Here is a 70,979-nt window from a genome sequence, read left to right as displayed (position 1 = left end):
AAGGTCCATCTGCCAGCCTTTCACAGGGGAACTATTTGGGGCTCTTTTTCTGGAGGTCAGCAGTACTGCCAGGATCTTGTATGATTTCAACAGGCTACAGGAGCCTGACAAAAAGGTTAAATCAGACACTTGCCTGGCACAGTTTTAATTGCCCAACAGGACAGGGCAGGGTACTGCCTGCCAGTGCTGCTGCTAATTTAGCTGCCCTTAAATGTTGTTCAGGCAGTAAGGAGTTTTAATAAATTATTGCTGAGCAAGGAGCATGGATATAGTGCTGTGTCATAGAACAGGACATTTTTAAACAATGTCAGTATTTCTGGGCCATAGTTCAGTTTCTTTTGTTTGAACTCTTGAAGAGGAATCTAATTTACACCCAGTGTTAAGTGCTCAGTTTTCTGAGCCCTTCTGACAGAGCCATGATTACCTTAATTTTTCATATAGAGAGCCTGATCCCATGAGGATCAAATGAGGAAGCTACCCTTTAGGCATGGCATGAATCAGCAGGGCAAACTGGCCTTTATGTGCAGGGTCTGAGACCCAAAAAGTGTGACTTCCATATGTGGCTTCCATCCTCTTGATAAGTTTCTGTAGTAAGATTAACTGTAGCTGACATAATTTTAAGGCTAAATCCTGAAGAATTCTGGAACAAGGCAGGTGAAGTTGTATTGTTAAAAATGAAACGGGATATTATGGAGGGGCATTTTGAGAATGATGATCATAATGACAGCAAAACTGCATCAGGAATAAGCTGTCAGAGCAATTTCAGGGCAAGTTTTGTTCCTGTTTTCCAGTAGGAAAAAAAATATTCCTGTGTTCTGGCAAGCTTAGTCAGGCCCAGAAAACTTGGTGCTTAAAATTTCTTGCAAGCTATGTAGCTATGGATTAAACTACACAGGCACAAAATGTTTCCTTCAGCTGATGCTCCATGCAAAGGATGGGAGCTTTCTCACTTGGGAGTCAAGCAACCAGTCCTTGTCCCCATACCAGAGCAGGAACACAGCCTTGGTATGCAAAGCAGTAGCTTTAAAAAGCCCCCCAACAGCAGCTGCAGAATTCAGAGATGTCTTAGGTTGCAATACAGGATGTGACCAGAAATGTGTATTCTATCACCATCTGTTAAAACCAGGTGGGGCATTGATCTTTATCTTTTCCACAACCCATCCTTCCTCCAGGGAGATCTCTTCTGTTAATGGCCATTAAGTCCCACTGTGTGACTGATAAAATTACTGCATCCCATTGGGAGATGCTCCACCCAGGGGGAGGAGCCAAACATTTCCTACCTGGATAAAAACTGAGATTTGGACCATCAGAGCAGCCTTTCTTCCACTGGATTCCAGACCTTTACACATCATCACTGAATTTTTGGAGGGAAACTGCACCTTCTACAGGAGCACTGCTTCAACTGAATTACATCTGTCACTACAAAAGGACTACAGCCACCATTTAATGGGACTGCTACCAACACCCTGCCTGATGGGGTGTCAGGTTGTGCTCTGACTCTCTCAGTGTTTTGGGTTTGTTCTTTGTAGTACTGTATTTCTATTTTAATTTTCCTAGTAAAGAACTGTTATTTCTAATTCCCATATCTTTGCCTGAGAGCCCCTTAATTTCAAAATTATAATAATTTGGAGGGAGGGGATTTACATTCTCAATTTCAAAGAGAAGCTCCTGCCTTTCTTAGCAGACACCTGTCTTTCAAACCAAGACAAGAGGTCTCTCCAATAATGACATCTCTTTAATGTACCCAGGAAAGATAGGCAGGGCACAGAGTCCCAAATTCCAGGAAACCAAGGAGACTGGGAAAAGTGCTGGTGTTGCTGGCCAGAGCAGGTGGCTGTTTGCACATGGCAGGGGCCAAATGTGCTTCTGCAAGGCTTGCTCCCAGTGACCTGGCAGGCAGGGCAGTGGCCCTGCTTCATAGGCTCTCTCTGGGTTTGCTGCTTTGGGCTTGAAATTAATACAAGTTGTCATAAAAAATATGCACACTGACCATCCGTGTTAATAATTAACTTAATGAGGATCTGACTGCCTCTAGCCCATCCCAGAGAAGTTAATTGAGAGGATTGTGTTTATAATCTGCCTTGAGAGTCCTAATCTTCTCTTCTGACTCTGCCAAGTCACGGATTGATTGATTGATTTTGGTCTCTTGGAGCAAAATAACAACCTCCTGAGACAGACTTTGGCAGTTTCCCAAAGAGAAAGTACACAGCATGGGGAACCAGGAAAAAACAGATACAGGCTTCTCTGTGGTGTTTAAATGTGGGTTGCTGAATCCTGCTTCCTCGAAAATGCGAAGCAGTAAATGTCAAGCTTTTAGGTGCACTTCAGGTCCTATGGAAAAGTTGCTGCTTTTGGCAAGGAACTTGTGCTGTTTTGTACAGATGCTGGATGGTGAAGATTTTTGTGAGAATTGGTGTGGGGGATTAACTAAAACAAAACAGAAGGTCATCCCTGCCTCTTGGGAGGTGGTGGGTGAGGTCTTGCAGAGGTAGCTCCGGAGGCTGGGAACCTCCTCTCCAGCTGCTGGAGCTGCTCTACACAGAGAGAGTCAAGGACTGGCAAAACATAATTCTAGGGAGGGAAGGAAAGGTCACCCATAGGAAATACTGCTGAAAATGGCAACTGAAAATGGGACATTGCAAGTAAACATGCTGAAGGGCCTGTCAAGAGATCTAATTCTTCACGTTTTGCCAAAGTCAGACTAACAGCACCTAAGCTATCTTTGGTCAACATTTTTAGGGCTAATAATTCTCATAATAAGATAGCTAATATATTTGCTCTGCTCAATATTTTGTCCTTTTTGAAATAGCTGATTACTTCCCTGAAAAAAGAAATCCTAACTCTTTCCTGTGGACAACCAGTGTACCAATGTCATAAAGTTGAGCATGTATTGTTTTTTCTGTTCAGGAAAAGTAAGCAATCCTCCCTAGGATCCCAAAGCATACACGTGTTGCACCCAGTGTTTTCAGATCTGGGCAGCACCCACACTGGTGTAATAAAACTTCCCTTCTGGGTGAATGGGCCACATTCACAGACTGCTTCTTTCCCTTTTTGTTCCATACATGGGTTGTTAAAGGCTTCTATTGTGCAAGCCACTGAACCATATATGAATTTTCTTTGAACTTACATTTCTTTCATTATTCACTTCACTCTCTTCAGCTTCTTGGGAATGAGAGCCAGTGCAAAGCAGGAAGCCTGTCAGGGAAGTCCAATATCTGAGGATGTTATGAGATTACAGCCCCAATCTAATAAGGATAGATTAGTTTTATTTCCAATTTAGCCACGAGCATTTCTGTTTGAAGCAGATATTAAATCAGACTTCTAAAATTGTACCTGTACTCAGAGCAGCTGGTCAGCTGTACTGATCTCAGTACTTGCTCTTGCATCTTGAAAGAGCACAGCCAGGACGTGGCAGAAGCACTGCAAGCCAAATGTGTCTCTGGTGTATTCAGGTAAATCACCAAAATGAGCCTCAAGCAATTTTGATCCAGCCTCCTGCAAACAGATCTATGGCTTCCAAACTTGTGTTCTTCATGCAATTCTGGGATGGCTTTTTTCATTCCTCCTTGACATACTCTTTACTTCACCATGTAAGTCAGTGCAATTTTGTAGGGAGGAAGGATGACCAGTAATGGCCACAGCTGCCATAGTTTGTATGATGTTTAGTGCTGCAGCTAAGCAGAGGACAGGGGAGGAAAGGGCTCTCTGGAGAGCCTCATTCACACAAGTCAACTTTGTTTAGTTTTGTAATGAGTGATTTTTTTTTTCTTATTTGCAATTAAAATGTCAAATAGGCTTTTGGGCTTGTGCTCAGTCACAGTGCAATTCTCCATTTTACTGATTTTCATAAGTCTTGCAAGATGCTGTTGTGTTTTGGTTTTTTTTAAATCTAATTACAGTAACAGACTGAAATTCATTTACTAAAATCACTGATTTTTCCAAGGGGCAGAAGGTGGCTTCAGCCTTTTGGGAATGAAGGCCTGGGTAACATGAGTGGCTTTTCTTGTCTACAGAGTGGTGCTCCTTTTGGGATAGTCTGGAAGTGCTCAGGGGCCACCCATCAGCTTGGGCAGTTAAACCCACCGAGCCACTACATATTCATTTTGAAAATGGAGGCAATCATGCAAAATAGAAGTTAACTGCTCTGCTAGAGGTCTCAAGTGATTTCATTGCCATTAGCAGCATGGCTAAGCTTAATCAGCTGTGGAGAAGTTAAAGCATAACCTCATTTCAGGCAGAGGAAGAGCGGTGCTCAGTGGAGTGGTGCCTGTGTGTCAGTGGGTCACAAGCAGGCTCCTGGGAATGGTTAGGTAACACATCAGTGGCTGGGATGGAAATAGCATTGAGGACAAGGGGTCAGGCTGGGAGCAGGGCTAGAGCAGATGACTACTAACCTACTCTTTGGTCACAATCAAAACTCCAGTTCAGGTGGCACTCAGGGATGATTTTCATTACTTGGTTATTCTTTCTCTGTTTTATGCAAAAAATGTGTGAACAGTGGCTTTTTAAATTCCCATCAGCTAAGATATGAAGTATCATTGAAAGAAGCAGCAGCAGTGCAGGCCCTGGTTAGTATTGTTTTGGGAGGTGACTGATTCAGCTAGAAACTGAATGTGTGTTTTACATGGACAGACCCTTACAAATCAACCTAAAAGTGAAGTCTTTCTTAATTTTAGTGGTGGTTGAAACTTTTAGTAAGTCATACTGAATGTTGAAAGAAGGGGTTTCTGTTAAAAACCATCTCAATTATCCATCCTTTTCTTCAGCCAGAGCACTTGGCCAGAGCGCTCTGGAAGGACTCTGGTGTTCAGTGCACGTTTCCACACTAAAAACTCCCTGCAGGCTCCTCAGGGCACATTCAAGTTCTGCCTTTGAGCACAGAGTGAACCAAAAGGATTCACATCTGCAGTAGCTGCGTGTTACTCTGCTTATGGTGTGGAAAGTAACATTATGCAGAAATACCCAGGAAGTTTTCTACTCTCCATTTTGCCTCCTAGCTGTGCTGTGCTGTGTTTATCCCAGATAAATACCAGATCCCAGAATCTGGTACCAGATCCAGGAATGCTCAGTCCCACGCTGTGCTCATAGGAGCACTCAGCTCTGCACTGCCTCCTGGAGATGATCCTGCTCTTCCCAGGACCTGGGTGAGGTGTCCTGCTCTGCAAGGCTGAGGCACCTCTAGAGTCCAAACACAGGCTCCACTGGGATACACAACATCTCTTTGCTTTTCTGATTGTTCTTCACCACCTTTTCTAGAGAGACAGGGAATTATGGTTTAGGGGACAATTTAATAGATGGTGGATGTGATGAGAGTAATACCTCATTTTCCTGTGGTTGCTTTTGACATGCTGATAACATGAAAGGTATTTATAAGCTACAAAGATAGTGCATGCAAACAAATTCAGTAATATCTGATGCTTTCAAAATATTCTGTCAAAAAAAAATCCAAGTTATAGTTCTCAGTGTCACTGTAAACGTGGCCTTTTATTGTTGTAAATTATTTGATTTCTTTTCTAATAAAGACAGCTGTGCTGCCCTCAAATTGTCACTGCTACTGTATCTGAAGTTAACTTTCACACCTTTAGTCTTTCTATTTGTTCACACCTTTAATCTTTTCTATTTGATGAGTTTCCTCAGTACTGAATTCTTTCCATGTTGTGCCCTGGTCAGGTGGCTGTGTGCCTTCAAAAAGGTATTTGCATACAATGGATGAATTTAAATTACTTGGGGAACACAATCCATTGGAGACAGTCTGCATGGTAAAATGAGCTGTACATGCCATCCAGGTTTATATCACTTCAGAAGTGAACTTAAACTTTTCAGTTCTGACCAGGTCTGTTGCTTCTCTTATTAACTCCCTCTGTCATGCACCACCCAAAATAAAGCCCCACGAGCTGTGTCTGAGAAAAGTTCTTTCACAAGCAGACGCCTCTTGCTGGGGCAATTCATAAAAGCTGCTCCAAGTCTCTGAAGCTGCTGCCAAAGTGGCCAGGGGATGACATGGCCCTTCTGGGAGACTTCAGTGGAATCTTAACCTTGTAGTCTCACATGAGCAGCTGTTTCCCAGCACTGGCAGTGGGTTATCCTTTCCAAACAAACGCCTTTTTCAAAGCTAGGGGTGCCATTACATTTTGTTAATCTACTTTGAAACATTCTCTTACAAAACCTGGAAGCTGAGATGTACGAGAGAAAAGCCTTTAGCTGATGTTGTTGAAGATGGTGGGGAAGCAGAACTTGTGCTGTATCTAGAAAAGAGAAAGTACCAAAGGAAGTGGGGCTGGTCTCAAGTGTGCCTTCCTTTTCATTTTAAAAGTAATGGCTGTAGAGTCTTTAATTTTGATGGAAATACCTGACTGGTTTTCACACGGTGGTATTTCATTAGTGTGTAATTTTGTTGGGTCAATGTGCCTGTCATTTGTTTTGTTTTGCTCATTGGTTGCATGTTTTTATACTCTGCTTTTTCAGCAACTTGGGCTTTGCACAACAAAATGCTCAACAGCTTACCCCACGAGAACATCCATGGTCAGCAATGGTATTAAATGGGAGCAGAGGACCACAGGGACCTGTGGCTGCAGTGGCAGAGAAGGTGAGGGAGCTCATTCTCCTCTGTTTGTCCCCAAACATATGCTCTCTTTCTCTGGAACATGACCTCTAAGTTAGACCTTCTAATTCGAAAAAGTAGTTAGAAAGTTGAAGCAGGAAAGGCACCTAGGGCTGAGCTGTTCTTGGTCTTCTCCCATACTCTGACCTGCCAGAGGTAATAGGGAACAAAAAATTCACTCAGAGCATTAAACATCTTCCAGATGGAGAAACTGCTGGTGAGATGGAAGCGTGTGTGCTCCTTGGCTGGAGCTGGGGCTGGATTGTGTCCTACATGGAGTGTAGGTGTGCACATGCAGCTGTGAGGGAGGACAAGAAGGATGCAGAGGAAGAAGGCACCACAGCTAGGGGTGGGAAGGGGTGACAGGGGAAGCAGGGGGTCACTGGAAAAGCCCAGAGGGTGTCCCACTGTCAATTCAGTGCCCTGTCCCCTGCAAAGCTGCCCCCCCAGCCCATGCCACCCACTCATCCAACCCCCAGTGAGGTGCTGTGGCCAAAGGGCCCCACTGGCTGTGAGTTATTAGTGCAGGTTTCAAAGAAGTTCAAAACCAAAACACAGTGATGAAGTGGGAGTTTCTGTGCCAAGCACCAAGCAAACCTGAAAGGTTAGTTTAGTCTTTAATGAAATTCCTGCTTCAAAGTCTCCCTCTCTTTTCCACCAGGGACCTGTGCTTTCTTTAAGCAATGTTTAGAGGACACCAGTCTGCAAGGTAATCATCCTCGCCTCTGGCAGGAACGGCTCGTGCACTAGCATTTCTGAAAAGGCTCTCTTTGTGAATAATTGAATTTGTCTCTGGAGTTCAAGATTTCTTTTTCTGTGGGACTGACTGTGGCTGTGCTTCCTCCTTAAGTACAGCTGACTGTAATTGAGGCAGATGAAATGTATTGCAGTGGAGGGTTTTGTGAGCATGACACATAATGGGGTGATTGCCACGGAAAGAGTCATTCGTAGCATTTAAAATACTTCCTCCAGTGGTGAACAGATCCACAGAAAATAATTTAAGGATCTCCCACTGCCATCCTCTACTCCCACAGGAATGGAAAAGAATTAACACTGCATGAGATGTCCCTGTGCAGTGGGCACAGCCCCTTGCAGCAGTGCACTGTCAGGGACCCACCCCCGATGATATTCAGAGCCCATCTGTTCCTGACACCACCTGGGACACCAGGAACTATCAACCAGGCCAAATGCTTGTCCAGCCTAAAAGAAAGCACTGTGGTTCACACATCCACTGACAAGGTGTGACACTTTCTCGGGCACAGCTTCTTTTCCTCTGAAACCTCCCAGCCTTGCAGCGATTTCTGGGTGTCTCTGGAATGGCAGGAAAAACCTGCACATCCCAGCTCTGAGACAATCATCCCTGTAGCTTCCCCACCAAGCACGAGCCTAATACAGGTGAGTCCTCCCTCCAGCTACCAACGAGGTCCACTGTCTCTGGAAATGTTTCAGGACCTCCTCGCATCCTCGCCATCCATAACATCCCACCATGGCACTTGCAAAGCTGCCTGTAAGTAACTTTTCAGGGAAGGGGTAGTGGGGGAAGAACTCTCAAAGTAATTTGCTGTGAGCAGGACCTCAGGTCTGGCTCTAGGGAAGAGATGTGTCCCTGTCAACAGTGAGGTAAGTGGTGTGTCTCAGAGTGGGGTTTGCTGTCATTTGCAGAGGCAGGACTGTGCTGCTCACGCTCATGAATGTCGGCAGCAGGGTGAATATTTCAGGACCTGGGCTTAAGGCAGGAATTGGGGCAAAACACAGCTCTGAATGGAACAAAACTCCATCATGCTGGGAGGTTTCTTTCTTGTCTGTCTTTAATCACCAAGCACAGCAACAGAGCTGGGTGGCTGCATTCAGCCAGCACAATGAAGCATGGCAGCAGTATATTTTTAGGATGTTATCTTAGTGGGGTGAAACAAGTTCTAAGGACAAGATACAGTGATCTACTAACTCAAACAAGCTGCTCAGGGATTTCTTTGTCTCTTGAATATGCCACAGAGCACTTGGGCTGTCTTGTCAATTTGTGATGTGTGTTTCAGATCAATAAAAAAGCTCATTTAAGACAAAATGGTACATTCTCTCATGGTACAAAGCTTACATGACCTGATCAGCAAGAGAAGCTAAGGTAACTGCAATCATAAATGGAAATCCAAATTTTAGACTGAAGTCAGATTTTCTTGGTCTCTAGTATCTGCAGGTAATCTCTGTGTTATTTGTGGTCTTTTCTCTGAAGTGGAAGCCAGAACATATCTCTTTAGTATTTTACTCCCTTCTGTGGCTGTCAATTACAATGGCTTGAATATTCTGTTCATCCTCAGCTTCAGAACTTCTTGATCCTCTGGGACAGATCTTTCTCTGTCAGGTTTCTGAATGACAAGCAGAGATTTCATCCCCAGGGAAAATTCTTTTAGCAGTAACCTGGGCATCCAGTGCATTTCCTACAAGGGCTCTTAGTACATTTCCTCAGGTAGAAGAGCAATGCAAACAAAAAAAGGACTGTGCAGCAGCATTTATTCTCCAAGATGTGTGGAGCACTCCAAGCCTGGCCAGCATTACTAGCTCCAACTGGAGCCTATTTAAATATGACACCAAATTTTTGCATATGCACAAATTAGGGAGAGTGGTATAGATGTTGTTAACGCCTGGCAGGTCACAGAGAGTCTTTCCTTTTCACCTTTAATTTGTACCTTGCACGCTGGAGGTGTGGGGAGCTCCATGGTTAACAAAAGTTGGCAGTCAGGAAAGGATATGGCAGGACTCAGCTCAGTCAAGGGAGGGCACTGCTGGTAGAGAGAGGTGTCTGTTCTCTTCCCTGAGGGATGGGCTGTAACAGGCTCTGTCCCAAAGTCCAAATGCTGGGTTGTTATTCTTGGGTCCCCAAGGATGGCGCTATCAGGGGCAACAAGCATCCTGCCCGTCCGTGCTGCCAAATATCCACTCTGGGAAGAGCCAGCACACATCCACGCTGTGTATGTGAGGTGTCCTGCCCTGCTCTTTTTGGCCTGGGGGAAAGAAGCATGACAAGCAACACCTCAAACCTGTTTCTTTCTGAAAAGCTGCCAAGAGCGGCAAATTTGCATGACTTGCCTGCAAGGAGATGCTTTGCTGGCAGGTGTGTGCCTAGCTCATGGAAGTGCAGCGAGCTTCCAGGACAGCTCTGAAGGATGTACAGGTGACCTGCAATAAGGACAGCTGACAGAGCTGTCAGGAACCACGTTCTTCCACCTGGGGGTGCTGCCATTACCAAAACTGACAGCTGAAGGACACTACAGGGATTAACCACACCAAGGGACATTGTCGCATGTGATACTGGGATTTGTCAAAATGAGGAAAATCATTTCTATTCTTCTTAGGAAGAAAAAGGAGGGGGAAGAGTGAATGTAGAAACTCTTACTTCAATCTGTTTAAATTTCTGGAGCTTGTTTTTGATGTTTTGCTGTGTTTTTTAAAGATACTGAGTTGAGAGCAGAGAATATAGAAATAGTACATGTGAGACTAGCACAGGAAGGAAATGAAGGAATAAGAAAATCAGCTTTTTTGTATGCTGTCTACCATACAGTGCACAGTACACAGAATAATCAGGGTTGGGAAAGACCTTCAAGAACAATTCCAACAGCTAATCTGAGACCATCATAATCATCCTTGAACCATATCCCCAAAAAATACATATTCAAACTTAAGTACTTGGCATGTGGCATGTTTCTGATAGTGTATAAACCAGTAAACTGCTTACTCTGAGTTAATCTGAAAAGACAAATGAAAAATTGTTTTTCAGCATGGGCTAAAATGTAGATAATGTTTTTGTCTTAAAGGTTTCACAAGATGTACTTATTTTATCACTCTGGCAGGAAACTGAGGCTTTGGTTTAATGAAGCATTTCTTTGAAGTCATGCTGAGTGACTGTGCTGCACATCTGCCTGTCTGCACGGGGCAGGCCACTTCAACTTCCTTTTCTGAGAGCTGTGTGTTCACCAGAACTTCATCAGCTGAAGATGAAAGCAAGGTGGCTCTTCCCTCTCTTTTGTTTGCTCTCAGTGCCCAGTGTCAAAGGTAAGCTTGTCAAAATGACACCTTGACTCAGTTTATGGTGGAGGGTGGTGAGGGGCAGAATGGGATTAGTGGGTCTCACTCGGGTGAGCTGTAGCTGCTGGTGATGATCTTCTATTTCCTGACAACTTTCTAATAACCCTAGTTAGAATGTGCAGCTAGTAAGGAGTAAATGGCTTGTGCTGAGTAGCAGATTACTTAATTCAATACACCTAGCCTGCCAGAATAATCCCTGGGATGAGCTCACTTGAAGTTAGGGCAATGTGTGCTCCTCTCAAACGGGCCAAAAGGAAAACTGCTTTCAATGGGAAAATAAAAAATAGCTCTCTGTCTTACATACCTGTGTATGCAGAGAGAGGAAGAATTGAAACACTTCAAGACAAGAGTAAATTGTACAGGTGTAACCCCTTAAACAGATTCTTCCCTTCCTCTTCTCCACCTAGCCCCATGTGCTAACATCTGGAGAAACAAGTTTGTCATTCAAGTAAAACATTCAGAAAAGTTGACAAAGGAGGGCTGCTTCTTTGACAGAGGGAATTTAAACCAAAAGCAATCTGAGGAAAACCAAGAGAAAGTATGATGTTCACAAGCCCCCACCCCTTCAAAATTCTGACCATGATAAATGCAGGAATACTTATTACCAGCTAGGTAGAACAATTTTGTAGGATACACAGTTTTCCAGTTAAGAGGGAAAAAGTGCAGGTATTTGATTAGCATGGAAGGATGCATCTCACAATCTGCAATAGGCTGTTCTTTTTTCTACATCACTGAGGCAAACTGGTTCTTAAAATAAAAAAAAATTCATATGTGTATTCATAGAAAACAGAAAATCTTAAGTGCAAAGAAAGGAAGAGAAGCCTCAAAACATGCACATGTAATAATTAAATAGCAATTACAGAAAAATAGGAACTGGGTTATTTTTCCCCTTGAGGATGAAATCCTCACTGAAGCCACTCAAAGGTGAAAGTGGAGGCCTCTATGTCCTTTGTGGAGATCAGACTGGGAGAGTGATCTAAATGTCTGGGAGTTACTCTAAGAAATTTCAGTTGGAACACAGGTATGCACTAATGGAAGTATTTGATTTTGAAAAATAAAGTTGACATTAAATGATTTTTTTAATATTGAGATGCTAGCAAAAAGCTAAGAACTCTTGCACAAAATGATTTCAGTTAAGGGAATCTAATGTGCTAGGCTACTAAGAAATAATGCAAACTAAAATGTTGTTTCTACATATATAACACTTTAACTCAATATAAATTACTCAAGTGATTCTTCATAGGCGTCCTTTATATGATCCTTAGACCTCAGGCAGCATCAGCATGAATATAAGAGAAAAAATGCTGTGTGTCTTTTGCTTGATAGTCTTGATTGCAAGATTCCTAATTGCTTTTTTCTTAACTTTTACTGATGCAAAACTTGTGGTGAAATCAGAGAGCATTTCCTATAATAAGCTCCTTAGACTAACAAAAATAGTTTTAGTAATTTTTCTCACAGCACAAGGCTGTGAGACTTGTCATTCAGTGTTATTTTTGTTTACCCTCTTACATCATCACATCTTTTAGAATAAAAGATGAGCAGAGCACGCGCAGCAATGAAGCAGCAGAGGTTAATGCTGGCCAGGGCCGTTCAGGAGCTTTGTTCTCCACACAGCTAGTCTCCAAGTGTCCATTTCACCACCCACATGTTATGATACACAGGGAGGATGAAACGGAATGCAAAGTGGGGCAACAAGTCTGTACCTAAGGACAGCTGCACAACTCATTTTTTTTCTGTGGAGCCGCATGTCCTTTTGGAAAAGGGACTTTTGGTGTACAGCTCTCTGGGAGTGATTGATTGCTCATCTCACTGCAACAACCCCCTCCATAAATTCTTCATCTCCTTGAGTTTGTCAGTGCCCTGCACTCAGGGGTTTGGGGACTGCAAGACTCTTACTCATAGGAGGGAGAAAAGGATATAAATCAATTCTAGTACAACAGCAGCTAAACCAAGTGGTACAGGCTCCTGCTGAAAGCCCCTTCATTTCATCGATCCATTACTCCTCTATATGGCACACTAAGGACTGCCACCTGCTTCATGAAATTAATTGAGGAAGAAACTCCACACACCAGAGCAGCTCTCTCTGACACTGAGACAGGCACTCCTTTAGGACATGCAGGAGCTGTTTAATAACTTGGAGAATGGCTTTCTCTGCTGAAGCCACAAAGGCAATGGGCAGGGGGATGGTGCAGGGAATTAGCCAGCGGGGATAGCTCATTTGTTCTTGCAAAAAGAACTGGGGAATAACTTCACCCAGCTTATGCTTTATTTATATTACTTGAAAGATTTTCATTTTCACAGAGGCCCTCAGAGCTCTCATTTCTTTCCCACAAGTGTGACAGGACCTCCCTGGCCTCTTCCAGACACACATGCATTGGCTCTCCCAGTTTTCTCTTTGCAGTCTGTACTAGTGGAGATTTGCTGTAAATCTTCCTGCTGGGAAGTGTGGTTACAGTTGTAGGGTCTTCATAGTTGTCTGTGGCTAAGGCATCAAATCATGTCAAAGATGGACTAGGAAAAGCTTTGTTTAAACATTACTTGCACTGAAAATGATCCTGTTTGTTTTTCAGGCCAGACTGCAGATGTCATTACCCAGCCAGACGTGGTCCATGCTCTGCCCGGTACTGATGTGACCCTGGTGTGCATGTTCCCAAAACCACCCACCACCCACATCATCCAGACACAGTGGTCCAAGATTGAGGATGACAGCCCATCTACCAAAATAGCTGTGCATCACCCCACCTATGGCACCCATTACTTCACGTTTTCTGAGGCTCCTTACAGCTTTTTGGTGTCCTTCAGCACAAGGAGGTGCTGTGGTGGGGATGACACTGGGCCCTTGTGTTCCACCAATCCAAATGCCACGTCTGAATGCAGCTGGTGGGCTCTGCATCTGGAAAATGTTACCCTGTCCCTTAGTGGGCAGTATGAATGCACTTTTGCTACTTACCCATATGGGACAAAGGCTGCAAAAATTCAGCTTACTGTCAAGGCAGAAGGTAAGTGATTGTGAATGGGAATTTGCTTTTCCTGATGGGGTGGGGGGAGATATCAGGATAGATCAACACAGGTGATGGTGACTTGTTTGGGATTTACAGTGAATGTTGCTTATACAGTTTCCTATTACCAGGGACTCTTTAGCTGCTTTATCCAACTCATTATTAAGAAACCTTATTTGTTTATATGGTGGAATAAAAAGTTAGTAAAGTGAAAAAAGGTGGTGAGGTGGGCAGTTGCTGCATTCTCATTTTGGAGAAATGTTGTGGAGGAGAGTGGGTGAGCAGCTCAGGATATGGTGGGACTAATGATGGATCTTCAAACCATGCTGTGCTGCTGCTGTGGGCTTGCAGCACTGGGCACCAGAATGAGAAAACACCCTTGTCTGATTGAGGCTGAGGGCTGGCATCTGCAGGGCGTGCTGGGTGCTGGCTCCATGGAAGAATATGTGTCCTCATCCTGGAGCACTGGACCAAAGTGAGAAATTGCTGAGGAGAATCACAGGAATGGAGATTTGGCTGCTTCTGTCAGGCCAAAGGAAGCTGGAAAGCAGCATGACTGCTCTCAGTAAGCAAGCCTCAGGGGAGAGTGTGAACTCTAGGGAGGATATGCAAATTATCCTGGTAAAGGAACAAATTTATTTAAGTCAGATGAGAGTTGATTTGACAACAAATAAAACAACAGTGGCAACTGTTAGTGTGGCAACTTTGGGAATAGCTGTTTAGTGTCAGCAGTGAGGGCAAAAGCCCAAACTGCAGTGAAGATGGAACTTGGCAGGGGTATTGAGCAAGCTTTTTATTGTGCACATGGGGAACTGTATTTAATGACCCCAGGTTTCTGCTAGCAGCTCAAGGAGGATTAAAGTAAATACAACAAACCTGGCACTGTTTCAGTTCAGAGTTGCGAGGCCACCGTGCTCACTCTGCTTGTGCCAGGGTGTAGACACAGCAGACATTCAAGAGTTAGGAGCAGGGTGGTGCAGGTTATTTTAGGGGTATTTTGGTGTGCTCCCACTGCCCTTTTACCTACACCACAAGGCCAGACTGGTGGTCCCCATGCTGGACCACGTTGCTCCTGCAGCAGGAGGAGGTGCTGTGCAAGATTCACATTCAGGGGTGTCTGACACTGATGGCCCCTGCATGGCAGTGGCTCCAAGCATTTTGGTGCTGTTATCCTGGAGCCACATCTGGGGCAGCCCTGCAGCACCTGCTGCCCTGATGAGCTCAGAGAGGCAGAGTGAGAGCCAGCAGCTCTGCCCAGCCCACAGAGGATGGGTGTGTTTGAACAGCACACACCGAATAATTATGCCAAAGCTGAGGCTGCCACTCTACACACGGTTTGGGGGTGTGTTGTGGTAGGCTGCCCTCTTGGAATTTCCCTGTGCTCCACAGGGCAGAGGGATCAAGGGGAGTGCAGTGAGGTACAAACCGTGCTGGTAACCCCGTGAAACTTCCCACACTTCTGTTCTTCATGCACATTTCTCTGTCCCTTCCTTAGCACAGTAACTGTGCTAATCAGGCATTGTTTTTTCCTCTTGCCCTTGGTTGATACAGACAGGTTTCAGTGCTGTTATTGCTGTCTGCAGTGTGGGCAGCCCTCGTTCATGTCAGCATCATTGTGGCTGTTTTCAGTAACTACAAGTGCAGCAAGCTGTGCTACTGGTGACTGCTTGATAGAGAGAGCTAAAAAATTGACTTTGCTACCTTTTGCAGGCTTGTGTTTTAAGGTAACCAAATCTTTTGCAATGAACCACTTTGACTCAACAGAGGGCAAAAAACCTTAATCCAGCCCATGAGTGGGATGGATAAAGGATAGTCTATGATGAAGCACAGTTTTCATTTACATCCAAGTGAAGTGAATCCAGATGCACTCCGGTTGTAAAAAGCTCACAGAGCAGCAGCCCTTCATGGGACAGACAGACAGACGGACACAGAGGACTTTAGCCAACATCTGGACCACAGCAGTGTTCTGTTCACTCTGCCCAGCCTCCACAGCTGGATGGAGCCCTGGATTGACAATGGGTAGGGCTGGAGGTGGTGAAATGGCTTTTAAAATGGATGAGAAAGGAAAGAGTGACAAGTTTTGTGGCAGTGGGAAGGTTGGAGAATAACAAAAGAAGCACTTACACTGAAAAACAGGGTTAATCTTAACCTGACATGCTGAATAGCTTGCTTAGTGAAAAGAAGGTCTGCAGATATCTTCAGAGAAAAGGAAATAGAGGTGCACAAAATTGATGTGAAGGTTTATTGCCATTGAAAAAAAATTTGAAAGATAAAAATTGAAGCTTGAAATTATTCTCAGCTCTGAAAGGAGACATCATGATCCTTCAGTTAAGAAAAGCTTTTTTAAGAATTGCCAAAAAATTCAGGTAATTCTGTGAATTGAGTCATGAAACTGCAACTAGAATCAAAGGCAGGGATTTCATTTTAAAAATGTGTCTGGGGCTAATGGTTGAAAATTACTGTTCCCTTCTAAACCAAAAAGTGCCTGTTCCTGGAATAGAAGACTAGTCAGCATTTGTTTTCAAAGCACAATGAACATCATGTTTCTGATTTTCCTTCTTGGGTTTTGTTTTTGTTGTTCCAATGGTAAAAGAGGAGAGGCACTACCTGAAGAATGTGTGGTTAAAGCAGACTTTAGAAATTCCATGCCAGGGGGACACGACCGCAGAAAATTTGTCCACTTATCCTTTGAAATGGCTAGTGGTAAGTATTTTTCACCTGAGATATAAAGTTCAGAAAGAACTACTGGGTATTTTTGCAGATTGAAATGAAAATGTTCTACTGTGTCCTACCTGCAGAACCTGCTAAAAAACTTATCAGTCATATTGGATTGTGATAATAAAGGGGAAAAGTATAACAATAAGGTTGCAAAATATACACTGTAAATAATAGCTGTTAAGGAAACAAAGAGGAAAAATTCTTCTTAACTGCTTTGAATTTTTCACGAGCACATACAGAGCAGGTCTAGGGAAAGTGGCCAGTATAACAAAATTAAACATTTCTTGTGTTGGATTTTCAGTGAGGTTTTCTGTGGTGAAGCTTTAGTATCTGAAAAATACATGGTTACTGTGAAGATACTGAGATATCAGGCTGCTTTGACATAGAAAAGAAAGGTACTGGCTAATGCTCTTGGTCTTGTGAACCTCTGCATCACAGATGCCAGTGAAGACATGCAGACCCAATTATCCAGCTAACATGAAAAACTATTTTTAGGCAATTTTCTGTCAGATATGAAGCTTGCTGTATTTTTGTACTTCATCTCACTTACTGGATAAATATTTATATGCATGTTTTAATGTAGCCTTTTAGCATTCATTTCAGTGTGTACAGATAAGTATCAGTGAGCAGTGTCCTTGAGCTTTGCCTGTCCATTTATATATGAGAATCTGTAACTGTTGAGAATTTCCTTAAAGGTGACTTTCAAACAGCTTCAGTTTTTTAACCTTCTGTCCTGATTCACTATCTATTTAGATCTCCATTTTGCAGGTGATTCTTAATATTTAAATTTTAAATCTTTTTGTAGGGAACACCCTTCCCTTTACTTTGCCAGTTCACTCTAAAAAGTAGCAGAGGAAAGGGAAGAAAGGTCAGCACAATGATATATGTGCATTTCCATGCATCAGACAGAGTAAAGCTTGCAAATATGTACTGAGGCACAGATGTCCAGGACATGCTGGCTGTACTTATAGCCAAGGCTGGCTGCCACACAGACAATAAGAGAGATAAATTTTAGTTATTATTATCAGGTTTTTCTACTTAACATTCTAAAAGAGCAAAGTTTTCCTGGAAATTTCAGTGGTATTTAATATGTACGGGATGTTCAGCATAACTTAAAGACTGGTACAGTGAGAAAGCACCTCTGTTGCTCTCTCTGCAGGCTGCAGAGATCAGGACTCACAAGACACAGCTATTTATTCCGTATTTTATTGTCAAGATGATGACTGCTCTTGGTATTGAAGTTCTGACAGAGAATATATTTGGGGGAAAAAACCCAGATGTTGCAAATGTCCACTTACTACACAATGTGCAAGGGAAGCTTTTCATAGTGGGAATAGAGTTGGCTTACAAAAATACTTGTGTGTATGTGTGTGTGTGTGTGTGTGTCTGGACATCACAATTTTGTGGGTTTTTCTGCATACAGGGTGAAAACGGGAGGAAAGAGGAACTCGTGACCAAGGAGCCCTCCTGTCCTGCTGTGTACAGGAACAGCAGCTTGCTGCATGGCCAAAGAGTCCTCCTGGGTTTGAACAGCACCCTCAAGGTTTTCCCCACCAAAATTACTGATGATGGCAGAGTGTTTTCCTGCCACGTGCTGTACCACCCAGAGAGAGTCCAGAGGAGCAGCACCACTGTGAGAGTGTTTGGTAAGGGGATTATGCCAACTGCCTTGCACTTGGAAAGGTGACACTCCTGTCTGGCTCTGAAGCCAATAACTTTTGACAGATATTGGTTTTTTTTAAATATAAACATATTTACCTCGTCATTTTTTCCTCTGCAATGATGTAAAATGTTAGTAGATAACCCTGGAGTTCTTGGAAGAATTTGAGTTCATTCCTTCAATTTATGGCAGAAAAAAATAGCAGATTCATTGCACATTTATCAATCTCACTGTCATTTACATGGCAGGGATCTTACCCTGATGTGCAGGCTTATGTTGGGATGTTGTGGGTTACAGGGAAGCACACTGGTCAAGATCTCTGTGTCCCAATGACCATGCTGTCTGCAGCTAGGAAATCATGGCCAAAATTTAGTAAACAGTTTGGGACTGCAGCTGTAGCAAAATCACATCCTCAAAGGCATGTGACATTCAACTGCTGCCAAAGGCTCTGGATCTGGGAATGAGGGTCCTGGTGGGGGTCCCAAATTGGTCAGGAGTGGCAAACATGTGGGCTGGCATTTTATTTTGTGAGCCTTCTCCATCTTTAGTTACTCGCCCTATTCCCTTTGAAGTGGCTTAGGGGCTGCTCTACTATCACTAAGATTCAATTGAATCAGAAAATTGCTGCCCACTTGAAAATCAGGCTTTATTTTCTCTTTAGAGATCAGTTGGACTGGAAAACATATTTCCAAAGCTCTGAAAGTAAATGAGTATTAAACACTGGGCCTGTCAACAGTCCTTTGACTGTAGCTGAATGTCCAAGGAAGCCCAAAGCTTGAGGATGGCATGGCCATTCAAGGCTGATGCTCTGAATTCAAAGAAAGGTTCAACAGGGAGCAGCTGAAAAAAAGCAAAATGTGACTGGGGGCTGTTGGTCACTGATGTAAAAGAAATTAAAATAGAAGCTAATGGTCTGAAACCTCCTCTTGCATTTGCGTGATTCAGACACCTTTTAAAATCATTGCTCAGATAGCAACAGTGTTACCTGGGTAAACATTCAAGGATACCAATGTGCTCGAACTCTCTTCCACCACTGCTGATGCTCTTGCCTAGATTTGTGTGTCTATTACTAAGAGGGTGCTTTATTTGGCTTTTTCTCTGAATTACTGTGAGATGCGTGCTTAGCTGTGCACGAACCCACATCAAAATATCAGCACAGCAGGGTAGAGAGGCAAACCAGAGAGAGCAGCTGTGTCCCTCGGTGGTGAACAGTCTGCATTTCCCAGTAAGTGCAGCTGGCTTTGGGTGCTGTGCCACCAGCCCCTCACAGGGGTGCCAAGGGCAGAGCTGGGTGCAGGGGCTCCTGAGAGCCCTGAGGTTTGCAGTGGCTGCTGAGGAAAGTCTCTCAGACCTCAGGTAAGTGAAGTCCACCACTCAGAGGAAGTGTGCTTTTGTGCTCCCAGCCCTTTCATGTCTGAATTTCACAGGTGAAATAACTGTTTTGCATCCTCACTCTTTCCTGTCACCATTTGCTGAAGTCATGCAAGTCATGAGGGTTGCACCGTCCCAGCCTCTCTCCATTTGCTCTCTTGTGCTGCAGCAGGAGAGACCAAGAGCAGAGGGCTCAGAGCCTGCCCACATCCCTGTGCAGCACTGGCAGAGACACCCAGAGTAATCCAGCCCTCTCTAGGTGACACCTGGGGACAAAGAGTCTTTTCAGATGGCAGCACCTCTCTTGTTCCTTGTGCTGACCAGGGAATAAAGAAATGAGTATTTGTGTTCTGGCAGTTAGATCCAGACTCAAAGGGGTGGGACAGGACCTGAAGACAGTATACACACACGAAATCAACAGCACCTTATGTTGGTTATAGCTGTCATCCTGGCCTTTAGCAAGGACACCGCTAGGGGAAAAAGCCAGCTGAAATCTGGGGATGTCTTCCCATCTTGGCAAGCCAGCATCTCCCCTGTCACCCAAACACTCAGGCCACAGAACCCTTAAAAGTAGGGCAGGGAGGGCAGGCAGCTACTGCAGCACAGAGCTGTGAAGGACAGGAGGAGGAGAGGGAAACTCCTCTGAAAAATACTTCAGGCAGGGCTGAACACAGCGGAGACAGGCCAAGTGTGAGGGGTGCCAAGTAGGGTTCCCCCACAGTTGCTTGAGGTGGCACAAATGGGGCTGAGAATTGGACCAGAGAGGATGGAGAAGGCATGAAAAGATCTCTCAAGGAAGTTAAGAGTCTTGGTATGTTGGGTAAAAACAGACATTCAATAAAGATAGCTTTTTTTAAGAGCGTTTGGATTGAAATACTTTTGGATTGAAATACTTTAAAATATTTCTTTTCCAGAGTAGAGTTCTTTTAGATATGAGTTTCTGTGGAAAGGTATGGCCTTTTCATGTCTAACTCCGCCAAATATTGATTTATCCTTTCTGTAAGAGTAAAAGCTCAGCAGCAGAAACTACTGAACTAAATATTGAATTTCTGCTAGATCCAAAACATTGGTAAATATCCTAGCAAGACAAATGAATGTCAAAGTGTTAACAGGGGCTGAGATGTTAATTGGAAAAGATCTACTAGAGCTATGCATGAGAGCTGCCTGTCAGAACAGCTGCCCAGCAAACACATCTTCTGAGAAAGCAGAGGACAGAGCTCAATACAGGTGTGGAAAAGCATCCAGACATCATTCAGCCTCCCAGCCAACTTCTGCAGTGATTAGAGGATCCAGTTTACCAGACTTTCCCCTGTATCTGAAAAAGTCTGTCTGTCTTCTGCCAGCTCCATCTTCTGCCAGCTTTGCCATCTGTATAGTTTTGGCAAAGAAGAAAGAATGAAATCTTAGGACACTCATTTCCTGATAGGAGGAATCTATAAACCCCACCCCAGCCCACCCTTCAAAAAAGAAAAAAAAAAAAAAACCAAAACACAGAAGAGATTTAAAAAACAGGAAATTCCACTCAAAAAAGTACTGTAAGTCCAGAAAACCATAAGGCCATGATAATTAAATGTAAGTCATGCCCAGACAGAATGCATCAGTAACATCAGGAAGAAAAAATGGAAATTAAAAATAAAGTCAGGGGAGTCCTTGGTGGATTAGCTGTATAAAGCAACAGGGAAACCTGAATAGTTCACCTCAGGGGGGAATGTAATTAACTGAGGTGGTCCTGTATCAATTAATAAGGTAATAAGGTAAGAAAAAGAGAAAATTATATTAATGGTAGAGATTAAAGTGCAGTTTGTGTTGGAAAGATAAAGAATTTTGGGTCTCCACTTGTTTCCAGTCCAGTTTCAGGGCTCAGAAAGGGCCAGAAACCAAATTTATCTGAGGCTTTTGAGATTTTGAGTTATATATATTAGCACAGTTTCAGTAGTCCTTAGTTAATAAGTCAGTCAATATTGCTCCAAACCAGGCATCCCAATGGCTAATTTAGAAACATAGTTTACAGAAACTTATGGTACCTGATAGCTTTAATTTATGCAGTTAGAAATATAAATATACAGATAAAAATATAAATATACAGCTGTGCCCAGAACCAGAGAAAATGCTGCAAAACCAGAAGAAAACAGGTTTTTGTTTCATGTGGATGTGGTCACCATTGCCCTGCTGCTCTGCTGTGAGGGTGGCCAGGCAGGAAGCCTCTGTGGGGGGACACTGTCACACATCTGTCCAGGCAACAGCACGTGGGGGGCTGGCACCCAAAATCAATCAGCATTTTGGGGATGGTTAAAGCCTTTGGAGATACCTTTGGAAAGCACACAGAGGAGCCAGCTGGGGTGTGTTTGGTCTCATGGGAAAGGTGGCTCTGCTGCTGGAGCTGTGACTGCAGGATGGTTTCAGTTTGTTCCCCCAGCAAAGGCACCCAAGCCTAGCTGGGGTAGGTGGTGAAATGCATCCTGGATCCTGTGGCAACAGCTGCTGATAGTCTTGTAAACCACTTCCTTGACCTCAAATTGCAGCTGTGCACACTTACCTTGCTTGATGTGTGGCTGGAGGTAGGATTTAATTTCCACTCTTCTTATGAAACAAGGCTGTTAAGCGCTATTAGAAGCTGTTACTGTGATTTGCAGTGTCCATTTCACTCATACATTTATGTTTGCTTTCCAGCTTTTCCTGAGATCTTCATTAGCCTGCAGGAGGGCTCAGCCAGCACCTCGCACAAGGTGAGCAATTTTGGAGCTAAGAGTGATGCCAGTGACTGCCACAGTGCCACCCCAGCAGGGCAGGCAAGCTGAGCTGAACCAGGCACAGGAGGCACCTCCAGAGGGACTGAGCTCCCAGGGCAGCAGGCAAGGCATTGAGTTCACATCAGGTGCTCATGCCCTTTGCTCTGAGCCCCACAGCAGGGAGCACAAACCAGAGCTGGCTAAGGCTAAGGACTTCTCTGTTGTGCAGGCTTCTGCTTTAGTTTTGGTAATGGCAAAACCCAAAAGTCTGCTGGATTGCACTGCTCATGCTTGGCACAAGATGTATTTGTGGCTCATCTGACTGACTAGAAAGCCTCTCTGGCTGTTAGCTACGGTGCTTTGCTTCCTGTTCCATCTCTCCAGGTTAAAGCTTTGGATCTGCAAGTATCTCAAATCAAGAAGTTTTTCATTGAGAACAGAGCTCATGAGCAGGCAGAACCTTGTACTATCCATAACCACCACTTCACACAATCCATGAGTCAGTGGGTTCTGCAGACTGCTATAACTTCCCTGGTTCTACCAGAACCTATTTCTGGGTGTGGTGTTGGACATTGCAGCTTTTGTCTCCACTGTCCTGTTGAACAGAGCAAGGGGTGCTGCTATCACAGGACTGAGAAATAGAAACTCCCCCAAGAACCTCGGTCTGTTCTTCAGCTCCAAACAAAAAATAACTTCTTTACTTCTCTTTTCTGCCTTTTCTTTGCAGGGCTTAAATCTAGTGAGGCTATCAGATTTGTATTTCTTTATAGGAAGAATTTCTAAAGTATTATGACCTAAAAGTGCCTGAAAAATAAGGGAATAATGACGAGGAAAATAGGAGAAAGTAATTACACTACAAGCTCAGGTGCTGTTTACCATGGCAGGGAAAGAGTTTCATCTGGATACTTTCAGTCTTCTGAAATGATTGACTTCTGCTGGCTTCAATACATCAAGCTTGCTTTCAACTAAATGTGAGAACCACTTTCTTTGAATGAGGGAGCAAGAGAGGTTTGTGCTGCATGAGTAGCACACGCTTTTTTCTTCTGTTGAAAAGAACAAGGCCATTTCCCTTATAACAGTGTTTAGTACTTAGCAGTGTCATAACCTGCTAACTAAACATAGTTGGGAACGTCTGGGCAGCGTGAGGATGAGACCTCTCACCCTGCTACTGCCCAACCCTTCATCTAGCCTTGAAGCTATTGTTTGCTGAGAAAAACTGGGCACAAACACACAAATTGTTCTTTGGAACAACTGGCATAGAACCAGCATTACTGTGTCTAAAGTATCCAATTCCTTGCGATTTCTGGAAATCTCTTACATATTGTGTCTGCTACAAAGGTATCCAGTTTTGTACATTCAACATATCATTGGGCTAGGCAGTCTTTTTTGTGGGAATTGTGTCTCTGTCTGCCTCATGAAGAAAGGATTTACATGGCAATCAGAAAGTGTCTCATTCTCCTCACACACACTGTGCCCTTACCAATTCAGTATTTTTCCATGTGAGTGTTTCGTGCTGGGAGCAGGAGAGTGGGGGGATCACTCTGCATCTCTCCAGCCAGAGAATAGGACTGGAGGGGGTTGGAATCCTGACACCCAGGGCAACAGGAGTGTCCCTGGGCACTCATTCAACAGTGTCTGCAATCAGGAAAAAGAGGAGAGTGGGCAAGGAACATAATAAAAGGAAGCAAGTGCTTCCTTCCAGAGCAGGACTGAGGAAACAAGCACTGTCCATACAGGAGTTTGGAAGTGCCAGCCAGGAGAGAAACATAAGGAGCTTGCCTAAGATATGTACCTACATATATGTGTGTGTGTATATAATATAAATATATATATATATGTAACCTAACAAGTGCCTCGTGCTGCCCCCCAGCCCAATGTGAGCTGTGTCGTGAGGAAGGCGTTCCCCAAGCCAAGGCTCCTGTGGTACATGGACAGAGCGATCCTGACGGAGCAGCCTGGAGGTAAAGCAGCCTGAACACAGGGAACCAGCACAGCTGCAGCAGTGTGCCAGGGAAAGTCATGGCTGGTATCCATTCCTGCCACAGGGATCCTGCAGGTGCCAGGAGAGAGCACCAGGCCTCCTCAAAGGGAACAGCTGGCCCAGCCAGCCCCCTGCCAGAAATGGGAATTATGGTTTGGCATGACCACACCATTCCTGCCAAATCTTTGCCAGTGTCTCAGCAAAGAAGCCTGGAACCATATGAGCTTGCTTTCCTATACCAATATTCTGCACAGCTCTGACTTATAGCTTGGAGTGTAACAAGAGGGTCTTTTCTTTTCTTTCCCCAAGAAATTTCTGTGGTACAAGAAGACTTGCAAGACAGTGAAGGTTTCTATGAGTTGAGATCAACACTGATGCTGCAAGGCACCCATGAGACACAGAAGACATTCTCATGTGTGTGTCTGTTTCCCTTCCTGGGAAATGAAACAAGGAATATTTCATCAGAAGAAATATTTGTTTCCTTCGGTAGGTTTTTCATAGATAGAACATATCTAAAATGTTAAGAACACCAAACACATGTATTCTCTTGTTATTTAAAATACTGAAGAAATGCTGACAGTATAGATGCTTTATTGTACAAGTTCACACAGCTTAAACTCTCTGGCAGGTTTTTTGGCTCAAATCTCTGCTCAAGTCTCTGAATGAGCTAAGAAACTCCTGCACAAACAGAAGACACTTGTTTGTTTGGGCAGAATCTTGCTGTACTTCGCATTCCCCAAAAATACTCTAGCACAGCCACATGGCACCTGTGAGCTATTATAATCATGCATTTATCACAGAGCACTTGTGGCTCCCTGGAAAATCAAATCCTCAGACTCAGGGCTACGTTACACACCTGCAGTAAAACATGCAAAAGGCTGCACCTCTGTGGATAGTGCAGAAATTCCCCTATAACCTGTGCTGTAAGAATTAGCCACATGATTAGGGAAGTGGGGAGAAATGCTGTCCTGCTTTTTTTTGTGAAAGTAGGAAACTTGGCAGCACAGTTTTCAGCACCTCTGAGGATGCAGGGTGACTGGTGAGAAGGGCACACAGATTTTCTTTAGCACCCTCTTGTGCATGTCTCCTCTTCAGGTGCAAATGCATATTTATACCTTTTTAAATTTTTTAAGTTATGTATACTACCTGCTGCACAGACAATACAACTGAGCTGCTGACCCTTAGCAGCGTCTAGGGGCATCTCACCTACCCTGGCAACTACTTGCAGCTTAGCTGGGCTCTCTTGTGTATGTTCCTGTTGATATGTTTTTCCACAAAGAAAGACTGCAGCAAAAGCTTACTCCTCTGGAAACACAGCTTCAGAGGGGAGGGAGATAAATCATGATTATTTTCTCTAAAATTACTCATTTCCCCCAGTTTGCAGCTTTCTAGAAATTTATTCACATGGAAGAGCTGTCAATTAAAGCAGTCTGTGTTCTTGCCTGCAGACTATGCTAATGCTAAGATACATCCACTCTGTCTAAAAATGTTAAAGTATTTAGATGTGACAGAAAGGAAAGAATTACATTAATTCTCAGCCATACCTTCTATGAAGGTGCACAGTGTGACACAAGCCTAAACTAAATTTTCAGCCTTTATAGCTACTTTTAAAAACTACTTTAATCTTTCTCTTTTTTTTTCCTTTACAGACAATAAGTCTGATGAAGCCTCAGCTGAAGTTTTTACCACCACAGTTTCAGATGGTAGGATAAATTAGAGAATAAAATAACTTGGGTTGCGTTCGAGGTGCATTTACAACATCCTAAAGCTGTTGTGGCATTTACTACTCTAAATGGGTAGTAATGAACCCCTTTCTGCAGCTTTGACTTCAGAGAAAACACTATAAACCAATATTTTGGTGATGTAATCTATTCTAATTAAAACCAAGCATAATTAAACTCTAGCCTTGAGGGGCACTTAATGTTATTTCTGATGCTTCAGCTGGTATTTGAATATAGCTCTTTCAGTACTGAACTAATAATTAAAAATAACAGCGCTGCTAATGGTTCTACCTTCTGCTTAAGTACAGAGCCAAGATCCTCAACACTTTCACCATGTTAAAGAACTGAAAGGATGTTTCTTAATTTGTGTAAACTTGGTAAATCCATGCTCTTCCCCAGCAAGTTTGTCTTATTATCAGCTTACTGCAAACAGCTAAATGTTCTCTCCACACCTCAGCTGAAGCCCTTTGGAAAAATGTCTCCTGAGCAGTTTGCTTTGCTCTGCTCTGCACAGGAGGCAGCTGTACTTTAGCAGGGGGTTACATGAGTGTGTCAGAGAAATGCTGTAAGTAGATGGCATAAGAAAAGTATGGGTTTTGTGGGAAAAACTTCTGCAAGTGCAGCTTGTGGCAGGCCCTGGGGGCTCAGCCAATACCCCATTGGGCACCAGAAAACCATCCCAGATATTGGGGGCCCTTGAGAGAGGGAGATTTTTTTCCTCTGCAAAGTGCACTCAAAGGAATAGCAGCTTTCACCACCCTGCTTCTCCTTGCACACTCTGAGAGCCCTCTGGGAGCCAGGCACATCTCAGAGAGCCTCACTGCTCTGGTGTTTAGACCTCTGGTATCTTTGGTAAGGAGTCCTTTATGTCAGCCAGCTACTGTGAAACCCCAGTTAGGGCAGGCAAGGCTAAAATTGGAATGCAAATGGAAGAGCAGCAGCCAAAGGAGGTTCAAGTGCTAGCCCAGAAAAGCAGCTGCAGGGTGGATCATCACCTGTCTGTGCTAAAATCCACTCCCACCCAATGCCCTCCACATCTGCCTGACCAGACAGAGGTACTTTGTCTGTCTTTCCAGATATGTTTTTTTAGGTGTGATACATTTAATTCTTGCTCCTGAATCTTTCAATCACCTGCTTTCCTAAGGGAGAATATCTTTCTCATGCTGATTGTTTGCTTTGATTTGTTTGTAGACTTCAGTAATTCAACACTTACATCAGCTGTCACGACAGCCTCAGGTAAGGGGGAAAAATACTTTATTACTTATTCAATATATGTGGTATCTCCACTTGACCACTGCCCAAATGTCATGCCCACAGAGTCAGAGATGTGACAGGCAAAGGTCAGTGTGCTCTGATACTGACAGCACCAGTGTGCTGCTGCTTGGGAATCTGTAAGATGTGAGGTTACCCAAGCAGAGATCTAACAGAAATCTTGCTAAAATCTTGCTGTGTTAGGACAGCATGTGAAACGGCTTGCTGAATATTAGATATCATTCTCTTATGTATTTTTACAAAAGTGAATAATATGCCTATAAAACTGTAAATAAATTTGTCCTGTGGTGACAGAGAGGTGCATGTGAGAGAAAAGTTAAAGCCATTGCTTTTCCTCAACCCAACAGCAGGGCATCATTCCCATTCATTAATTATATAACTAGCTCTGTTTTACCAGAGCATGGATACGGGTAATTACATAAAACTATCTTCAGCAAGAGGAAAACTCACAAGAGCAGGTGATCTCCTGGGCTGATATGGCTGTGGCCTCTTGTCAAGGACCATTTCTGGCAAGGCCCAGGCTGAGCTGGGGAGCACCACATTCAAGTGCACGATCCACCCCAGAGCAGCCAAACTGAGCCCTGTGTATAAAAAGCACAAATAAGCAAAGCCTGCGGCCAGCCAGCGGGGAAGGGTCAGCACTGATAACATCAGCTGCCTGCAAGTGCCCACTGGAGTTGTGAAATGTGTTTTGAGCATTTAGCCTTAACTCCCACAGCAGGATTTCTGCTGCACAGCCTGCATTTACCCAACAGCCCAACGGCAAGCTCTTTGATCTAGGTTGTTTTGTGATTTATTAACATTATTTTCTAGAGAACCTATCGACTAAATGTGATACCATGTAAACTGTCTTTAGAGCACCAGCCGACATCTGTGGCCTCTCTGGATTTCACAAGTCAGGCAAATTTGGCTCCTGCTTCCACAACACAAGGTAATCAATTGAATCAAACGGTTCCCTCTATTGCTTCAACAATGTAGAAGAAAGACACACAAAACAATAACCATCTTACTTTTTTTGAAGCAAGAAATTTAATGTCCATTGAAGCACACTAACCCCTGTCAGTGTAACCACAGTTCAGGAATGAATATATGAGAAAATACTGTCTTGATTTTATCTTATGTGTAATGATCTGTTTAGGATACAGTCATTAATTTTGGCAGCTGAACAGACATTGAGTGTTATTAGTGTTTACAAAGAAGTTAATTAGTGTTATTATAGTGCTTACAACGAATACCCATTGTCTTTAGGTAAATATCATACCTAAATAGAATACTGGAGGAAAATACTAAACACAAGGCTTTGGCCTGCCCCAGGAGAGCTCCTTGGGAGCTGAATCACTCAAGTAAAGCCCAGGGGCTTGCAGAGGCTTGACTGAGATATGCCAAGGCAGGAGCACAGATTGCAGCAGTGTTGAAATGAAAGTTTGCTGCTTTTCACGCTGTCTTTCCCAACCCCAAAACAGAGGCCCTTGCCTGGCTGACAGCGGAACAGCAAAGTTGCTTGTCCAAGGGGACTAAAAGCCTTTCCATCTCAGCACAAATATTCACAACAAAGGCTATAAATATTCAATGTGAAAAGAGAGGATTCTCCTCTCTGAATTATACATTTTCTCTGGCTGAGGTGGTATGAGGTCACACTCATATTGTAAGGTGGTTCTGAGCCGTTTTTCTTCTGCAAGTAGCCCAGGAAGCAATTGCCTTTTAACCAGTGGTCCCAACGTGTGCCAGTCATGGCATGACAACCCTGAGTTAGTGCTTCTCCTCCCTGCTCACTGCTGGTCCTCACGCTGCTGCCACCATCAGCTCCTTGAGCAAATCCTCTGGGCTACAGCCAAGACTGGACACCAAGCCCAAGCCTTCTGTTTTAGTCTGCTGGTTTGGTTCAGTTCCTGGTATTTTGCAAGTTTTTAATGAAAATCTAAGAGACAGCTGAGGATGGATATGAGAGAAGAGTGCACACATATAGGCAAAAGGAAGAGGAGGGGAAGCAAAACCAAGGCTTCTAAAACTGTAACCTGGTCTGGTTTAGCTTCCACAACCTCTCCAAAGATTTTTCCAAAAAATGAGACAGTTGTTAAGAAATATGGATTCTTTTTAGTAAATGTGAAGTAGTTCTGTTGGGTAAAAGAAGGTCTGTGTGCTAGCCTCCATCTGTCTGTGTTTGAATACCAGATAAATAGCTAGCCGACCTCTAGAAATCTTAGCACTGAAAAAATTGCTTAAAGGAAAATATTAAATTAGTTGGTATTTGTCATCAGACATTGCAGGTGTGACTCTTGTACTCTAACTTTTTCAAAACTTCCTTTTACTGGTAGGGAAAACAGTTTTGTTCCACTGGAGCTGGTCTAAATTCTGATTTATGTATGTTTGTTCATCGCTCTACTGGTCTCAGATCGAAACAAGCCAGTGAACTCAAGCTCCTGAGTTTCACCTGAAACTAAGCTGAAATATAAAAATGCTTCAAATGTTTTCTCTAAGTTTATTTACATATGTCAGCAAAACTCCTCTTGAGTTTCTAGCTTGTGACAGGCTTTCAAACCAGACACAGCATTGTGTAGTGCCTGTCTGAGGGAAGCCAGCACCTCGAGTAGTGGGCTACACGTTTGACCTCATTAGTCAGAAAACAGGGAAGAAAGAGAAAAATTGAAAGAAAGGGAAAATTAAAAACTAGTGGTACAGTTCCCTAAAGCAATTTTTACAAGCTGGTTTTCAGCAGGAGCACTGATTTCTACCACAGAGGCAAAAGGCTACACCAGTGCCACAGCATTCAGTGAGACTTTGGCAACAGAGGAGACAACATCTCCTGTGCTGCACAGGATGCAACAGAGCAGTTATGGAGCCAGAGTGCAAATGCTGCACCAGCTTAGTGAATGTTGGCCTGCAATCTACAGTAATCTGGAGCATCTTGCAAAAACCACAGCAGCAGGTGGTCAGGTCCTCAATTTGTGATGGGTTTTCTCAGAGCATTAGCTCTGTGGTGCTTATTTTCAGCTGCTAGTTGAGAGTCAGCACATTACCGTGCAAAAATTATTACTAAGCATGGAAAAGTTGTGTCTGAGCAGAGGCCAAAGTCATGTGGAGTAGCATGTACCAGATTTCAATACTTCACAGAAGCAATTTCAGTTCCACTGAGTTAGAAGATAAAGGCTTGGGTCTCCAAGCTGTCAAGGATTTGCAGTGGCAAAGAGGAATGAAAAAACATTCGAGTGTCTCGGTTTCATTAGACATATTTATTCTAATAATATTACAATTGAGATAGTTGCTAGGCAAATGTAGTGAGTGGTGAAGGTAGTTTATAGATGAAATAAATTGCCAGAGAAGCTAAATAAAATCGCAGAGCAGCAGTGAAATAATGAGATAATGTGGAGTAATAAAGGCTGGCTAATAGAACATTGAAAGACAGCCTCATTAAAGATCAATAAATCAATAAAAAAAAGCCCTAGGGTGAACATTTTTTCACTAGTCTTTCCCTTTAGAAAATCTCTGCTCAGCAGTACAAAGCCCAAAGTGACTTTCTTTTTTAACATCTTGGTTTGCTTTTGTGCTTTTGGAACAGGCAGGACCTGTCAATGTGCTTTTGCATTTGCATGGGAGTTGTCTTTTGGCTGAGGCACAAATGTAGCAGCCGCTCTCCATGTTGTGAATGTATTTTTGGTAGCACTCTGGTGCTTATCTACCCTCATACAACCAGAGCCTTGTGACAGCTTCTAATGCTTCACAACTCTGCTCTTGCACAGCTTGCTGCTTGGGATTTTTGCTAAAAGCCTGCTGAATTTCTCTACTATTTGCAGGGGATACTGTGCATTGCTCCACTCATCCATCCCACATCCCTACACCTGTGCCTGCCTGGACACCAGCTAAGAGATAATGGCCTCAAAGGGTCCTCAGTCCAGCAGCTGTAATTGGGGGCAGTTTCAGAGCACACAGGAGCCTGCTGAGGCACACACACATATCCCTGTGGCCTCCCAGAGCCATTGGGCTCCTCCAACAGTGATTACCATTATCATTTTGGTCCTGGGATGCTCTAACACAAGCCATTATGTAAATTAGAATAAACAGTGCTCATCAATGTGCTGTGTAGAGCACAGTGCTAAGTGTATGTCCTTTTTTTTGTATGTAACTTTGTAAAATGCCATGCATTTAAAAATGTGAGATGTGTCATGCCTATTCATAAAAAGTCACACTCCTAATAAGCAAGTAGAAAAGAATTGAATTAATATCCAAAAATCTCAGTTAATTTTTCGAGTGTCCTAAAATTGGACAGATTTTCATACATCTTTTTAATGCTCATATACACACACATGCACACACTCTTGAACTCTCAATTTCCGACAAAGCCAGCAAGCGTCTCACAATAAAGAGATTTTCTTGGCTCTGTCTAGTTAGTCATTAACATCATTTAAAGCTGGATTTTTCTCTTGGATTTATAAATCAGCAGTTATATCAGGGACTCTCAGGTTTCTCTGTTTTCATTTGTTGTTTGCATGAGAGAAAGTAAAAGAGTACAAAATAGCCACAGTAGAACCTAATGAAGTGGTCATGTACAAGGTTGTAAGATAATTGAAGGTCATAATTTCCTTTTGTACAAATTTGAATGATTCCACCACTGAATCCCCACATCAGAAGTGCCATGGGAGATCTGGAAATGTTATGCCATTGTCTAGCTAAGTATTTTAGCTATTATTTTGGAAACTGTGAATGTGGAGATGGCTAGAAAAAACAGAAGTTTATCCTGATGGAACACTGATTTAGACATCAGTAGGTTCGCTGTTTTAGGAAGGGAAAAAACTTTCTATAAATAGATGATAGATCATTCTTGTGGTTCAGACAGTACTTGACAGAGGAGACTGAGGTTTTGCTCAGTCATGACAAAGGCAGACTCTTTATGTTGCTACTAAGCCACTTCATATCTTTATGTTTCTCATTACCATCAAAGAGGTAAAAAGCTTATCATTCTCCCAGACAGCTGTGCAGCTCAAAGCTGGCTCAGTGCTGTCTTGCTGGAACATCTTAACATTTCCTTTCCTTTCCTTTCCTTTCCTTTCCTTTCCTTTCCTTTCCTTTCCTTTCCTTTCCTTTCCTTTCCTTTCCTTTCCTTTCCTTTCCTTTCCTTTCCTTTCCTTTCCTTTCCTTTCCTTTCCTTTCCTTTCCTTTCCTTTCCTTTCCTTTCCTTTCCTTTCCTTTCCTTTCCTTTCCTTTCCTTTCCTTTCCTTTCCTTTCCTTTCCTTTCCTTTCCTTTCCTTTCCTTTCCTTTCCTTTCCTTTCCTTTCCTTTCCTTTCCTTTCCTTTCCTTTCCTTTCCTTTCCTTTCCTTTCCTTTCCTTTCCTTTCCTTTCCTTTCCTTTCCTTTCCTTTCCTTTCCTTTCCTTTCCTTTCCTTTCCTTTCCTTTCCTTTCCTTTCCTTTCCTTTCCTTTCCTTTCCTTTCCTTTCCTTTCCTTTCCTTTCCTTTCCTTTCCTTTCCTTTCCTTTCCTTTCCTTTCCTTTCCTTTCCTTTCCTTTCCTTTCCTTTCCTTTCCTTTCCTTTCCTTTCCTTTCCTTTCCTTTCCTTTCCTTTCCTTTCCTTTCCTTTCCTTTCCTTTCCTTTCCTTTCCTTTCCTTTTTCTTTTCTTCTTGCTTTCTTTCTTTCTTTCTTTTTCCCTTCCCTTCTCATAACATTTAATTTTATAAAAGCACATTTTTTTTATCTAACACCAGGTTGTAGGCCAAAAATTCACTTGCTAAGTGAATTTTTACACTCTGATCCTGGAACTTGATTCCTGTTTTCAGCAGGTGGAAAATAGAGGGTTCAAAAGACAACCTTCATTTTCAAAAAACCAAGTAAGTTACTAAAAATGTTCTGCGTCCATGTCGTTCTAGGTAACCTGTCCTACAGCATCACAGACCAGACAATTTCAGTTACCAGAGGAAAAGATTTCTCTCCTACCAGCAGCCTGCTGAACAGTACTGGTGAGACATCATCCTACAAATCCTCTTCTTTCAGCATGCCACTGCAGAAGCACAAAACCTGGAGCATCATGTCCATTTGACCAGGGGATTTCAAAAAAAGGGAAAAGAGATGAAAAAAGGAGTCACAGCTGCTGTGTCCTCATACCACAGGTTGTGACAGATTTTGGCATTCCAGCCTTGTCCCCCTCTCTGCAAGCAAAGCTCCAGTGAATGCTTTCTTCCAGCAGCAAGGTTTGGCCAGTGACACTCGTGTTCCCCAGGGAAATCTCATGGCTCGTGCAGCGTGGTGGCCTGGCCACAGTGCTGGCTGCCACGGTGGGTAAGACTCAGCCTGGTGACACACCAGAGTGGCCAGCCTTGCACAGGGGGTGATGCCAGCACAGCAGGAGGTGACACTGAGGCACATCACCCATGGAAATCTCTGGCACCCAGCCACTGCTGCACCCTCTGGCAGCTGGAGGAGGACTGTGCTCGTCTCTCTTCTCCATACCCAGGACCTGAGGGCTCCTCTGTCAGCACCCCAAGGGTGGCTGTGCAGAAGGGGGAAGGGGAGAGGAATCCCAGCACTGCAGTGGGGAGAGGCAGCTGGAATGGGACTGGGATGCTGTGCTGCAGACAACAGCTCACCTCAAAAGGCAGCTGAGCCCTTGGCCAGACGTTTTGGCAGGGTCTGGTACCAGTGGTGTGAAAAATCAACCATTGGGAAGGAGAGTGCTGATGTGCCCATCTGTGACACGCAGCTTCTCACAGAGCAGCTCACAGGGGAGCAGAGAAAGGCAGTGGGTTTTGGATTAAATGCTCCCTGGGCTGTGCCTAAATAGCCTTGTCAAGCAAACCAGTGGGTGGCTGAAATCAGCTCACACACCCAGTCAGAACAAAAGTGGGCTAAGTCATAAATCAGAGCCGCAATGCTTGGAGTTTGGGATCCTCAGCCTGGTGATGAGGGGCTGCACTGTCACCAGCGCTGGCAGGGCAGGGAGCAGCCAGCCACAGGCAGCCAGCCTGGATCTCCCTCCTCTCTGAGGACTCAGGTGAGCTCTGTGTGTCCCTTACAGGTGATGGGAGGAACACCAAAGCCAGTCGCTTCCCCTGGCCAACAGTGGTGGCTGTCCTCCTCCTCCTCTGCACCTCTCTGGTAGCTTTAGTCATCAGGAAATGGTGTCAGTACCAGAAAGAGATGTAAGTACCAGAGAATGGAGCCACAGGGGTGGGAGGGGTGGCACAGAGGGTAGCACCAACTCTAACCCAGCTGTTTGGGTTTGCACCTTTTCATTTGAGACAATCCATAGCACACAAGGCTTTAAGTGCATGGATCACTAATGCCATTTTTTTAATACAGCAGTATGTAAAGTGGAGTGTTCTCAGTCCTTTCATCTGTTCTGTGGGTTATCTTTAAAATAAACTTTAAGAAAAGAGCTGCAGTGCAGCTTCAGGGTGTAAGAGAAGAATAACAGTCAATTTTTGTCCCCAGAGCCCCCCATTTCTATTAGCCTCCCTGCCAGCTGCTTTTGCTTTCTCATTTTCTATGGTTACTTGGGGACATGTTTTAATGAAATTGTACTTCTAGGGCAGCTCTATTTGAGTTTTGAATAATATATGTGAAAGTAGGCTACCCGAAACTCAATCCCAGTCAAAGAAGCAATGAGTTTGTAATTATTACCAAAGTTAGACTCCCTACTAAAGCACGCCAAGATCTACTGGTGAAAGCAGTATCTAAGAGACAATTATCTTAAATCTTACTAACATTACTAAAATACTCAAAAAATCATAATTAATCACCTATGATTCTAGAAAACCTTCTTGAAACACAACTGCAAATCCTGTATATCAAAGGTAAAAACAGGATTGATTTTTTTAACTGATTTGAGATGGAACCTTTCTTTATAAATTGATCCCCAAAAAAAGTGGAAGTCTAAATACACTTTCAGAGAGCAGTGTGAGCAAATGGCCTGTGCGAGGGTTTTGAAGGGTTCATCAGGACCATGTTCTGTTCTTTTAAAACATGAATGAAGTAAAACTGTGAGGTGGGAGCTAAGAAAGCCAAATGAATGGCAGGAGGTGTGCTGGAGTTATAAAACAGACTCAGGGAAATCACAGTTTGTAAGAGCTAATGTCAGGTGTTCTTATGACTTAGTGCTAATCCACCTCCTCCTGTGAACATTTTACAACTGTCTTTTATGCTACTTTTGTGTGATAGCGCATTTTCTCTCTCCTATTTCAGTATGAACAGACCTCCGTCTTTCAAGCCACCGCCACCTCCAATAAAGTACACCTCCATGGTAGAGTCTGATGGGACTCCCCCATCCTGCCACGAACTGGAAAACCTCTAACATCACCTGTGTAACACCCCTTGTGTAGCACACAGAAGGCTGACACAGTTAAAAGGCTCTGCCTTTAGAACAGGAGCTTGGTGTTAATGACCCTTATTAAAATTCAGAGCTCCTACAGTGACATTAATTTTGGAAGCTGAGCACTCCTTGGGACACTCCTTTCATCCCGTGTATCTCTGTGTGTGCACCACATTAACAGAGTGTCACTGTGAGATTACATGTGCTTAATTTGAATTGGGTGATCAGATGGGAATTTGCCTCTTGTCCATGGCAGCAGATTAACACATCACTCTGCCAGCCTGACTGAAGAGTGTTGAAGCCTGTCCATCTACTAAACGTACAGAGATGACAGCTCTGCCGTACGGACACCACGGTTACACAGGAAACGGTGGATGAACACAAGATTTTGAGACCTACACGAGCTGTTCTTGCAATTTTTTATTCTCACTGTGAACTAACATAACCCAACATATAATTTTGTAGCACTGTGAAACCGAAGGGAAGAACCAGCACCATACACAGAAAGAAAATAACCTGCATTCTTGGCACAGGATTGCAGCATTGGATCATGGAGGGTGGTTGGTGCGATGAAAAATTATGGCCTGGTGCAGTGTATGCAAAGAAGACCCAGTGTCATCGGTAAAATCACAAGAAAGTCAGTTTTGGGCCAGAGACTTTAGGACTGAAGCAAGCCTACAGTTAATCCTAGTCCCTTTGGAAGTGCTATACCTTTGAAATAATACTTACTTTAAAGTCTGCTTTTCATTAACTATATTTACAGTATATGTGAAAAAAAAAATTAATAATTTTCAATTTTCTCTGGTCTTAATGAGCTTCCATCATTTGCTATCTTCACATTTTCCGAGACCTCAGGCATAGTTTCCAAGGGTGGCTTAAGCCTGTGAAAGAGACCATCCAGTCTTCCCCCTGTCCTGCCCAAGCTACAAATTTCCTCATATTGACACTAATGAATAAATGATGGTGCAGAGGGCGGGCTGGGCTTGGCCCTCTGCACAGTGCTCAGCCAGCTCAGCAGCTGTGTGATCAGCAATGCAAGGCACCAGAGCTGCAGAGGAGCACTGCTTTTGGCACCTGTTACTGTACCTTCAGGCAGCCAAGAAACCATCCCTCCAAGCTCGTTTGGAAATGCATTGGTACCACAATGGCATTTCTGTAATTAATGCAAATCAGCTAAAATTCAATCATGTCAGGCTTAAAATTGATATTCTGATTTAGGAATGGGATTTGCTTTATTTACTGCTACACACTGGTCGATGGGTGTCAGGGTTCAGAGCACTGTATTTCCCAGGACTTTAGATTAAATGAATGGCTTACTGGAAAGAATGATCTAACAGACCTTTTTAGAGTATTTTGTTATATTATTTACGTGATAGCACAAGCAGTTCTAAATCCATCATCTGTGCTGACCAGAAAACACTTTGTTTCCTGCAAAACGATACCGACCTTGCACGGAAGGGTCAATGTTAATTTGAGCATTTCTTATCTGTTTTATAGAAGCACAGCAGTTTAACTTTTGTCATACTATCCGTCGCTGCTAAAAAAAGAAAAAAAAAGAAAAAAGAAAACAAAATTGTTGCTCTTAAAAATATTTTTAAAACCAACAACAAAAACTCTGGCTGGGCGCTTCCAGCCTCTCCCGAGGGTTTTCCTGTGTGATCCCAGCGCCGGGACACGCGGCGGGCACAGCGCCCGCGCTCCCGCCGCTCACCAGCAGGTGGCGCCGCAGCTCCGCGCCCGGCAGCGAGGGCTCCGTGCCCGCCTCTCGTCCCGCCCCGTCCTTCCCGATCCCGCCCCGTCCTTCAATTCCCTCTCGTCCCACCCCACCCTTCTCTTCCCGCCCCATCCTTCTCTTCCTTCTCGTCCCGTCCTTCTCCCTTCCCTTCCCTCCCCTTCCCCTTCCCCATTCCCACTCAACCGCAGCAGCTCCAGCTGCCCCATCCCTGGAAGTGCTCATGGCCAGGCTGGACGGAACACTGAGCAGCCTTGTCTGGTGGAAGGTGTCCCTGCCCATGGCAGAGGGGTTGGAACTAGATGATAACTTCGAGATTTCTTTAAATCCACACCATTCTACAATTCGGTGATTATTTTTGGAAGCTGCTGCCACGCTATGTAAACTGGAATCATTGGCTCAGACTTGGGTTCTGTCAACTCTGGAATTATTTCGCCCAGATCAAGTTACCAGATGCTTGAAGGTGGCTGTGGGAGTATTAGATAAAAGTTTTTCTGTAAGTGGAAAATGTTCAAAGCCTGCTGTGTGAGTATAGTAAAGATTTTTTATGAGAGTCTTAAATGTTTGTTGTGGTTTAACCCCAGCTGGCAGATCACTTCCACCAGTAGGATGGAGAGAGAACTGGAAGAGTAAAAGTGAGAAAAATCATGGGCTGAGATAAAGACAGTTTAATGGGGAAAGCAAAAGCTACACACTGTCAGGGAAACAAGGAACTTATTCACTGCTTCCTAAGGGCAGTGTGTTCAGTCAGCATCAGGAAAGCCAGACTCCAGCAAGTGTAATGGTGAATTGGGAAGGCAAAACACCATCGCTCTGAATGCCTCCTCTTCCTTCTCCTTCCCCACTTTTTATGCCAAACATGACACCATAGAGTGTGGGACATCCCTGTGGTCACTTGGGGCCAGCTGTCCCAGCTGTGTCCCCTCACAATCCCTTGTGCACCCCAGCCCACTCAGTGGTGGGGTGAGAGGCAGAAAAGGCTTTGACATTGTGTCAGCACTGCTCAGCAGTAATGGAAATATCTCTGCATTATCAACACTGTTTCTATCATAAATCCAAAACACCAGCTCATAAATCCTCATACCAGTTACTATGAAGAGAATGAATTCTACCCCGGCCAAAGCCACACTGCTAAATGCAACTCCATGACACAATAAAACTTTTAAAGCAGACTCAAGTCAGAATCTGAGGTCACGTAATAACATGTAATGTCATACTGTGAAATTAGCTGGGCTGCTGTATATGGTCTTTAATACCTGCATTGCACAGCTGTAAAAGCAACACAAGCTAAGCAGCTAAGTGGTTTTATGTACAAGTGGTTTTCATCTGCTCCTGAGGAAATGGTGAATGCTGCAGGGTGAGAGAAAAAAAAAAATGACAAAATGAAGGAATTTGTTCTCAGAATTTGTTTGCAGTTGCTAATGTGCCTTGTGAAGTCAGTGGCAAGGCCTGGGGATTCCAGTGGAGTGAGTGACCCTTCCCAGCACTCTGTGGTTTGTGTTCCTGCCTGCTGCATCCAGGTGGTGCTGGAGGGGCCAGGAAAGGCTGCCAGCCCCAAGACCATAAAGTGTGTGGAGCAGGCAGGTATCCTCAGCCTGGTTTCCATCTCTCTGACAACAGAGAGGACAGCTCTGAGCTGAGAGGATGCCCTGCTCCCAGCACACCTGACAGCCATCCCAAGCCTTAATCCTCCTGAATTACCTCTTGCCTCACTCTGAATCACACATCCTTTTTGAACAGCATTGCAGCGGCTTCTCTTACAAGGCGCCTTTTGGTCCTGCAAATTAATTAAGCTTGGGTTGTTTATTTAAGAAGCATCCCTACAGTTTGCACGGTGTGCTGCAGTGATTGGAATGCACAGAGGTGTGGCAATGCCTGGGAGCAGGCTGTGGGAGAGCACAGACTCTTTGGCCATCCCAGTGCCAGACTCATTGGATAACAGTGGCTGATAATAGGCTTTGTCACTTGGGATTTCCTGGGATGGGCTGTTTCACCCATCTCAGTACAGATGTATGGAGTTTTCTCTTTTCAGGAATGTTCTCCTCCTCGCAGCTGTGTTGAAAGCCTTGGGAAGTGCTCCAGCTTCGTTTCAGTGACTGAAAAAGCTTTGCCCACAAATTATACCAGTTAACCAGCACAGGGTATTTGTTACTTTGCATGATCTTTGCTGGATTTAAAGCCATCATGTGTTAGAAGTGGCAAACATTAGAAAGTGTGTGTGCTTTGACTCCAGAAGAAGCAGGATACAAAGGAGAAATTTTGTTTTATTTATTGTTTTTGTTAGTAAACAATTCTTCCTGACTTTGCAATTAACTTTTGAGCAATAAACCAATGGAAAGCTGCTAAAAAGCTCTGTAGGGGGATAATGATAGTTTAATCTTGTCTAAGGAGATTTTAATAGAAATAATATGAAATCACATTATATTTGAAATTATTCCTTAAGGACAAGACAAAGCTCAGGGAAGTCCACAATAAAGATTATTTGATTTCAGGGAGCATCTCATTATATCTTTAAAATTCCTCTTCTATCTGTTCTCTAGTTTATGATGTTTCACCTTTTTCCTTTCACAGTCTCCTGTACCAGTTTGCCCTGATAAAACTTTTAATCCGTGGAAAAATAATGTATGTGCTTGCCCCTTGGTTCCTTTCCAAACGGGATGACTTCCAGATCGATTCTGGCATCCTGCACAGCCTGAAACACCCTCGTGTGGTGTAAACGAGGAATTGAATAGCTCGCTATTGTCAAACATATGGCTCGCAGATGCCAGGGCTTGGCTTAGAGCAAACAAAGGGAGAGAGAAGCAGGCAATATATTGATAGAACTGACACTGAGGCTATGAATGGTGGGCAGAAAAGGGAGAGGAAGTCACTATTACACAGGGTATATTGTATGATAGAAATCTAAGTATTTGCAATGGGCTTAGGAAGTGCAAAAACTGCTGTGATAGTAAGGGTGGCTTTCTGACTTGATGTGAAATGGAAAATGAACACCAGTACTTGTGGTGCACTTGAAAGAAGTGGTGTTTTAAATGCAGTGATGTCCGCAGAGCTTTGTGATTGAGTGTGTCTGATGGTTTGAAATGTTAAATAATTCCATTTCAGTCAGGGTAAAAATGGTAATGAACAGCTTGGAAGAGTCTGAGTATACTTACATGAAACGTTGAGCAATTAGCTTCTCTCTCTGCAAATGAATCCTGCAGTTTTCTTCTCATCAGCAGCAAAGTGACCTTTCAAATACACAGAAGACACAGAAGTCATTCTAATAACTTATTTGATCTCTTGCCTTCTGATAAATTGCATTGTAAGGATTTGGAATTTACATGGCACTGTAGACTCTGGGGTGAAAAGGAAGATTTTTAAAACATTAACAGAAAGCTTTCTAAGAGTGGAAATGTAGCCTGTTTAAGAATGGGACATGTTATCAGGTATTCGATGTGGTAAGAAGAAGGGGGCTCCCTATAGCACCTGATATTATCAGCTTTTTTCAGTTCCTTTGAGGCTCTTTTAAAAGTTCACTGTTCTGGATTTACATTCTGTATACGGCAACCCACGTGTTAAAATTGAAATAAACCGCATTTGTGTGTTTGGCATGGGCTAACAGTGAAAAACCATATGCCTCTTGGTGCTTAAATAGCATCAGCCTGATCTGCACAGCTAATCTTTTTACTATGCACTTGAAACAGGAGGGTTAGGAGGATGGGAATGGGATTTGAGCTGCTAGGTTGTCTGGGCTGCCTGTGACATTGGCTTGTGCTCTGCACCTAGGCAAAAGGGGATAGCTGAGCTCTCAGTAAATCCACATAAGGCATAAATGCGACTATATAATCTGTGGGGGAAAATTGATAGTAAAGCTTTAGTCAGGGTATCCTCATTGCTGAAGATGATACATATGGGAATGTTCCAGAAACATGGAAAAATACAACAACCTACTGACCTTGAAACAGAATTTTAAAATGTCAATAATGTGATGTTTTCCCTGTCTGCCTAGGCATTCATTTTTTCAGCCACTTAAATGCCAGCTTGAAGTGCAGCATTTGAATGGTCTCAAGCGACAAGACCCTACATAATTTGTGAGTCTAGTCTGTGGAAAATAAACTGTATTGTTAATGCAGTTTGTGCCCTCTGGCTATTTCAATTAATGATCATGATTGCAAGATTTGATACTGATTACAGAAGAAAATTACAAAGTTTTGTGTAGAGGGAAAGAGGTTGAGGTTTTGTGGAGGCAACAGGTAGTTTAATACTCGTCTTTCTTAGAAAAGGAAGGATTTTTTGGACCACAAGAAAGTTTACTGCTGGCAAGTGTCTATATCACATCTGATGCTCACAGCTGAAGTCTCACCCCACAATGCTGAATGGATGCATGTCCTCCTTCCCTTACCATTCTGGCTGTGAGCTGGTGCTCTCCCACGCAGTCTAAATATCCTTTGCAGGTTGGAGATCAAGACAGCACCTTAACCACAAGAGCCAGGGTGTGCTCACCCTGCACATCATAGCCCAGGGGTGCTGAAACTACCGTGCACAAGGGAGAAAGTCACTGTGCAGTATAAATACCCGGATGCTTTCACATTCTCCAGTACCATGAAAGAGTGATGGCAAATGCTCAGAGGTTTTAGGGAGGCTTTAGGGAGAGCAAGACTCTTCTTGCTTCAGCTGTAGGCCCCTCTTTTCTAGCTGATCTGATGGCAGAGGACTGCTAAAACCAGCTCTCATGGTAGATGTGATTAGATTCCTTCTCCATGTCAGAGCACACCCTACTATTCCTCTTCAGGCCCTGCTGCCTGTCATACACATCCCATCTTCATGTCCTTTGAGAGAAAGCTACACTTGGCACAGCCGTGGTTGCCAGCTGCATTCCAGGTGTTCACAAGTGCTCTTTTCCTGGATAGCCATAAGCTGCAAAGGTGGGAGCATGAGAGAAGGAATAACATACAGTAGAACAGATATTTAAAGGAGTTAAACTTGCAGGGGGAGGGACTGTTTGGAGCTCCTACATAACATAATATAACCACTCTCTTTGTTGAAGATACACATTTATTTAGAAGAGAAAGTGTTCATGGCTTTTTTTTGCCTCCTACATCGAGGCAAGTGTGGGAAGGGGGAGCAGGTGCAGGACAATGGAATGCATGCCAAACCTACCCTCCATGTTCTTCTTCCAGTGTGAGGGTCAGGAGTGCCTTGTGAAAATTTATAATACAAATTACACTGGATTTAAGGTTCTTCAGTATCAAAGATCTAAAAGCAAAATGTCTTTGTTGGCTTCCTTGAGAAGGAAAATGCTGAAGGAGATAGATTCTGGTTGTATTCTATGAAAATATATAGTTAATGTGTATTTACAAATACATTAAATTTGTGTGTACTTAAACATACACTTCAATCAGCAGTTTCACTGTACACCAATTAAGGCATTCTGTGAATAATGCACAAACTGTACTATACCAAATGAAAAATACCTGCTTAATTAAAAAATATTTCCTTGCAGACAAAAGAGAGGACTTCCAAAATATGTAACTTTGGTATTTTGTATTCAGCCTTTAGTAATTTGATAGTGAAAAATTATCTTTCAGAATTATATTTGTGGGTTTGTTTTTCTTTTTTTCCCCACTAACGTGATGGAGTAGGTCTCAGTGTTGTATCTGGTCATCTCTATATCCTGTGGGAGGAGAATGGAAATAGTACGTACATAATTTTAGGGAGCAGTTAAGAGAGCATTCAAAGACACGTAATAATGCAAAAGAGGAAAAGTCTACCTTAGAAGATCGATTTTGTGTGCCACAGCAAATCCAGAAATTATTTTGAGAAAATTCTTTCCTCAACAACCAAATGCAGTGAAAGGTCAAGCGTGAGACTGTTGGGGAAAGGGAATTGTGGAAGAGCAGGTGGTGGGGGATTGAGCCTGTGCTGTCTTGCTCCCTAAACCTTCTGCTGCCGTGTTGGCTCTTGCCAGGCAGAGTCTGTAAATCTCTCTGGATAATATACTTAACTCACCAGCCAGCATCAAACCAAGGTGCTGGCCCTCTGTGTCGGGGGAAGCTTCTGTGGTGCTGTGGTAGAGGTGAAATGAATGTCGGATTTGTCTTTACAAACAAACTATGGGTCTGCTGGGAGATAAAACTAGCACTGAGAGATAAAAGAAACAATGGGAAGGATTCCACTGATTGATGAATGGGAAAAGATATTTGCCTTTACAAACAAACTGCAGGTTTGCTGATAAATGAAACTGGATATTGAAAGATGAAAGAAACAATGGGGAAAACCCATGCATTCTATAAGAATTAAAATTTAAGAGGGAGGGTTACACATTAGAGGGGAATCTTAGGTATCGGGGTTCCGGGAAGTCTGTACCTCTCAAGTGCCTCAGCAAATGGGGAAAGAGAGAGGGAAATGCCAGGAAATTAGGATAAAAAGGGAGGCTGCGTCCTCCAAAAATTTGAGAGATCCCAGGGGAATGCCCCATGGCCTGTCCTTTTATTTGACTAGAGTAAAAAATTCCTCTGTCTCCTTTTTGGACATAAACCTCTGGTATTTGTGGCTTAATTTTCCTGACAGAGGGAATGGAGGAGTTTTAGGGGACTGGTGTCTCTGATGGAGGGAGCCGGGCCTGTTTGGTCTGGAGAAGCCCGAGGGGACTCCTCAGTGTCCGTCAGTGTCTGAGGGAAGGTGTCAGCAGGACGGAGCCAGGCTCTGCTCCGTGGTGCCCAGCAATGGGACAAGAGGCCACGGGCAAAAATGAATGCCCAGGAAGTTCCACCCGAACATGAAGAACAACTTTCCTGTGCAGTGACCGGGCACCAGAACAAATTACTCCACGGGGTGTGGAGTCTCCCCCGCGGCAGGCACACCAGCCCCTTCTGCACGCAATTCTGCGCCGTGTGCCGCAGGCTGACCCTGCTGCAGCAGAGACCCGCAGGGCCACCACATCCGCCCGTCCCGCTGGGATCCCACGGATCCCTCAACCCCACAGATCCCGTAATCCCACGGCTCCCCCAATCCCACGGCTTCCGCGATCCCGGCCCACAGCCCCGCCGCGAGGGGCGCGGGGCGGGGCGCGGGGAACTGGCCAATGGCGAGCCGCCGTGCCCCGTGACGTCACCCCGGTTACATAAGGGCGGCTCCATGAGGGAGCGGCGGCGCGGCCGCGCCGCGGGGGCCATGGCCGACGGCAACGCGGACTGGATGGGCTCGCTGCCCCCCGCGCTGCGCTCCCTGCCGCTCTCCAACCTCGCCATCCCGGGTAGGGCGGCGGCACGGGCCGGGGCTACGCGGAACGGGCTGCGGGGGGCCGGGGCTGCCCGGGCGGCGGTGGTGGTGGGGGAGTCGCCGCGGCGTCGCGTCCCCGGTCGCTAAGTGCTGGGGCTGAGAGGAGCCCCTGTCCCTCGCGGTGGAGAATGGAGGGCTTAATCTCCCGTAAATGCCGCTGTGGGGCTCTAACTATTGACCTGCTGCTTTCATTGGCTGTAGGAAAGGTAGCTGTGACCGCTGGCGGCCCTCCTGAGCGTCTGCAGGTGCTTTAGGCAAGGCTGGAGCCGGGTAGGGAGAAAGGCTGGGCTGCGTTGTCCCCGCAGCTGCGGGTTTATCCCGTGGGAGGTCTGCTGGGATGGGGCTCTGAGCAACCTGCTCTGCTCAAAAGTCTCTGCTCCGTCAGGGGCCTTGGAACTGCGGGATCTTCAGGCTCCCTCCCAACCCAGGCCATTATATGGTATGACTCTTATAGCTTGATTTACAGACTGATAAACTTAGGACGACAACAGACGACCTGAAATTTACTGAGGCTGATTTCCCATCTGTAAAGGGCAAAAAGTACTTTTCCTTACAAGTGTAAATAGGAAAGACTTTAGGGGTGGTTACTGTAGCTCCTGCTGATGCTGGAGTCGCTGTCCCTGGAGGTTTTTAGGGAAAGACTGGATGTAGCGCTCAGTGCCACGGTCCGGCTGGCGAGGTGGTGTAGGGCTTAGCTTGGACCCTGATTTCAGAGGTGTCTTTCAATCTAATTGATTCTGCTCCTTTATAGGAGACATTCAGAGATACTTCCCGAGTAACTTTTTGTCAGGGAGAACACAGCCGCTTCTCTACGTGCTCAAATGCCCCTGAAGCATGTAGAGCAAGGGCTGTGCACCTCCCATGCACTCACTGCTGTGTTACCTGAATCAGAGCAGTTAAAATGCCAGGTTTCAATCAAAAACGGTGCCTTTTCCTATCCTGACAGTAGAAAAACATTTTATGTGACCCTGTTCTATTGAACAGGAAAGTGAGACAGAAAGGAAATTCAATGTTAATATAAAATTCAAATACCAGGAGACTTTGAAACTTCTGGTAAAGAAGGGCTGCTCTATTTTAGTGAACTCCTAAATCAACTTCTTGTTGTTGTAGCCAGTTAAAGACTGTGAAACCATGCAGAATATTATGATTTAGCTTGCATTGGGTGCAATGTTCTTGTCACTTGCAAACAGTGTTGCAGCAGAGAAACCAAGTAAAAGAGTGGTTGTTTCAGTCATGCCATGATGCTTTTAAAATGGGCAATGTTGTTTTTTGGGTTTTTTTAAATGCTTGCAGTATGTGTTTACTTGTGATCAAGACTGGTGTATTTCTCCACCACTTTCTTGTAAATATATACCTCATTCAACTTGCAAGCAGGCAAAAGATATTTTGGGTAGATTTTTGTCAATTTTTGTATTACTATTATTTTATTCCAGTGATTATTTTGCTGTAGTGGGGCTTTGGTGTTGTGCTTGCCAGCAACCTTTTTGAGAGCCAGGGGATGTTCCTAGCAGTGTACAGTACAGGTTGCAGTTGAGGAATCTGCAGATGCTGAACAGCAATGGAGACCAGTGTTCCCTTCAAAAGAGAGATTAAAGGTCGAATTAGAAGTGATTTTGTCTGTGCTTAATGCCTGTGTGTGCCTGTGACAGGTGTGACCTGCTTTTGTCCATCTCGGGACATATTTGTTTTCTCCCCTGGAATGATGGATTCAATTGTTTTTGATCTGGGCAGTTTTTGTTTCCCCCCCACACTCCTTGTCATCCTTTGTATATAGGACAGAGGTGGAGCTCTTTAAAACTTCTTTTAACTTGAAACAAAATCAGCACTCAGAATCATGAAACTTGTTGCTTTATACTTTTTGCACTTTGAAGAATTGCAGCATTTAAAGGATTTTACTTTTTTTAAAAAGAAAATAACAAAATGACCGTATCATGGGGCTATTTAAAGTGAAAGAACTGAGAGTGTACACACGAAAGTGTGAGTGGCAAACTCTCTTGTATATTGCCTTGTATATGAAGATGTCTTCATGGAGTTCTCCTGCTTCATTTGTTGCAAACCTTGTGTTTTCAGAGCTGCTTATTTCCACTGGCTTTAGAAAAGGTAGCTGTGACTTCTGGGGGTCCTTTTAAAGCTACATTATTCTATGAATCCATGGGCTGGTAAATAATGGTGTGAAGTATCTTACTTGGTAGTAGAGAAAGTCATTCTTTCCTCAGGCCTTAGAACCAACTGGATTGAGGATGGGTGTTCATGAGGTGTATGGGGTGTTTACATGGTTATTTAACTCGACTCAAAATGAGGAGAGACTTAGAAAAAGTGAAGGCCCTTCTCCAAAGCTTGTGTGTGATCAGTTCTCATGTTTGGGCTTTTCTGCTGAGGAAAACTCTAGCCAGAATGCTAAACCAATATAGTCATATGCGAGGAAAAGAGATGAGGTCTCATAAGAGGAGGGATCTTTTGCAATGAAGAATTGCCAAATATCCATTAACTAAAATGTCATCAACTTTACAAGCATGCAATATACTCAACAAAAATAACTACCCCCAACAAGTGGTGACCTTATGTGAAAGTCTAGAGGGTTTTCTCTTAATTGTATTCCAGTAATCCTCTTTGGATGGGGATTTAAAAAAGAACCTTCAAACATTTTGATTGTGGACGTGACCCTTGGCAGGGTATTGTAATAGTGCTTTTTTAATCTCAAGCTGGTTTACGTTTAAGAATTTTATGACATCACAAGTGTGATACTCATTCCTTTCCTTGATCATCTTTTGATCTGCATATACTGCTTTTCTTATTTCACCATGTAGAAGGGGAACACAAAAACTTGGAATGCTCTCACTGATCAGCTTTCAAAGTAAATCAGCTATTTAAAGAATTAGCTGGAGAGCCTAGTTCTTCCTTGCTTGTACTTGCATTCTGATAGTTGATAGCACCATGGTATGTCTAGTTTGTACTGCTTCATTTGAACTGCTGCAGAAGTTTTTAGAAAGGCAAGTATCTTGATTACCTTGGTGCTAAAGTCTGAAGTCTCTACATCTGAAGGTGTGGCACCATTTTCCTGTTTCATCAGACTTTTACATGAGTACTTGTATTAGAACAGGTGAAACACTTTTTCTGTCTCAGTCTCCACTGTGGGCAGTCATGATAAGCTCATGCCTTTTGGTTTGAGACAGCAAGGCAGTCTAGCAGATGTTCAATGCCAGCTGTCAGTGTTTGTTTGTTGAGTGTTTCATTAGTCCAGCCTCCAAGGTGCTGGGTGAATGTCACGAGGAGAAGAGCAGGCAGTTCTGTTTTCCTTTGGGTCTTGGTAATAATACATTTACTTAACCCTGTCTGGACTGTTCCAGCTTTAAATATGTAAGAGCCATGATGTAACAGGTGTACTTGGAGTTTTGGATCAATCTGTATCCCTTGACTGGTTCCCAGTGCTGGTCAGAATAGCTAGCTGTGAGTTTTTCCATACTGCTAATTTTCTTTCTTTGTCTTCCAGAGAAAACATATGATGGCTTAGGTAGGGATCCGGTGCTGCTTGCAGGAGCACCCAGAAGAGTTATGGGTGCCCTTTTTGTAAATAAAGTAAGATAACCAAAAGTCTCTTTTGTCCCCTGCCTTTATTTCTCTCCCCCTCCAAATCCAAATGAGTGTTTCCCAAGCTAACCTGGTGGGAAGATTTTTGCTATGATGGTGGGTTTAGAGGGATTTTTTTATTTTGAGAATTGGCTCTTGTCGGAACAGCTGCTCACAGAGTTGGGCAAGCCCCAGGGTGGCAGCTGGATTGTGTGGGTGTTCCAAGGGAACACAAAGGTGAACCTGATGTGTCATGGCCATGCAGATGGACAGGAAAGAACAACAGGTGGAATGGCTGTATGTAGAATAAATGGGTGATTGTTTCCTTGCACATGGTTTGGCTGAAACAAAGGCTATTAGTAAAAACTAAGCTTAGTTGGGAAGCGATTAATTTGAATTAAGCTGTTTGATAGGAGTCACTGAAGAAGAGAGCTAAAAGATGAGAAATTTGGGAAAAGTAAAGTGTTTTACTTTAGCACTTTGAAGTGTAATACTAAAAAAATACCCCTTACACTCATGGTTTTCTCCTAGAGTGTAAGATTTTTTTTTTTTTAATTTTGAATTAAAGATGTTTGTTTTGTCAGTCAAACTTGGTCTGTCTAAGGCTGATTTGAAATAGTAAGGAAGCTTTTTGCCACCAGAAGTCAGTTGTTCAGCCACTGGTACCCCTAGAGCCAAATGTCACCCTGAGCAGAGTGCTCTGCTGCTGTTGGAGCAGAGGAGGTGGGCAGGCTGCCTTTCCAGGGAGAGGTGGGACAACTGTCCACCTGTGGCTTCTGGTGGTGTACAGGGCCTCTTGTGTCATCTTGTAGTGATTCCAGCTGCTGTGCTCCTGCTTCCTCAGAAAGCATGTGGAAGACTGGCCAGAATATCATTTCTAAGTCACGAAGAGCATTTGGAATGTGAAGCCATTCCTGTCAGCATCAGGTTGGACAACTGCTGAGGAGTTTCCTTTGGGATGCTGGGTTGTAAGTAGTCAGAGCTGACAGAGAAAAATAGGATTTACAGTTCCAGAAGCACTTTTTTTTGAACAGAGAAAATCATACTGACCTGAATATGGCTAGAACAAGACTCAGAACAGTTGGTAGTGTCTTCAACTTGACTGTTCATTGATCCCCAAAGAGAAATGTGTCCTTGCTCTTCTAAAATAAATGTTTGCTGTAAATCTTTGCTGCTCCAAATTATAGTATAGTCCAGCTGCCTAATTCTCCCCTATGACACACACACACTCTTGACTTTCTAGCCAACTTTTAATATAATAACTTTCCATAGCTTGCTCATGGTAGTGTCACTATGACTAGCCCAAAACTTGCCACAGTACAGTGTACCACTGATTCTGCCCTTCTCTGAGAGGTTCATCCAAGAGCCTCTGTAAGAAGCCTCCTGATTTTGATTCAAGTGATCAAAGTTATTTGAAATCTTCATCCCTGGAAAACAAAACTTTGCAAATACAGTTGGTAGGCAGTCTTAACAAGGAGCAGCCCTGCTTGCCAAGCCCATGGTTCAGCTTAAAGTGGGGACAGAAGGCATGGAGAGGTGTTTCCTGTGTTGATAACCTGCTGTGAGTGACTGAGTTGGTGCAGTAGGGTGGCTGTCCTCATGTGCCAGGTTCACAAGGAGGTGGTGGGGCCCTGAGCATCTTCTGTACAGGATGCCATCTTCCCATCCACCAACTGGCCAGCTCTGCTGTCCTGACAGTGCAACTGTTCCCCAAAAGCCCCAGGAGCTGCTTGACTTGGAGTTGGCCAAGCAGGACCAAAATGGTTCTGAAAAGAAGCAGCAGAGCTGGCCCCTAGGCTCTGACTGGACTGGGTGTTTTTTCTTTGTCTGCATGACCCTGAGGTGAGCTGCTGAGCTTGCTAATGCTGTGATTTTCTTGTTTATTTGTTCTTGGACTGGTGTGGGCTGTGAACGTGCATGCTGGTAGGAGTGGTAGTGACCTTGAGGCTGCATCCTCCTCCCAAATAGTATTCCTTTGGAGTTCTAATTAAAAGGATCATTGATTCAACTGAACTGGACATCTGTTAGGTTGAAGTTCAAAGGGAAGAAATAAGATTTATGTTTTGATTCACCAAGCTTTATTTTCCTTCTCAATTTAGTTTGCATCTACCAATGAATCAAGTGGTAACCACTGGAAGAAAGTATCTGCATAATTATAGTGATGTTGAGTATGATTTGTAAATGCAGAACTTTCTGAAAAGACAAGTTATTTACCTTGGTAGGCTAGAGAGGCTGTTAAACTATCTGGGCTGTTACACTGCTGAGAACATTCAATGGAAGTTGTTCCACTATTTCTAAGTAACCAAGTTCCTTTTGTGTGTCCCTCTGTGAGGAACTGGTCAGGCAGACACTGGGTCTGTGCAGGAGTTCCCCTGAAAAACCGGTCTTGGGGTTTCTCTTTTTAAAGAGCTTCTGTCATCTGTTTAGCTGAAACCAAATTACTCCTGAAATGCGACAAAATTTTCTTCAGACAGTGTACATAGGTCCTAATTTTTTTTTGATCTTGAAAAATTTTCTTCCTGTTACTTATTAAAATCTGTCCTCTAGAGAGGGACTTAAGTGTGTCTGGTAAATGAGTGTGGTAAAGTGTCTTCAATTTGACTGCTCACAGATCTCCAAGGAGAGATGTAAATAGTAAATGAGTGCAGAATATGCTGTAGTTCTACTTCAAATGGAGAAAATTACTTGTAATGTTGGCATGAATGGTTGTTGCTCTCCTTCCATGGTGTGAAAGCTTGTTTGCCTGCTTTTCCAGCAAAGTTGCTAAAAGTGGGAAAAGTACCATGTCATAAAGATTTCTCTAGAACCTTCTCAGAAGACAATGAACCCTTGGTCCTCAGTTCTGAGTGGTCACAAAAGAGGAGTTTAGAACTCTAAGCTGAAGGGCTTTTTCCTTTCTGAGCATGTGGACCCAGTCAGGCTTTGAAATGGTAGAGACATGCTGTGCCTTTCTTGCATTCCCATTGCAGGTAGCTGAGATTGTTGATAAATGGGAAATCATTGCTAAATTACCTTAAACTTCCATGGCAAACTTCATTGGCAACTCCAGCCAGTGCCCAAAAGGATTTCTTCTGTCTGGAAAGAAAAGCAAGCTATTCTGTGACATTGTCTGACATTTTTAGGGTGTCTATAAGCTCTTGCATCCCATTGCACTGCCTGAAAGGGGCAGTGGGGGAAATCAGGGTACTTCTTGGATAGAGAGAGGGAGTTTTCCTAAGAGGATTTGGTCTGTACTAGGATTTGTCTTAATGGAACTGCATTAAGAATGTTTAAAGGATTCTTGTAGGTTTCTTACAATATACTCATCTCTCTAGTTTTAGATGATTGATAATCAATAGGATGTTTCTTATTTCTGCCTCATCTCCTTTTGCTGGACAAGTTAGTATAAACTATTTGATTTGCTTTTCATTAGTGATGAACTTTTAAGATGTTAATCTTCTCATAAGAAAATCTGGATTGTTAATGACCTGAATCCTGAGGACTTCTAGACTTTGAGAGGCACTTTTGCTTATTCTGTTTTGCCTTTAGTTTTGGCACACACAGGACATCTGGTTTAAAAGAATGTTAGTGGGATAGCCTTGACTTGCTAGCACTTACATCCTGTGTTTTTGGAACTTGGTTACTGTTCTCCTGCCCATCTTGGCTGTGTAATGCCTGCTGTGCTGTGTCATGTGCAGTGGTTTGTAATGTGTGGGGAATGTACTTTGTCTAGTGAGCAAAGCTTGTGCTAAGAAGTTTAGCATCACTGCAGCTGGGGTGATTCTTTGGTTGTAAGTGACCCTGTAATGCTTTTAAGGGGCAAGTATGTTTGGGTTTTTTTACCTTCTTAGCTTCATGTTAAACATTTGTTTCTTGCAATTTTTGTCCTGTTAGCGTTCTATTCACGTAGAGATCAGTCCAGCTTATTCAGATCTATATAAGATTACTGACAGCACACTCATCTGCCCTTGTACTTCCATGTATTGCTTCTTGGTTGGCCAGATTTGCAGAAAGTGTCTTGAGCTGCTGCTTCTGACTAGTCCACAGCCTTGGAACCAGGAAGGCTTGCAGTGTGCTAGGAGACATCCTTGTATCCAAAAAAACCCGAGAGTTTCTTGTTTTTGAGTGATTGGCAGTGCACAGGTAATGTTCTGTGTTGGAAGATCTGTGTTTTGCATGCTGTATAGTCATACGTTTAATGTTCCATGAAGGTAAATTCACAAGGGATTGGTGACAGGATGCTAATCCCTGTCCTCTGCTGCAACTGTATTTGCAGGAAGTACTATGTGAAAACAAAAGATAATACCAAATGATACAGAATCATAGAATATGCTGAGTTGGAAGGGACCCACAGGATCATCAAGTCCAACTGCTGGCCCTGCACAGGACACTCCCCAAGAGTCACACCCTGTGCCCGAGAGCATTGTCCAAACACTCCTTGAGCTTGGACAGGCATGGTGCTGTGACCACTTCCCTCTTCCAGTGTTCAGCCACCACATGGATGAAGAACCTTTTCCCAAGATCCAGTGTAAGCCTCAGCTTTGTGCTGTTTCCTTGAGTCCTGTCACTGGTCATGAGAATGAAGAGCTATAGCTGGTATTTGTTGACACTGGAGGCTTGATAACATTGTTGATGGTTGTCATTTGTTTTAGCTCCACCATGGGTTACTTTGACTATCTGTGAATAAGTAGCATTGCAAATAAACGCACTGGGAAGTTGGATTTCACTGCAGATGTGATGATTAAAGGCTGCTGTCTAACAATTAGCACAAGGGCTTCAACAAAATGTCAGACTGAACCGTGAAAGTGTCTTTTTAACATATAAATTAAATTGAAAAGTGAACTGTTTAACATACAGTTAACTCAAGGAATTAGTATAAGCAGAAAAATGATGTTTAAAGATACAAATGAAACTTAGTCCACAGTTGGAATTGCTGGGATAAAATTATGGATAGACCTCCTAATTTTAAGTCTGGCATCTGAAAGATACCTATGTAATACTATTCTAACTATAACACAGCTTTTGATAATTAAATATCTGGGTATTTGATGGCATGTCTTTCCTTGAAGCTGCCAGTCTTTGTCAGAAAAGAAATGAAACTGAAATAAAACTGCCAGCTGATTAGCAGACCCCTAATTTTTGTCTTTGAATATGCATGCAGTCTCTTTCATGATTAAATGTAATGCTTGCTGCTTCCTGCTGCACATCTTCACCCACTTGGAAGCAATTGGCAAGCCATCATCTCTTCCTTGTATTTCCTGTGCTTGACTTGGTTTTGGGAAGGGCTGAGCACCAGCCTGATGCCATGTCACTAGAGCAGCTCAGTAAGGTTTGCAGTCTGAACACTAATCCAGTCTTGTCTGCACTAAGTCTGTGTCCTGCACATGCCAGAAGCATGCTTTTGAGGCAGCTCAGGCTGGAGTTCTAAACTCTCATTAGCTAAAGGACAATGAAGACAGTTCCTTGGCTTTTCTCTGCCTTTTGACTCCTCAGTGGGAGGTGGAGGTTGTAAATACCTGGTTTTGTTAGTTGCTTTGTCCACAATCAGCGGGTTTAAGGAATAGCTTTACTGAATAAGGTGTTACTTAAGTTGTTAATTATCGTGTGAAATGTCTTCTTCAATAATTCCTGAGGCTGGTTTTTTTTTCCCAAGAAAAGTACTCATCATAATTTGAGGCAATGTACATTATTTGTGTGGTGGGGAACAACAGATGGTGAGGGATTTTTTTTACACATGGAAAAGACTTTGCAGTGTATGTTGCTATGAGAATTTTGTGGTTCTTGGTCTGTTGAGGAGCTGCCAGGCTTGCTGCTGTCACTGGGCAGTGTCCAAGTACCTTCACACATCCTTGTGTTAGACATGAACTGAGAATCTGCTTAGCAGCTCTTACACTGGGCTGGTCTACTGCATTCTTGCAGTGTAACCTCTGCTCTTTGCCTTTGAGGTTTTACAGATTGAGGTTGATTTGGGTTATGCTTTTTCAAAGAGAAATCATGCTGTATCACATGTATCAGCAACCAGCCTGGCTCCTGCCATAGCAACAGAATGGCAAGACTTTTTATGAGTTTAGGGATAGAGCAAAGGAGAGCAGGGATTATTTTGACATCGTGAGGCAATCAGCTTAGCGTGTACTTAACATTGCAGCTAAGCTATATTAAAAGGTAGTGCCTGAGCTGGTAGTAATATCACAGTGATCTGAAATTAAAGAAGGGCCTGATGGATGATGTGGGTCTTGACCTTGCTGTTACCCCACAGCCCCACAAGTATATCCACAAGTGGGGATATCCACAAGTGCTGTTGCTGCAGGGTTTCGGGTTGGATTTTTCTCCTCTTACCAGAGTCAAAACATTGTGGGTCCAAGTTTGGCCTAGATATTGGTGACTGGCCTTTTGAAATGACCACGGAAGACCTGATTGAACTTCTGCTGTCTTTCCAGTCTCAGTATTGATCATAGAATGATTGACAATTGGTGATGCTCCCCTGCCCTCCTAAGGAGGCGACGTGCTACCAACACTGAAAAGGAGAATGTTTTGCAAATGCTCCAACTCATGTTCTGTCTAGGTACACATGTTGACTTCAGTGGAGGAGGGGGAAGCTCCATTTCTTAGGCTTTTAGCAGAGCCACGGGGCAGGAGTTAATAGGATCTGCTCTAACTATAGAAGAATGTCACACACAGTTCAGTTTGCTGTTAAGGAGTGTAGTTCTTAAACCATGTGTTGAATAAGCTGCAATGTGCTGACTTGTTGGATGGATTTTTTTATATTGCTTCCTAGTGCTAGGCTAGAAATAGAATTTGGTTTGTGATAGTGCAGGGAGAAAATTTGTTCTGTGTCCTTAAAAGCACCTTGTAAGTGACAAACTGCAAAGGAAAGACTTTTGTAGCTGTAAAGTAAATTATCAGAATTAGGAAAACAAGTTGTTTTTTGGTCCAGATTTACTTAGACAACTCTGAGGTGACAGCAATATGTTAGTGGCTAGATAAAATTCCCATTCCTTTGTAAGGCAGATTTATCAGTCTGAGGGAGCATAATGATGTGAGTGACTCCTATAGGTCTCAAGGCTGCTGCACTGTCTTAGTTAAAATGAAAATATAAAAGTCATTATTCTGTGATGCTACACCGTCTTCTATAGTAACCTAAACAGAAGAAAAAATAAAAATTGATTGAATTAAGAACTAGGAAAAAACTGAACAAAAAACACAACCAAAAGAAAATTTTTTTTGTGCAGAGCTATTAATTCCAAGGTAGAAGGCAAGCCCCTTGTGATTAAAGTCTAGTTTCCAAATATTGTAGAAGCTTGACTCATTCTGCTGTACAGGGAGGGAGATGAAAATCAAATATCTGTAAACTGCAGTTTGAAGCATCATATGGCTTCTGAAATATTTTCACTAGATGTTTGCTCCTGGGTTTTGTTTGGGGTTGCATGTTTGGAGATGGGGGCAGGGGAAAATCTGGGTGTTGCTCTACAAGTGACAGACGCTGATGTAGTTTGCTGGGACAGGTACTAAAAAGCTGCTTGAACTGGCATCTTTGGCACTTCCATTTCTGTCTGGAAAGCCATAACAGAGACCTGCTTATACAAATACTGTGAAGAATTCATGGAGAATTGTTAAAAATTAGTTTTAGTGTTGATTTGTAAAGGTTGAAAACTAACCTTCACGATACCTGTTCACTGGTTTTGAACTAGTTGAAACAGAGGGCATTTAAGGTTATTGAGAAGTGATGTTTAGTTTATGCACAGTCTGTTCTTTCATCTGGATTTAAAATGCCGACAAGATAATCCAATTGAGATCATAATCTTGTTTGTAGCCCTGATCTTGCATCACAGGAAATGCATCAGTGTTCAAGTGAGCACTAATACACAAATAAAAGGTTTGGATAAAGGAGGCTGTGAATGCCTCAGATGTTATCTCAAGATTGAATATGACAAATTGGAATTTTAAAGAGTTACAGACTAAGGTAGAGAAGGAAAGTTGAGAAAATCTAGTCCTAGAAGCAGGCACAAGCATGCAGGATGTAAAACACAGGTGCCAGCAGCATGGTGCAGGGTCACTGTACCCTGGGGCAGCTGGAAAATGAGCTGCTTGGGTGAAAATGCTTTCTCTGCACTTCAAGTGGGTCCACAGATAGCAGATGGCGTTTGGCTTCTTGGGCAAACTCTTCTCCTGCCCTGAAGACAAAGGGTAGCAGGGGCTGTTAGAGCTCCTGATAGTGGTTTTGATGGCTGGAGCTTCATAAGGAAGGTGAACCTGGAGCAGCTGCAGCTTCTTGGCTAGATTGCTGGTGCCTCATGGAAACTATTGGAAATCTCTGGTAAATCTCAATCTGTGGTGGATCAGCTTCTGCCAGTGTTTGCTTTGTGCTGTTCTGGTACAAACCAAGATACCCTGCCTTTTCACTCTCTTCTGTTACTGGCTTGGCTAAGATAGAGATGTTTCATTGACTCTGAAATTTTTATTTTGGAGTTTAGTTTCTTAGTTTTTTTCCCATTTACTACTGAGTTTTCAATTGGAGCTTTTTTTTAATAAGCAAAACTTTATATTGGAGATGCAGTTTCTCTGCCAAGGTACAGATTGTGTTACAGGAGCTTTTTTGGATGAGACTGGTGATTTTAATTGTTGGTTGTATTTTTTTGATGAATTTTCTGTTCACCATGCCTTTGGTCACTCAAAAGCATGCCAGATAAGACATATTCATGAACTTGTTTAACATGAGTTTGATATCTATTCACACTGTAACTGGTCATGTGTGCAACTGTTCTACCTCTAAGTCCAGTCAGTCATTGCCCACTGTTCAAACTACTAATGATTAATCTGCCGTCTCAGGGCTAAAGTGAGATGTGCAGCTGCACATCCCTCAGTCTATTACATGAATAAAGATACCTGGTCCAAGATATTTGGTGTATAAAGTTGGGGTTAGATTTACCAGGTAAAAATAAAGTCTCATCCTAGATCAATCATGTACCATGCTCTGGGGAAGCTTTAGGGGTTGATTTGTAGTTTGTAAAGGAAGGAATGAAGGAAGGTTAGAAGAAAGTTTCCCTTTGCCACAAATGTTTGTTTTGTGGTGTTCAGAAAGCACTGAAACTGGGAGCTCGTGGAAGAAAGCAGTTCAAACTGAGAACCTTATGCTTCTCTTGTATGCTGTCTGACAAAAGTAAGGTGTAAAGGATAGTCTGAAAGACTCACATGTGAGCGTAACACCTCTGCACCCCTGTCACACATGTAGGACTTTGTTCAGTTTTCAGGGCACATGGGTATATGTCTTGGGAGAGTCACTTTTCCTAAAATTAATTTTTCTTGGCTTTTTTCCAGGATCACATGATTCTTTCAGCTACTGGGTTGATGAGAAATCTCCTGTGGGACCAGACCAAGCAACAGCCGTCAAACGTTTGGCCAGAATTTCCTTGGTGAGAAAGATCATGAAGAAATGGTCAGTGACTCAAAATTTGACTTTCAAAGAGCAGTTGGAAGGTGGGATCCGCTACTTTGATCTTCGTGTGTCTTCCAAACCTGGGGAAATAGGAAAAGAGACTTACTTCATACATGGCTTGTTTGGCATCAAAGTATGGGATGGGCTGCAGGAGATGAATAGTTTTCTTGAGCAGCACCCTAAGGAAGTAATCTTCTTGGATTTTAATCATTTCTATGCCATGGATGACAGCCATCACCACTTCTTGATCAACAGGATTCGCTCAGCATTTGAATCCAAACTTTGTTGTGTTGAATGTGTAGAATATGTGACGTTACTGTACATGTGGGAGAAGAAACACCAGGTAGGGAAAGGATGTTTAATGTTTTTCAAACCTAAAATGTTAAGATTTTAAACAAGATTTTAGACAAGCTCCCACTCACAGGTATTGGACCAAGGATGCTGCTGATGGTCAAGTTAAAGCCTCCCAGGGCCTCCTCTATGTAGTGTGCATGTTCTCCATTTCTATGCAGCTGTGTATCCCCTCATCCAGAGTGTGGCCAGTCTGTCCTGCTCCCAAACAGGTTTGTTAAATACTTAAACTATAGTATCCTTGGAGCCTTGTGCTCCTCACAAAGGGTTTTCCCTTCTGAAAGGGCACACAGTGCAGCCTTGTGTTGGTGAGGATTTGCTTAACTGTTGTATTTCTGGCCAATGCAAAGCATATTACCTTTAGCATGGCTAAGGTATGGACTGAATTTCTGATCTCCTCTGCAGCTATCCAGATCTGCAGAGGTGAGGTTAATGCCTCTTTTCGGTGGTAACTACTCCTATAGATTCACAAAAACTGAGAGCAGAAAAGGGTTTTAGCAGCATGTGATTCTTAAATTGGAAAGGAGGCTTTGAGGACTTTTTCTGAACTGGTGCTATCAGTGCTAGGGTTCAAGATGAATCTGGTGTAAATGTGGGTGTTAGTAAAAACTGTTGCCTCTGTGCTGTACAGAATCACCTTACAAGGTAAAAAATATTAACTTTGGATTTGATGGTTTTGCTGACAGCAGGACTGGCTTTGGTTTCTCTTGCAGCAAGTGTGAGCACGATGCCAGTATGTCAGTCATGTGCCAATCAGCCCAGCAGACTTCACCCTCTTCTAGGAGGTATTCAAAGATGGCAAGACTGCCAAAATCCTTAACTTCGAGTTCAGATACAGTATTTTCTGTCAGTAGAAGTTGCAATGCTTTTAAGCCGAGCTCTTTAAATGACAGAGGCAACTTTGTAATTTTAAACTGATGACCCATAAAGCCTGAAGCAATCCTGTCCTCAAAGCTGAACAAAATGATCTCCATCTCCTTTGGCAGTAATGCAACAAATGTACTGACACTCGTGACTCAAGAGCAGCTTCTTTTTGCTTGGTCCTCTTCACTGCTACAGCAGAACAGCAGTACTGTATGAACATAAACCAATGCAGCAGCCTGTTCAAATAAAAATACAGTAATTGTGATTTTTTTTTTAATTTTGGGTTGTTTCTCTTTTTTTGTTCTGTTAGGTTCTCATATTTTACCACCACCCTTTGTATCAGGAATATCCCTTCCTGTGGCCAGGTAATAAAATGCCAGCACCATGGGCTAATACAACTAATGTGCACAAGCTGCTGCAGTTCCTGGAGACCACACTTGGGGAACGAAGTCGTTATGGGACTTTCCATGTATCTCAAGCAATTCTCACACCTCGAGTGAAAACAATCGTGAGGCATCTAATCCGTGGTCTGAAGAACACACTTGTCCATAGGTAAGGGCTTGTCTTGATTTTCTCAGTTCTTCACTTAACATGTCAACATGTCTCATGTTGAAAGAGGCACTGAGCAAGCAAGAAACTAGGAAATGTTTGCTTAGGCTTGCTGAAAGCATGTGGTTTTGCTCAGTGCTGTTGTTCATGAGAGATTTGTAATCATTAAAAATAAATGATTAGTGCAAATAACTAAGTAACAGTGTATAAATGTGTTTCCTGGTAATTGGAACTTTTTCTGAATGTGATATGATTTTGTAAAATGTTGGATGGGTGTGTGGCTTCAAAGCAATAATTCATTTCAAACTGGCTGAAGTTGAATTTAGGGAGGTGAAAAAAGCTTGTGCCACAGGAACATTGCTTATCTCTGGACTTAGGTTTTGTATTTGTCCATATAAATGTCTCAGTAATCTCAGTAATGGCCAGAGATGCATGACCTAGGGCAGTACTTTTCCATGTATTATTGAGCGGAACTGTAAAAGTCCTCTTGGGTATTAGAAATGCTTTCCTGTGGGAGTGGTGAGGCCGTGGTACAGGATGCCAAGAGAAGTTGTGGATGCCCCATTCCCTGGAAGTGTTCAAGGCCACGTTGGGTCGTGACCAACCCGGACTTGTGGAAGGAGTCCCTGCTAACAGCAGGCGCTGTTGGAATGCCATGCGGTATTTAAGGTCCTTTCCCACGCAGGCCGTTCAGTCATTCTGTGAATAAGAAATACTGGCTCAGGTATAAATCCCGGGATTTTCAGTCCGGTTCATGTTAGTCCGGCACAGCCCGGTTCGGCACCAGGGGGCGCTGCGGGCCCGCGAGATCCGGGATTCTGGACCAGCGCTGCTGAAGGATCCTGGAGTTGGGTGGAGTGGGCGAGCAGCTACTTCTCCCGGCACAGCTCTGTGCTCTCAGCCACTGCTAGCGGAAAGCTGCTTCAGTCCATGGCTTTCCCCTCATCCTTACCCTTGTTTGCAGCTAAACCGAAAGCTGCAAATGGGTGCTGCTGTTTGCATGGTTCCTTGTGTGTATTTGCACAAGCTAGCTGATCTGCAAATCTGTCTTTGCAGTTTTATGTAGATGCCTGCCTTCTTGTATGGAAATTTTGCCCTAAATTTGATTTAAGTGTTCTCAAGCTCTTGCTCAAGGAGACTTGCAACAAGTCACACTTAGCTGGTTGAAGTCTGGTGTGTCCCCTGGCAGTAATTATGCCTTCACTCGCTGTTCTTGATGAGCTTTTTTTGTCCTGGTGCAGCAGGCATGGAGTGGTTCTAAGTTTTTTGGGTTTGCTTTTTTTCTTCGTCCTGATAGCTAATTTGCTAGCCTACAATCTTCTCAAATAACGTATAGATGTTGCAGCACTAATCTAAATAATCTGACATACTTAGCCATTTGTGTCTGATGAAAATCGTGGTGTTTCATGTTAAAGTGCAAGAAAGCTGGTGCAGACTTCTGACTTGCACTGTCCCCAAGAAATTACTTGAAGTTTCTCTGTGGTAGAATTTCTAACTCAATTTAACTCAATTCCTGACACACCTCTCCTTTATGCAGTTACTGTGATGTGTACCAGGATATTCAACCCCTATGGAGCTGATAGCTTCATGCTAGGTTTGGTTTCCCTGACCCCATTGCTCTAAAAGTGGGCCTGGAGCCTGGAGGGAGTTTGGAGAAATGCAGTGCACTGCCTCCACAACTCCTGCCCTGAGGCAGAGAAGGGCAAGGGAGCATCGTGGGCCAGGTATAGCCTTGCTGTGTGTTACACTGGTCTGCTGTCAAAATGAGTGTTTGACTTGAACGTGTGCTGGGGGAAAACAAACCACAGTGGAGAAAATTGTAATGCAGCGTTAAATCCTGAAGCACAGACTGCCCAGTGAATATGGAGGGGTTTTGTATGCCTGCCAGTTTGGATTGATGACTGACCAATGTGTCTGTTTGATAGCTAATGACCATGTGCTGTGTTAAGCACTCATCTCATCAGCCAGTTGCATTCAGGGTGACAGCCAGGCCCTGATCACAAATATGAGATAATATATTTTGTAAACAACATGTGTTGTGTTTGAAATGAGTAGAGTATGTAAAGTGTCTGTTTTCAAGTGTTTAATTTTCTTTATTTCAATTTCCTTAGGAACCTGCCGATGATTTTGAACTGGGTGAAAGCACAGAAGCCTGGTGTTATGGGTGTTAACATAATTACATCAGACTTTGTGGAGCTGGTTGACTTTGCTGCTACAGTTATTGCACTGAACAACCTCCTTTTGGAAGACGATGAATCTGCAACTTAAATCCTGATTGCTGCATCCCACTTGTGCTCCTTAGTGGACATCTTTGAACTATGCTAAATGTTTTACTTGTCAAGTGAAACCTTTTGTAATCTCTCTTTATGAAAAAAGTTTCCTGGAGGGAACGTGGTTAAACATCTGTATAGCCAGGTCCCTTCTCCTGGAGTTGTGTGGACCTGAGTGAGCTGAGTGCTGTGTGAGTGCTCCTGGTCTGTCTGTGTGTGCTCTGTTTGGCTGAGCTGTGCACACATCTACTGCTGACAGGGGCTGGCCTCTGGAGCAGATGTACCCCTTTGTGGTGCACATTTCCCTGGTGACCGTGCTGCCAGCGCCTGTGTGTGCATCCTGCCCCCATTCCCATGGCCAGGGCTCACTCCAGGGATGGCTGCTGGTCCCATGCCAGTGTGACCAGGCTGGCTGGGGTGGCACTGCTCTGGGACCGCCTGTGGCATAGCTGGGCTCAGCTGGAGGCTGCTGCTCTGTTCATTATGCTGTTTTAGACACTACCTCTGAATTACTTGAAGAGACAATACTGCTGTTGTTCAGGGGAAGCTGTTAACACTGTGTTAAATACCTGAACTGTCCTGTGGGCCTGAGAGGTAAAGACTTGGCACGATCTTTCTTCTCGACCTCTTTGTTTTACTTTGTTACTTCAATACATTAATTGCAACCGTGTTTAAGTGTATTTCTTTTGGCATTAATTTGGAGACTATTTCAGTCTTCAAATTTTGAGGATTATAACTTAAGTCTGAATTCCTCTTTCCTGTGATATATGGGAAACATTAATTTTGCTGAATTCCTGGACATTTAGGAAGCTACAGCATAACCTTTCTCTTTTACCTGTTGGTCACTTGGGTTTTTTTAATCCTTCAGATTTTCTTTGGGGAAAGTCTCTCACCCAGGCAGCCCTTCTCTGGAGGGAGGTGAGCCAAGTGGGGGCTTGCTTGACACTTAGAACTGGAGCTGACAGGGACTGCTCAAAGCCCAGATGTTGGATCACGGATTTGTGATGGGACAGTGAATGCTGCAGTCAGACCTGAAAACTCTGCTTGTAGACAGAGAGCCACACCTATTAAGGGAGAAATTTCTCCAGCCTTCACCTGCTTGTGACAGAGTAAGCAATAATCCCACAAACACAGGCAGGTGTTACTGTTTTTTAGTCACACTAATTTTTGTACTGGTTCACAATGAAATGTGATCATATATGTTTGAGCCAGTGCAATCATATGTTGGTACTTATCAGCACTTAATTTGCTAGCTGATAGTATCCTATGATCTGATTTATCTCAATTGTTAATTTTTTTAAAAAAAGCACAAAAGGGACTGATTAGCAGATGCTTCCCTGCTCAATCATCTTCCTGAAGCAACTATTGGTGCACCAGTTATTCACTGATTATGAATTTTTATTTATCTGTAAGCTTATTTATTATAGAATGATTGTGTTTATATGTATTTAATGCAAAGGAAAAACTCATCTCCAGATTTATTATTTATTTTGTTGTTTTGTCCTGTATCTGCAATCATGGTCTGACAGCTGTGAAAAATCCCAGCCTTCTTTGTTTGCTTGTCACAACTCAGGAGAAGTGTAAAGGTTTGCAAACCTTCCATGTGAACCTTGGCCGAGTTCAGAGCAGACTGTAATCTGATTTATCTGTTGTTTGCATGGCTTTCATTGGAGTTCCTTGAATTTTTTAACTGAATTGTTTCTTGAAAGGAGTTGGGGGTGGGGGAAGTGCCTGCCACTCACTGTCTTTCTCCTTTCCACTTGTCTCAGTGATGGGGACAAGTCATAAAAATCAGAGTTTAGGAACTATGTTCCAATTTCTAGTTTAATACTTCCTTTTAAAACCACAGGAGAAGGTATTTATTGGATTTGGTATTTTTTTTCTTGTTGATGAAACTGTCATAACCTGTTTTGAATAGTTCTGTTCAGTCTGCAAGTTTATTTAAAATACCTGGGTTTTTCTTAACTGTATTTTATGTTTACTTTACTACTACTTTACTCATGGCCCCAACTGAAACTCCACATGGATTTGGTTTCAGTGGTTTTCTCCTGCAAATTGTCTTGGTGCTCAGAGCTCAGCTGGGTGTTAACACCATGGTTATGGGTTTGATCCCAGTATGGGCCACTCATTTAAGAGCTGGATTCATGACCCTTATGGGTCCCTTCCAAACCAGAATATTCTGTGATTCTGTAACTGGCTCAAGTGCCAGTGAGGCAGAAATAACACCTTTGCAAGGTTCCCTGCAGAACCAGAAGGCAAAGAAAGGTGAAATATTGTTTGTATTTGACTCTTAATGTATTTTGTACTGTATATATGTATATTTGCCTCAAAGGATATTTATTTGGCTTAGCCAATATTTGTATTGTCTGTGCACAGTAATGACTGTTTTAGTCCTTCTGCTGTATTTATTTGAATAGAGGTGGTATGGGCTCAGGGCTTTGATTAGACATTTTAAGTGCAAACTCAGAAGTTTCTCTAACATATTTGCTGTCTCTTTAAACATGTTGGGTGTTAAGAGTGTTTGCAGAAGGAAGAGAAATGGAAAATAGATTTGGTATTAATGGTTAAGTGTGTGTGCGGGAAAACATTTCTGTAAGTTTGGTCTGTCAGAAGAGACTTGTGTGTCATTTCAGAGCAATGCTTGGTGGTGTGCTTCCAGTGTGAGAAACCTGACATTCTTAAATGGTGAGCTGGGCAGTTGGGAGGTAACACTTGTCTGTGACATGACATCTCCCTTGGCTACTCTGGGCAGCATTCGTGCTGGAGTTCAGAATTGGTCCTAAGGTTGTCTGAAAGAATCCTAAGCAATATGAACTACCTTTCATCTCTTTTGTTACACAGAGAAAAACTATCCATATAATGGGCTTATCTTGCTTACTCATCACCAAAACATATCCAGACTTCCTCATGCTTTGCAAAATGGAGCTCAGCTAGGCTTGGACTTTGGGCTCTGGACTCTGTTTTTCTAGCATTACAAAATTAAAAGGTGAGCTGGGCAGGAAGGGAGGATCAAGGAAGTGGGTCAGTAGTTTGCATCCAGTGCCCACATGGAAGGTGTGGCAGTGCTTAGCCCAGTTCTGGGCAGCACACTGGAGCAGGTCTGGCAGGTGAGTGACAGTGCTGCAGCTCACACTGGGGAAATTGGCCAAGTCTGGCCCCTGAGAGCAGCAAATAGCAGCCTGCAAGGTCAGGATGTGTGAGCTTGAGGACAATAAAGATGGGTATGAGCACAGGAGAAGGCAAGGGGTTCTTACTGTTGAAGATGCACATCTGGTGAATACAGAGGTTTTAGTCTTGCTTGTATATCCCCAAAGCAGTTGAGTTCACTTTTAAACAGACTGGGAAGAAAACCTGCCTAGAAGAATTGTTCTGACCACTTGACCATTATTTGGTGGGTGCTGGGAGAGGAGAAGCCAGAAAACAAGCAGCTGCTTGAGGCAAAGTACTTAAACTGTGTGTTCTTGAATAATTGCACATATGGTTTGTTATTACAGATTCAGGTTAGTTATACACTGTTCTGTGACTCTTTCTCTTCCTGATGTGCAGTCCTTGAATGCCAAGTGCAGTGGTGGCATTCCTCTCCTCACACTGATTGCTGCTGTGTGCATATCTGAGGCACAGTGGACCACTGTGTATCCCTGATGGGAAGCAGATGTTTGTTATGAGCATCTACAAGCCTCTTACTGTGTCCTGTAGGTGAAAACAAAAAGGAGTTAGTGCTAGATTATGCAGACTGACAATCTGTTGGCTTTTACTTGGGGGCTATTGTCATAATATATTGAACTGCACAGGGAAATGGTGGAGTCACCATGTCTGGAAGTGTTCAAAAATGTGTGGCTATGGCATTTAAAGATAATATAGTATGGTAATGAAAACAGCAGGGATGGACTTGATAGTTCTTGTCCAACCTTAACAATTCTGATTCAGAGTAGAAATGCTGACTGCAAGAAGGCCCCTTTTCTTTTAAGCAGCCACTGTGGAGGAAAGAATAATAGGGGAATGGTCTTTGCTCCTAACACTCCTGGGTTTTGCTGTTGTTGGTATTGACTTAACTGAATGTTGGAGCTTAAAAAGCACCTGAACTCAAAAAACACTTTTGAGCAGGGATTCTGGCTCAAACAGGAGTTGGGCTTCTGCCAAGATGCTCATCTACTCTCATCTGGCTAAGCCTTTGGAAATACTTTCTTTGCATATTTGTCTCAGGTGTCAGAGCTCCTTGATGTGTCATTTAGAAGACCAGGGTTTAGGATTTAAATAGATAGAAGACATGGATATTTGGATTTAGAATTGGGTTGCCTATGGAAGTCTGAGTGTGTGTGAATTGAGATTTACTTGAATATGCAGTATTGAATATGACATCCATATGCTGTTTTCACAAGACTTTCATCTTTACTTGAACACATAGTTGCCAATCCCTAAAAAGCAAATTTTTTGATCAGAGGACCACTGTTTGAGACAAAACTTGAGGCACATTTTCAGTGTTTTATAAAGCACAGAAATTGTCTGTGGGAAACAGAACTGACTCAAAAAACTTACTTGAAGTATAGATCAGGTCTAAATGCATTCCTTTTGGCAATGAAAAATAAGTTTGTTTTTTTTTCTTCTTTGACAAATTCTTATTCCAGCTTTGTTTTTTAGCTCAACAGATGGGTAGAAGAGCCAGAGCATATGGTGAAGAGCAAATAAATTTTATGCTAAGGACATAAATGTAGGACTAACTGCAGTAAGAGTATGGTGATTTACTTAATGACACCTTTAATGGTAATCCTGTCAGCTCTTTGGTTTAGTTTGTTAAATCAGTCTCTCTTTTGCATTAGAAATAATCAGTCCCACTAATTCAATACATCTGTTCTGTTGAAGTGTTTATTTCTATATGCATATTTATTTCTCTACAAGTCTCACCAAGTAAACTGTTAATTGTAGGGGCTGCGATAGGAATGCCAACTTTAGAACTGTGTGCTGAATCTGCTTATATTTTATATCCCTGAATATTTGTGTTGTGTGTTGTCCATTTAAACAGTCTTCTCTTAACCTTTGTTAGACCTGTCATACCATCTACATGGAACTGCAGAGTATTCTTGTTTTTTGAATATGTGTTGATATGCACACCCTATATAAAAATAATTTAGATGGTTCTTTGATTTTTCTCAATGTCAAGTGTATTTTCCAGATGGATATTTTTTTACTTATTTATACTGTGGAAGGGTGCAGAGGGGACCAGGTGAAGAGGAATTACCGATTCTCAGTATTTATTTTGTGCAGTTTGTCTTCTCTTGGCAGTTTGTGCTTTACCCACCTGTCTGATTCAGTTTTGTGAAAGCAGGATGCCTCATCTGAACTGCAGATAAATTTGGGGTTTACATCTGTTTCTTCTGCTTTATATCATTGGGGTTTTTAATCCTGAAAATAAAAAGTACAACTTGAGCTAATCATCTTTGCCGTGTGTCTGTACTGCTGACTGTTTTGACACGTGATGATCATGTTGTGAGTCAACTAACACCAGCTGAGCTCTCTTAATGCAGAATTGGTGGCATTGAAGTTGGTTTGGGATTTTTTTGAGGTGCTACATCTTGCTGCTCTTGTGTCCTCTGAGTAGCAGCCCCCAGACAACGTCCTCATTTTTAGGATGTGCTGAGAACTCAGTGCAAGTAGTAGTGAAAGTGATAGAAATCAGTGTGTGCTTGCACTTGTATGTGCACACAGCTAACATCTTTGCCTGACTGCACTGGGACAAAAACTTGCTACTGCATGGATCCAGTTCTTCCTGGAAGGCAAGTACAACTTCCGTGCAACCTCTACTGCTGTAATACAAGTGGTGAAGTTCCATTGTAATACTTGATCAGGAAACAAAGCACTGATAATGATTCCTGGAGCCTGGGCTAATGTCGGATGCTTCAGCCAGTGAGATCAGACACACCCTTTTGGATTGCTTTCAGCGTGTCTGTGTTGAAGATGTGAGAGTACCGGAGCTGGGGAGAGGGAGAGAATGGGTGGCCCTAATTCCCTCATGCTTGCAGACAGGGTGACTGAGGGGGAGCTGTCTGTAGATACTTATTTTTAAAATCCCAAAGTTAGAGCTGGGAATTCTGAACTTTAGTCACTGTTGTGTCAGACCTCGAAGTAGGTGTTTGCAAACCAGGCTTCATTAGCAGTGACTCACACAAAGCTAACCATTGGTCTCAGTAATGTCTGCAATGTGCTGTAGGCAGGGAGTGTGCCACTGGTTTGTTCAGAATATACCTATGCAGGACGAATCTAAAGTGAGTGGCATAAGCTGCCAGTGTGTGAAAAGTTGATGGGTAAATAGCTTGGAGTGGCACTGTGGCTTCCACCCTTCACCCCCCACACTGTTACCCCAGGCCAGGAAAATAGTGTACCTTAGAGGGGACTTCAGGTGCACGAGTGAGCATGATTTCATCATATTGCTTCCCCAGGGGAATTAATGGATTTTTTTTTTTTTTTCAGTCTCTATGCCTTCAGAAGTGCTAGGATAAGGTCACACATGTATATACAAGCACATATATGCATGAAGTAAATTGTAATTTTGCAGCATGCAATGGGACTGCAAAAGCTAGAAGCATGTTCTGTGACAAATTTATGCATGCCCTTTTTACTGAGTTTCGCTGTTGCCACAAACCTGTGATTAGCTGTTCAAACAGAATCATTCCTGAATTGCATGTGTCTAACTATTTACCTCTTAGGGGATGCTGCTGAACCTGCCTGCAGTTTTTTTTAGCTGTGGAGGATAAACTCCCCCACACTGTCTGAAGGACAACCAGTTTGGAACCTGGTGTATGCTGCCAGCAGCTCTTGTTCCACGTCTAGATGGAAGGTGAGCAAAATGCTGGCAGGCTCTGGAGCTGGGTAATGGTAATGTCACTGATTCTTCTCATCAGTTAGGTGACACACTTGCATTAGACTAGAAGATCACTTGACCAAAAAGCCTCTCTCCAATTTAAATGTACTAAGTGGGGTCAGTTGGTTATGCTCTTAAGTGAGCAGATGCTGGAAAAAGAAACTAAGTCAATTTTGAACTACTGTTGGTTTTTGAGCCCAGCTGCTCTTCTTGAGGATCAGGGTTGATCCATTCAGTTGTCACTGCCTGAAGTGAAGACAAAGTGGATTCGTCTGGAAAAGATGGTGAGTGTGACAGGATCATTAACAGGTAACTAGCTGTATTGATAAGCTGTTAATACAATTACACTGAAAGTCAACTTTCCCTCAGTTTAGGGATTTGTTTAAATTAAAAGCAAAATTTGCTTAAAGTAGAAAATGGCTTGTTAGTTTTGTTCTTTCTTGTATATCTCTTATCTGCAGTAGAAATAAAAATACCTTGGGGGAAGAACTTTGGAATGGTGCAGAGTCTGCTCAAGGGAGAAGCTATTGTTGTACACCTAGCTGTGTAGGTTTCTATCTGCAGGTTCAACAAAAATTTGGCCTCAGAGTCACTACTTTTCATTTCAGCAACCAGTGAGAATGCATGCCCATGGCAGAACTGCTTACCTGGCCAAATTTGTGGATTAAAGTTCCCAACATAATCTGTGGGCTGAAATTGGATATGACTGTAAATTGGGTAGTATTTCAGAGAGGTGAATGCTTCTTGTGTCTGCTTTGAAATTATTTTTTGCTTTCTACAGTTGAAAAGTAAAACAACCTCATTTGTTGCAAGATACGATTTCTTAGCCTGCTTCTAACCCAAAATTGGTGCAAGGGTAATTTTCTGCTAGCTTTTCTGTAGTGGGCAGTTTCTTTCAGAAAGAAAGCAACTGGCACTAGAGCATCAAGGGAGCTTTGCTGGTAGCTGCATAAGGTGGGAAATGTATGGTACAATGCCAACACAGACTGTGCCTTTGACTGAGGCAGATGAATGAACCTTTAAAAAGGTTCTAGTGGATCAGGAGGACAATGTGTTGGTCTTTGTGCAAAGGCTTGCAAGTTCCAGTGAAATGGCATAAAAGCTTGGCTGGTGTGTGCAAAGCCCAGATGCATCTTATGCTTGGGTTTGAAGGGGTATTTTCTGTTTGTTCAGAGTTGTAGGTGCCATTGTTGTTTCATCTGTTATGACCATGGGGAAGTTTTGATATGGTTTGTGCAGATGCTGTTTGGGTGACTCAGTGGAGGGACAGGCAAAGGGCTGGCCCAACCATGTCCCCCCAGCCCCTCCCTTAATACGTGGGACAGCACCTTGGCACTTCAGGTGTGACTGCAGCTCTAATACCAAGTTCCTCTTGGAGTGGACATTTGTGAATGCAAAATACAGAAGAAATTGAGAGCTGAGATATTTCTATCGTGTTGCTGCTTGCAAGCGCTCTCTAAGAAAGGGAAAACAAAACATTGCTACAAGGTGTTTCTCCCTGCATCAAAGTCATCCTTTGGCAGGTTAGGTGGAGAAGAACATTGTTTATTTGGTGAGGTCTGTGTTAAAGAGAATTAAAGATGGTAAAAATATTTTTTTTTAACTGAGCATTCAGTTTTCATTTTGTTCATAGCAACTGAGCAAAGGGTTGGGTTTTGGTATTCCTGGGTTTTCTTCCAGCTTGAAATCACAAAACCTAAAATCAGAAATGCAGGAAAGGAATAAAAACCATCCAGAGAGGCTGGAGCAGTGGAAAGGGAGGGGGAAAGGTATGCAGCAGTGATAGTGCTGTAACTTGCCCTTTGGAACAGAAAATAAAGCTCTTGGTTTGAAACGCCTTTTTTTGAGACAGAACAAATTATTACACCAAGTTCATTCTTTGAACCACATCCAGTACAAAGTTCATTTGATACATTAAATGCAGTTCCACATTTGCAAACACGCTCAATATGTTTTGATTGCATCTTTTGAAAGGCTACGCTGGCAGCAAGTAAAATTCGTGCCAGGCATTTCTCCTGAGAAAAATAACAATTGCTAGTATTTCAGCCTAATATCTCAAATGCCAACAGGTTTGGTTCTTTATTTCTGCTTTTCTTGAAGAATCGTGACTTGAACTCTGAAGCATTAGAGGCAGCCAACTCATCCTGTGTGATACTGGATAGTGCTGGAAAATGTGCTTTGGTCATTGCCAAAACAAAAAATAAAGAAGTGTGTAGTGCAAAGATAATCTCTTTCTGGCACTCCATCAATCTGTCTTAAAAATTGCGCTTAGTAACAGGGTTGTCTGAGGATCATGACACAGGCTGTCTCACCAGGCTGACTCCTTTGCTGCACACCACAACCACGTACAGGGAGCTATAAGCTCTTATTTCTCAAGGCTGGTTTTCTCCCTGTCTGCTGGGTATGTTCACTGTGCAGGCATGTGACACCAGACATGTCCTTCTAGGCTTTGAGATCCAGAAATTAATCTCAAACTCTGTGTAGGTTTCCTGAAATATGTCCACAAAGGAAGAGCAAGGCTGCTGCAAGGTGAGTTTACTCTAGCAGAGTCTATGTAATTTGGAGGATTCTAGAAATTCCTACCAGGTAATTGCTTGCTTACACAGTACTAGTTTTGGAAAAGGTTTTGGTGGTGCCAAATTGGAAGAGAGAATTGGGATTGTTCAGCTTGGAAACAAGAAGGCTTGGGGTGACC

General features: G+C 43.2%; 2 protein-coding genes across 2 annotated transcripts; both read left to right on the top strand.

Moving 5' to 3' along the window:
• Positions 1 to 10,573: 10,573 nt before the first annotated feature.
• Positions 10,574 to 35,550, top strand: CD96 (CD96 molecule). The gene is made up of 13 exons (XM_033052998.1): positions 10,574 to 10,645; positions 13,249 to 13,677; positions 16,271 to 16,380; positions 17,819 to 18,041; positions 22,097 to 22,152; positions 24,026 to 24,116; positions 24,446 to 24,622; positions 25,786 to 25,839; positions 27,049 to 27,093; positions 27,986 to 28,060; positions 32,986 to 33,075; positions 34,131 to 34,254; positions 35,297 to 35,550. The coding sequence occupies exons 1-13, from the start codon at positions 10,588 to 10,590 to the stop codon at positions 35,403 to 35,405; spliced, it is 1,641 nt and encodes a 546-aa protein (XP_032908889.1). The 5' UTR covers positions 10,574 to 10,587; the 3' UTR covers positions 35,406 to 35,550.
• An 8,736-nt stretch (positions 35,551 to 44,286) lies between these two features.
• Positions 44,287 to 66,857, top strand: PLCXD2 (phosphatidylinositol specific phospholipase C X domain containing 2). Its single transcript, XM_033052984.1, has 4 exons — positions 44,287 to 44,389; positions 57,277 to 57,737; positions 58,920 to 59,161; positions 61,270 to 66,857. The coding sequence occupies exons 1-4, from the start codon at positions 44,308 to 44,310 to the stop codon at positions 61,424 to 61,426; spliced, it is 942 nt and encodes a 313-aa protein (XP_032908875.1). The 5' UTR covers positions 44,287 to 44,307; the 3' UTR covers positions 61,427 to 66,857.
• The last annotated feature ends 4,122 nt before the right edge of the window (positions 66,858 to 70,979 follow it).

Source organism: Catharus ustulatus, chromosome 2, assembly GCF_009819885.2.
Source record: "Catharus ustulatus isolate bCatUst1 chromosome 2, bCatUst1.pri.v2, whole genome shotgun sequence".
NCBI classification, from domain to species: domain Eukaryota; kingdom Metazoa; phylum Chordata; class Aves; order Passeriformes; family Turdidae; genus Catharus; species Catharus ustulatus.
This window is presented reverse-complemented; position numbering and strand designations above follow the sequence as displayed.

What these genes read in the sequence shown, in the direction of transcription:
- CD96 (XM_033052998.1), top strand. Translation starts at nt 10,588, where the DNA reads ATGAAAGCAAGGTGGCTCTTCCCTCTCTTTTGTTTGCTCTCAGTGCCC. An exon ending in AGAAATATTTGTTTCCTTCG is followed by an intron (nt 24,623 to 25,785) that starts GTAGGTTTTTCA and finishes TTTCCTTTACAG; the next exon opens with ACAATAAGTCTGATGAAGCC. An exon ending in TGTCAGTACCAGAAAGAGAT is followed by an intron (nt 34,255 to 35,296) that starts GTAAGTACCAGA and finishes CTCCTATTTCAG; the next exon opens with TATGAACAGACCTCCGTCTT.
- PLCXD2 (XM_033052984.1), top strand. Translation starts at nt 44,308, where the DNA reads ATGGCCGACGGCAACGCGGACTGGATGGGCTCGCTGCCCCCCGCGCTG. An exon ending in CTCCAACCTCGCCATCCCGG is followed by an intron (nt 44,390 to 57,276) that starts GTAGGGCGGCGG and finishes GCTTTTTTCCAG; the next exon opens with GATCACATGATTCTTTCAGC. An exon ending in AAGAACACACTTGTCCATAG is followed by an intron (nt 59,162 to 61,269) that starts GTAAGGGCTTGT and finishes CAATTTCCTTAG; the next exon opens with GAACCTGCCGATGATTTTGA.